General features: G+C 41.2%; 1 protein-coding gene across 1 annotated transcript; it reads left to right on the top strand.

Annotated features, from left to right (window-relative positions):
• The first annotated feature begins 19,173 nt into the window (after positions 1-19,173).
• On the top strand, positions 19,174-71,556 carry PLG (plasminogen). The gene is made up of 19 exons (XM_010373157.2): positions 19,174-19,334; positions 23,395-23,530; positions 24,746-24,852; positions 28,103-28,217; positions 30,018-30,157; positions 31,855-31,975; positions 33,695-33,813; positions 35,345-35,507; positions 35,743-35,888; positions 39,439-39,598; positions 48,749-48,930; positions 49,444-49,592; positions 51,741-51,834; positions 55,119-55,239; positions 56,785-56,859; positions 57,300-57,440; positions 59,511-59,617; positions 70,385-70,530; positions 71,162-71,556. The coding sequence occupies exons 1-19, from the start codon at positions 19,286-19,288 to the stop codon at positions 71,321-71,323; spliced, it is 2,433 nt and encodes an 810-aa protein (XP_010371459.1). The 5' UTR covers positions 19,174-19,285; the 3' UTR covers positions 71,324-71,556.
• Positions 71,557-72,089: the final 533 nt, after the last annotated feature.

Raw genomic sequence — 72,089 nt, 5'->3', positions numbered from 1 at the left:
CATCTCATGTTACTTCTACACAAAACCAAGTAGCGCATGTGACTCTCCATGTTTCAGGGCATACACATCCCTTTCCACCGGGGATCAATGTGCCCTGTGGAAAGCAACTTCTTGCCTTTTAAACTAAATTCAGTAAACAAAAATTGTTTTGTATAGCTCACATAGGATCACATCAATTGCACGAAAAACCTCAGTCTGTGGAAGGAACTTACAACGCTAAATGAGGCACGTTAAGAAGGCGTAACCCATCACATTGGATTTTCTGCTGTTCGAATTTTTTTTCTGGTCAAAAATACAGGTGCTAAGACTCCCTGAGTCCAGCAGATGTTAGAACAGAGGAAGGCAGAGGGCAGCCTCCCGCAAAACATCTCCTACTCCTGCCAGTTTCTAATCCAGGGTCCAGGAGCTGGAGCATCCGGGCTCCACGTGCTTGCGCTTGGAAGCAGAAATGCCCTCCCTGAAACCCCACTTCTCTCAGGGGCTCCAACCCACCTACCTGAGGGTCAGTCCGGGAGCCAGCGTCTGGACAGAGCGGGGTCGCGCCCTGGAACACAGGGCAGGCGAGGAAGGGGAAGAGCCCAGCTGGCAGCGCAGGGGCGAGCGTCCTGCCTTTCCCAGCGGCCTTGGCCTGGCCATCCTGGCCCTGCGGGAGGGAGTCCGCCCACCCGCGCCCCATCCATGTCTCCGCCCCGTTCCCGCGCCCTGTGTCCGCGCCCCCGCCTCCTGTCCCTTGCCACCGCCTCGTGTCCCTCAGACCGCGCCTCCGCGGAGCGCAGGCGGCCTTGGTCCGGCCCCGCCTTGGACCCTCGCGCGCGCTCCAGAAGCATCAGTGTCCTCCGGGCGGCCATGGGCCCGCTGCGGCTCCCACCCTGGCGCCCTTGGATTGCTCTCCCCACTCTCAGCCTCACGCCCCCCACTACTACCACCTCGTATTTTGCGGCCTCAGGACATGAGCCGTCTGCTGGCTGAAGTCGCTTGGGATAAAGCCCGCGACAGGTTTCTGGAGCCGGAAACTCCCTCCCACCTGAGCATGGACAAAGTGTGGGGTCTGCTGCCCCCTGCCGCCCTGGCTGACGTTCGCTTCTGTTTGCACGCTGCCCACCAATGTTCCAACTGGAACATTTCAAAGGCAAGGCTGAGAATAAATGCTGTTTACAAATTCCAGAAAAGAAAAAAAACAATGTTGCTCTTCTGCTTAGCAATAGGTTTTCCCAGCCAAGCCAGCACTTCTGTGGGTTGTATTTAAGTCTTAAGTGCGTCAGAGCTGTTGTCTGCAGGCGCTGGTATTCTCCAATGGGGGAAGTTTGAGGACAATGTCTCTGAAAACTCCAGGCTTTTGGATGAAGCAACCTTTCACATTAAGTATGTAACATAAGACCTAGTAGAGTTCTTCTACGATTTACCCATCATGCAAAGGGACTGAGTCTCTGCAAAACAGGGCTTTCAAAGAACCTTTTTCAGGAAAAGAGAATGTTGGAAGAGCTGATTCGTTGCCTATTTGTTTTTGACTTCGCATCTAAACTGATAAAGGTATTTATGGGTATGGACAACAAATAATGAAAGGGATCAAAACAGGAATGTTTCATTCAGTTTAACCTGGCCCATGCAGTGCACTTCAGGTCCTAGACTCTGGTTTGAACTCTGCGATTTCTATCATTCCTTGGCTTTGTTTGTTTCATTGCTTGGACTTTCAGACTGATCAGAATTCTGTGAATACAGTAGGTGCTCGATAAATGCTTACTCTGGGTACTACCACTGATGCCTGTGGCAGTGACTGCAGATGAGCAGGCTCTGGCAGCAGTGAGGTGTAGGGCTGGAGGGCCTGGCTGTGGCATCCAATCCTGCTCCATCCGCCACACTAGCTGTGTGACTTTGGGGAAGCTATGAACCTCTGCTGAACTCTCTACTAGTAAGATGAGAGTGTCAGTAATAGCACCTCCCTCATAGGGTCCGAGTGAGGAGTGAATCAAATAACCTGTGTAAAGGACCTAGTTTGGTGCCTCGTATATGTGAAAACTACTCATGGGACAGGGGACTAGTATCCAGAATATACAAGGAACTCAAACATCTCCACAGCAAAAAACCAACCCAATTAAAATATAGGCAAATGACCTGAGTAGACATGTCTCAAAGAAGACATACAAATGTCCAGTAAATGAATGAAAATGTGCTCAACATCACTAATCCTCAGAGAAATGCAAACCTAAACCACAATGAGCTATTATATCACCCCAGTAAGGATGGCTATTATCAAAAAGACAAAAAAATAGCATGCTCGTGAGGATGCAGAAAAAAAGGGAAATTTCCTACACAGTAGGAATTTAAACTAGCACAATCACTCTGGAGAACAGTATGGAGGTTCCTTTAAAAACTACAAATAAAAGTACCATATGATCCAGCAATCTCACTACTGGGCATTTATCCAACAGAATGGAAATCATTATATCAAAGAGTCATCTGAAGCCCCAGGTTTATTGCAGCTCTGTTCACAATAACCAAAACATGGAATCAACCTAGTTGTCTGACCACCAATGAATGGATAAAGAAAATGTGATATACACATATCATGGAATACTATTCAGCCATAAAAAATAATGGAATCTTATCATTCACAGTAACATGGGTGAAGTTAGAGGACATTATGTTAAATAAGCCAAGAACAGAAAGGTTAGCACTGCATGTTCTCACTCATATATGGCAGCTAAAAGAAGTTGAACACAGGAAGTAAAAAGTAGGACAGAAGATACTAAAGGCTGAGAAGGATCCAGGGCAGGGAGGGATAGGAAGAGAGTTGTTAAAGGCTATAAAATTACAGCTTGATAGGAGGAATATGTCCTAATGTTCTATACCACTGTAGGATGTCAGCAATAATATAGTCAATAGTTTCAAATACCTAAAAGGGAGATGTTGAATGTTCCCAACACAAATATATAAAAAATGATAAACGTTTGAGATGATGGATATGTTAATTACCCTGATTTGATCACTATACATTATATGTATTGAAAATTTCTATGTACACCATGAATATGTACAATTATTACTTGTCGATTAAAACTTTAAAAAAAAACAAACAACTTGATCTCATAGAATTAGAAAGTAGAATAATGGTTATCAGAGGCTGAGAAGGGTAGTTGGAGAGAGGACAATGGAGAAAGGTTGGTCAATGGGTCCAAAGTTCCAGTTAGAAATAATAAGTTCTGGTTGTTCTATTACACACTAGGGTGACTATAGTTAATAATAATGTATTGTATATTTGAATAACTAGAAGAGAGGATTTTAAATCTTCTCACCACAAAGAAAGGATAAATGTTTAAGGTGATGGATATGCTGATTACCCTAATTGATCATTATACCATGTATCCATGCATTAAAACATCACACTATACCCCATAAATATGTACGATTGCTATGTGTCAATTATAAATGAAATGAAACATTTAAAAAAGAGCTTAGTATGGTGCCTAGACACTTTAGGCATTAATCAATCAAATAACATCAATCAAGATATTATTATTATTCCTCCTCCCAGCAGTAAATGGCAGTGCAGTGGTTAAAAGTAATCACTTAAGACCCAGATATTTGGGTTAGAATCTGGCTCTGCCAATTTCTGTCGGCATAACCTTAGGCAAATAAGTTTCAATGTCCTGATCTATAAAATGGTAATAATAAGAGAGAAAAACTCTGGTGATTGGAGCACGGTATAGGTAAGTCATAGTGCTGTTTGTGCCTGGCACAGATGGACAAGCCTACAATAAATCATAGCTAGCAGTAAAATAAAAATCATAAAAAGGGTATATTTTGATTAGCCACCAATGCTTAATTGTCCTCTAAGGTAATAATGTAATTGTCTAATTTCACCTTTCCAGTTACTTGCTTATCAGAAGGTTGATAGCTAGGGATTGCCAGAGTGTCTGAACTCAGAGGCAACTTCCCACGTGAAGATCAAGGGCTGTCTGCAGCCCCTGATGGAAGCCTGGTTGCCAACATCAGTCCTTCCACTTGGAGCAATTCTTGTGCAGTCACTGATGCAAAGTAATATTGAAATAATTGCCTCAAGGATGTTCAATGGTTATTACTATTGACTGTGGCCTGGTAGGTGGAAAGGCTGCTCAGAGGGACCAAATGCAGCGACCTTAGCTCCCACAGTTATTTGTATATTGGAACTTGGTTTTGCAAAGTAGATCAAATGAAACTGAACAAGGTTTGCAATAATCCATCACTGCTGGCCAGACAGGGAAGGGTTTTGGACTAAGAACTGGGCTAAGGAACCCTGCAGGTTTGAGGTGAGTTATGAGTTGGTGCTCCCTTGCCTACAGATTATTTCAAAACAATGTCCCTACAACTTACTGAACTGGAATGTCAACTCAGTGGATTCTTTCTTCTCTGGCCACTCTTAAGGGACTCACATACTGCTGGATTCAGAAGAGGGCTTTTAAAAATTCGGGGAACCACCTTCCCTTACTGAGCTCTAACACTAAGAACCAGAGGACCTATTCTTTCATGAAGGTCAAATGACCTTTGAAAAGGGGGACCTCCTTTCTCCACAAATGACATTCTTTTCTTTTCCAAGGCGCTTAGGGCTCCCCAAATTTGTGGCACACCCTGCCTTCAGGGGCTTGCCATAGTCTTTGGGTTAAAATGCACAATATTTAGCAAGACAGTCTCCCCAGTCATCTGGCCCAGTCTGGTTTCCTCTCTCACCCCTCCCCCAGTACTCCTCACCTGCTTATTCCGGTTTAACCAGGTGCCTTAGTCAGCTGGGCCTGCCATCACAAAACACCACACATAGGAGGCAGGGTGGTAGGGCTGGGGGTTAGACACAGACATTTATTTCTCGCGGTTTTGGAGGCTGGATGTCCAAGATCAAGGTGTTGGCAGATGCAGTGTCTGATGAAATCTCTTTCCTTGCTTTTAGACAGCGCCACTCCTGGCTGCACCCTTACATGGCATCTCCTCAGCTTGTTCGAGGAGGGAAAGGAACGGTGTGTGTGTGTATGTGTGTAGATTGGTGTGTTCCTCTTCCTATATGGGCACTAATCCCATCATGGGAACCACACCCTCATGACCTGATCTAACCCTCATCACCTCCAAAGGCCCTGCTTCCAAATACTAGCACATTGTGAGTCAGGGCTTCAGCATATGAATTTTGGGGGGACACAAACCTTCAGCCCATCACATCAGGGATTGCAAACTCAGTCAGCCTCAGGGGCCAGGCAGGTACAATGAATTCTTGGTGAGAGAAGGAAATTTAATATTTCAAATACAGTCGTTTGTCACTGACACTCCAATCAGCCACACAAAACCAAGTTCACTGTCCCTCTCTCCTCTAAGTCCCCTCTCCTCCCCGCACCCAGATTCAGCCCAGGGCAGCTCACACACTCCATTCCCAGCCAAGTGGGGTCGTGGCCCCTCCAACATCCCCAAGCTGGGGGTGCTTCCGGTAGGATGACGGGCCTGGAAGCCGAGTAACTGGCCGGCCCCAAGGACAAGGTGCCCACGACAAATGACGACACGAGCAAACCAGGCCACAGCTGATCCTCCTGAGGCTGCAGGCGCCCTGTGTTCCCACCCGTTCCCTCTGTGTGTCTCCTCATCGGGTGCAAAACCTCGACTCCCTCAGGTCTCCTGCCCCACCCCACACCCTTCATGCTCTGAAGATGGAGGCGCCTTGTACTTCCGGGCGGCAAAAAGCCCTGAGGGAACCTCCTTCCGTTTCCTGCTGTGAGGACAGCGGACCCCCTGTCGCCGCCCAACTCCTTTGTCCTTTCCCCGCAGGGACTACCTTTCCTCGAGTGACAGCCCCACTCTCCTCAGGAACTCAGGCTTTGTAACCCCTTCTTTCTTCTCGCCGTCTATGGACGCTCTCCTGTGAGCACTGAAATGCCGTCTGCACTCCCTGGACCTCCAACTCCTTCTCTCTTGGCTTCGTGGCAGACACATTTCTTCAGAGTTACCCTAATATGGGGTTTCCATTTTGTTTCCCACTGACTCTTCAGCTGTGATGCTGTGGTCTGAATGTATGCCTCAAAATTCACGTCTTACAAATGGTTTTTTGTGGTTTTTTTGTGGTTTTTTTTGTTTTGTTTTTTTGAGACCAGGTCTCACTCTGTCGCCCAGGCTGGAGTGCAGTGGTGCAATCTCGACTCACTGCAGCCTCGACCTCCTGGTCTCAGGTGATCCTCCCACCTCAGCCTCCCAAATAGCTGGGACTACAGGTGTGTGCTACCACACTTGGCTAATTTTTGATTTTTGGTAGAGACAGGGTTTCTCCATGTCGCCTGCACTGGTCTCAAATTCCTGAACTCAAGGGATCCACTGCTTTGGCCTCCCAAATTGCTGGGATTACAGGTATGAGCTGCTACCCTCAGCCCAACATGTTGCAAACTTAATCCCCTACGCAACAGTGTTCGGAGACGGGGACTTTTGGGAATTTAGGCCGATTAATGCTGCTTTAAAGGGAGCTTGCGGGAGTGAGTTCAGGCTCTTTCACTGTCCTGCTGTGTGAAGACACAATGTTCATCCTCTTACTGTCCGCCTTCTGCCACGTGAGGACACTGTAATAATTGGCACCTTGATCCGGGGCTTTGAAGCCTCCAGAACTGTGAGATGATACATTTCTGTCCTATATGGGTTACCCAGGCTGTCATCTGGGTAATCCATAAAGGACCGTGACACTTTGTTACAGCAGCACAAACGGGCTGAAACATATGGCATGATTTCTCTTCCCACCCCTCTACTAACTCTCATCACCAAACTCAGTGAGCATTTTTTAGTCTTTATCTTTCTAAAAGGACATCTTGGTAGAGTGGGGACTGGAGCTCTGACAGTGCTGGTGATTAGGGTTGGCGTGTCTCCCTAGTTGATTTACAGTTGGGGCTTGGACACTGTTTTAAACTTGGGAGGAGCCTCCTAACCATCTAAACACAACCCTGATTCACCTGGTAGGCCAGAGCTCTGCCTGGAAGAAAAATACTGAGATGCCAGCACTCTAATGATTATTGAGGTGCAGGGATATAAAATCTTCTACAAATTGGGATGACTCTGGGCCAAGATCAATTTGTTAGAAACAGCCAGGCTTCCTGAGGGAATGTTCCATTAAGGGAAAAAGGAGGTTGGTTGGGCTTGACCAGGCAGTTTTCTCCCTTGGGGTCTCTCATAAGGTTACTGTCAGATGGTGGTACAGCCACAGAAGTGGCTCCATACCACATGGCTGGCTGTGCCAAGCACTCAGAGGTCTCCCCCAACACCATGATGTCAGGTTGAAGGGACTATTTGTTTGAGATAGAAAGTGGGACGAATGCCAAAAATCCATTTTAACCCTGCCACCACAGCACCAAAAAGCACATCCTTCAGCATGCTTTGTGGAAGAAGGATTGCATGTTTATGGCAATTAAAGATTGCAACACTTTTGATTCCCATAAAACTGTATGTATTTACACCTCTGACTGAACACAAGGGGGGGCTATCCTCTGAAATAGCAGAAATCTAACTTCCTGTGTGCAATGACAGCCAGAGCTTATTCCCCAGATACCACGTGCCATAAATATACAAGTCCCTTTACCTAACAAAGACACAGTGATATTGGGGGTTCGTGCCACCACTAGTGGAGGGGGAGGAGACTAACCTGTGGCTCAACCTTCAGTGGAAGCAGATGTGCTTGAAGCTATTTGGGCAACAGAGTTCAAGGATTTGACCTGTGTCAACGTGGGAGAGAGAAGGATTATAGCGAGACACTTTTGGCAGGCTCTGGAAGGAGATGAATTTTGGAACATGCATAAATAGAGACGGATGCACAGGGAAGCTAATAACATTCAGGCTCAGGTTTCCTTCATTGCATGAGTCCCATGGCAGATTGTATTTTCCAAGATGGCAGCCACAAGACTCCAACCACATGTACTCTTCTTACAGTGTGAGGCCGATAGTCCTCCCATGGAAAGGTGTGGTCTATATGTCCTTCCCTAGAACCTGGGGAGACTTGTTACTCTCATGCAGATGATGCTGGAGTATTTCCAGGCTAGACTGTAAAGGAGAAATAACTTCTGCCCGATTTTCTTGGAAGCCAGTTACATGCTTCTAGGAAGCCCGGATACATGGAGAAGTTCTGAGTGTTTTGGCCGATAGTCCCAGATGAGATTCCAGCAACAGCTGGGATTACCCATGAGATGTGAGTGAGGAAAGCTTTGAGATGGTTTCAGCCCTAACCACCACTGACCTCATAAGTGACCACAAGAAAGAGAATCCCCTGGTCAAACCCAGCAGACCTTCAGAATTCAGAAATAAAATAATTCATCTTATTTTAAGCCACTATGTTTTGGGTTGATTCATCCCATAGCAAAAGACAACTTCAACAGTCCCCTTCTGAGGCTCTGGAGGGGCCCTGGCAAGGTATTCATTTGGTCATTTGCTTTTGTCAAGTTTGCAAAAGCAGACATTTTAGCTGTAATTGGCTAAAATTCTGATCTCTTTCTACCCTCATGTTGGGTGGTGGTGGAGATGATATGGGCATTTTGAGGATCCAGCAAAAGAAGAATTGAGTTGAGTCATTGAGTTTGGGTTCCTTGGGATTTATTTATGTGGTATGGAGTCACTTCTATATATGTTATTACTAGCTGTCCCTGTGTAAAACAGATTTCAGAATAGTCCTAACCTCCCTTGTGCCGACTTACCTGGTGGTGTAACGTAAATATGCAAGACCATAGATTACATCATGATTGTGTCACATGACATGTGGATTTGCAGGAACATGGGTGGAGCTGGAGGCCATTATTCTTAGCAAACTAACACAGGAACAGAAAACCAAATAGCGCATGTTCTCACTTATAAGTGGGAGCTAAATGATGAGAACACAGGGACACATCGAGGGGAACAACACACACTGGAGCCTATCAGAGTTTGGAGGATGGGAAGAGAGAGAGCCTCAGGAAAAATAACTAATGAGTACTAGGCTTAATACCTGGGTGATGAAATAATCTGCACAATAAACCCCCAGGACACATGTTGACCTATGTAACAACCCTGCACTTTTATCCCTGAACTTAAAAGTTGAATAAGAAAAATAGAAATGTACAAAGCTAGAAAAGAGTCTAGCTCATCCCATCTGGGAATTATTCCAAATCTTACCGCTCATACATAAAAATAGTTTGATAAAGGTTTTCCTAAGTGTGCCAAGAATCCTGAAAACTTATCTTCCATTATCTATCATGAGCTATGAAGCCAGAAGTAAAATGTAAATCTATCAACAATAAAATACTAGAGCCAAAATAGTTTATTATTCTCTTCTCTCATAGAATATGATATTACAACATTATTGAAGAGGCAATCAAAGAGTACGCAGGCAAAAATGTTGGGAAGGGAGTATTACAGAGATAGGTCAGGAATTTATTTAATTAAAATTGCTATTTTACTGAGTTTTACATATATTTAGTGGTAGTGGTAGCCAGAGTAGACTTTGCTGGGAGCCTGGGCCATTGAGATTGGTATTATTCAGGTTATGTTGGGCTCATTTGCTCTCACCTTCTGGCACACACAGGATACATCTCACTTGATTTCTCACAAGTCTTTGGTACCCACGACCGCTCCCACCTTTTTACAAATTTCACTTTTGCTGGTTTCTCTGGACTCACTGTCAATTCTCCCCTCTGGCTAATTGTTCTCAGTCATCTCTAGAGAATTCTCTTCTTCTGGGTCCTTGTGTTGTTGAGGGCTTTACCCCAAGGCTTCTTTTTCTCTCTCTGAGCAAGCTTGTCCACCCCCATTGCTTCAATCCCACCTATGTGCTGACAACTGCTAATTCCACATCCCAGCTCAGACCTATTTCCTAGGCTGTACACCAGGAATTGGCAAACTTTTTCTGTAAAGCGACAATAACAAATATTGTATTGGCTTGCTGGTCATTGTACTGTCTCTGTCCCATCTGCTCAACTCTGCTAAGGTAGTGCAAATATAGCCACAGACAATAGTAAAAGAATGGGTGTGGCCATGTTCCAATAAAACTTGACTTACAAAAATAGGGCTGCTTCATGGGCTATAGTTTGTGAACTCCTGTTCCAGACCAGAATATCCAACTCCCTTCTGGAAATTTCCACTTGAGTTTTCTCAAGTTCCTAAACATAACATTGTCCCCAGGCAATTTCATTTTATTCCCTCCTATATGTTCCTTCTTAATGAATGATACCACTATCCACTAGATGTCCAAGCCAGAAATTCAGGCAGCATACTTGATTTCATTCCCCACATTCAATCAGTCACAAAATCATGTCAATTCTACTTTCTCAATATCCCCCAATACATTCTTTTTTCTCTTTCTCCACTGCCTTCTTTCACTCCCTCTCATCTCTCACCTCCTATGGCCTCCTCACTATGCTGCAATCAGAGGGATCAAGCCACCCTTGGATTTTAAAAGCCTTCAGTAACAGTACTCCCTGCCTTTCTTTGGCTGAAGTCTAAACTTCTAGAAACAGAGTGAGAAGCCTGCACAATTGGACCATTTCCCCATGTTAGCCAAATTCCTCTCATCTGCCTTCTCCTCCTTCCTCTGGAATCCTGCACATATTCTTCTGCTGGCAGGTGAAGCAACTGTCTGAGGCCAGTATCCCATGGGCAGTAAGAAGAATTTACCAAGACAGTTGTAGATAAAGAAAGGCAGATTTATTAAAGAAAGTATGAAAATATGTTGCAAGGGAGCAACGGGCAGGCCAGCAAGAGAGGAACTGAATGCCAAGAGACAAAGGCTTGCTGGGGGTTTTATAGGATGTTGCTTGTGCTGCGTGCTGAAGAGGGCTTTGGGCAGTATTGATAACACCAAGGTTGCAGTGGGATAACCTGCATTTTTCTATCAGCTGAGGGCCTGGTAACAGCTGGGCACAGGAAGATTGTGAGTTATTTGTGCAGGAGGTCTATGGTCCTGGACCGTGAAGAAAGGCAAACTTATAGCTTATTTGGTTTCTCTTTCTTTTTCTCTCAGTGCCACCAGCCTGATTCCTTTTGCCTAATTAGGACTCCACAGAATTCTTCTCCTTTCTCATCCTTCCGGCTGTCTTCTAAGTCTCAACTTGGATGTCACTTCCTCTGGGAAGTATCTCCTCACCTCTCAAGACTCTCTCTCTGTGCACCACTACAACAAATGGGACCTGGGCCACCTTCACTTTTACAATTCCAGTTTACAGACCTGCACTGCCCCAACCCCATTAGACCAAAGACTCCTTGAGGGCAAAGATGGCCTCGTATTTACTCTTGATTCCCCAGCACCTAGCACAGCACTAAACACTGTACCCACTGAAAGAACATCTGAAGGATGAGCGTTTATAGCAAAAGTGGTTTCCACTGACATTCCCTTCTCTCTTCCCCAACTTTGGATTGAGGAGCCCAGGAGCTGGTCAGGTGGCAGGATGAGATGAGAAAGGAGAAGTCATTACTTGGGGCCTCTGTTTTGCTGGTGTTTTGCTGGTGTTTTGCTGGTGTGTGGAGATGGTGGGTTTCCCTTGAATACCTGGGAGGCAGGAGCAGGCATGAATTACTCCAGCCTCTAGGTTCTGGACCCACACTGGGGGCTGCTGCTCTCTAGCACCCATCAGTGCTTAACCATCTGGTCTCCAGCCAGGGAGGGAGCATGGTGGTGGTAAAGCCTCTCTGTCCCACCCACTTATCCCAGGAGCTCATGAGAATCCGTCAAAATCTGACTTCTACACCCTGAGTTAGGAACTCTATAACTTTAGACTTTCCCTGAACTTTGGGAATTCTCTTAACTAGTATGAAAGCAGCTACATCATCCTAGGTCCTCCTAAAATAGACACATGTATCCAAATATAGGCACATGTATATGCAAACATATACATGTATACATATATATAAATATATACATATAATTTTTGTTTTGAAATAAGTATAAACACAATGAGTTATAAATATAGTACTGAGAGGTTCTTGTGCCTATGGCCCCGCCTCCCTCAGGCAGTATCTTATGTAACTATAGTTCATGGTTACAACCGGAAAGTTGCCATTGGCACAATATCAGAAACTAGTCAGCAGACCTTGCTCAGATTTCATCAGGTTTTTTTGTGCGCTCATTTGCTTTCCTGAAAAGATTTTAATGTTTTTCTACATGACTTATCTCCCTGACATACTGTAAGATAAGATTTTTTTTTTTTTTTTTTTTCTGTATGAGCTTAGAGAACAATGAATGTGACAGATGGGAAGGATGGTTTAGTGCATCTCTGTTTTATCCATGGTGAGTTTGGACCTCAGGGCAGAATGACCCTTGACTCTCCTCTGTGGAGTCCTGGTGCTGCCTCAATGCCGGCTACTAAGTTATCCGGGACTGACTGTCTTCTTCTCTGCTAATATTTGTCTTAAGCATGTAACACGGCCATGCTTATTAATGATGAGGAGACGGCCAATGAAAATTAATTTTTTTCAAAGATGAATAGATACCTAGATTTTTTCAAGCACAATTCAATTAAGAAAATATCACCTCACTGAGCCCTGAATGAGTTAGATCTCACTTAGAAAGTGTCCCCTAGTGCCAAGCAAGTGCCTCATATTTGTAATCCCAGCACTTCTGGAGACTGAGATAGGAAGATCCCATGAGCCCAGGAGTTCAAGACCAGCCTGGGTAACATGGCAAAACCCTGTTTCTACAGAAAATACAAAAAAAAAAAAAAATAGCTGGGCATGGTGGCGTACACCTGTGGTCCCAGCTACTCTGGAGTCTGAGGTGGGAGGATCGCTTGAATCCAGGAGGTTAAGGCTACAGTGAGCTGTGTTTGCACCACTGTACTCCATCTGGGTGACAGAGCCAGCCTCTGTTTCCAAAAGAAAAGAAAAGAAAAGAAAAAAAAAGAAAAGAAAGAGAAAGAAAGAGAGAAAGAAAGAAAGAGAGAGAGAGAAAGAAAAATAAATGTCCCCCAGTGGATTACATTTTAACCACTGTGCTAACTGAGAGATAGCCTGCTATCTCTTTATGGGACATGAGGGCTGATAAGCATCTCACTGCATGGTCCTGGGGACTGATGAACAAAGGCTAACATGTGGAAAAGGGCAACTAATGAAAGAAGAGCCGCCTCCAGGTTAATTAGTACAAGTCTCCTCGCTGATATGCCCTAATACACTAAAACAGCAGTAAAAACAATCTGCACATTGGCGTGGAGGGCACAGATAAACTTTCTGAGGACCCTTACCATGACAGAGGGATGCTGTACATGAGTCCTTAGTAGATTAATTAAGTTCTTGCTATTTCCATTTGGAAATGATACTGTCCTCTTGCGGCTATGCAGAGATGTTCATTTTGATGAAATGAGTTGTCCTAGAATGGCAGTTCCCAGGCAGCAGAGCCTGGGCTGCAGGAAGGTGGAAAGTGGGGGTGGCAAGGAGCTGGCAGGTGCAAATGTCAGGCCAGCAATGCAGTCCAGCTTGCATGGACATGCATCACCTAGGAAGTTGTGACTTGGCTGCAGTTTCCACTTCAGATGAGACGGAAGGGTGAACTGTACCTCACCTCCTAGTGAGGTTGGCGTTTCCTGGTGTTTATAACTTTCTTCGTAAATACTTGCAAGGAATTTACCATTTTAATGCTGGAAGAGATGTCTATTCCTTCATAAGAGGACCTGAGTGGATCTTGATTGCAGGCCTTATGCAGGGCAGAGCTAAGGAAATTCAATTTGTCTCCAATCTTATTTGAATGTTCTTTTCTCTTTTTTTAAGACAGAGTCTTGCTGTCTCACCCAGGCTGGAGTGCAATGGCACAATCTCGGCTCACTGCAACCTCCGCCTGCTGGGTTCAAGCAATTCTCCTGCCTCAGTCTCCCCAGTATCTGGGACTACAGGAGCACGCCACCATGACCGGCTAATTTTTTGTATTTTAAGTAGAGATGGGGTTTCACCATGCTGGCCAGGCTGGTCTCGAACTCCTGACCTCATGATCCACCCGCTTTGGCCTCCCGAAGTTCTGGGATCACAGGCGTGAGCCACCGCACCCAGCCTATTTGAATGTTCTTATGCCTGCTACAAGTGCAGCAGCAGAATCTCCACACATTTTGCGTTTGAAAGTTTTCTGTAGTTCCTTTAGCATACAGAGGCTGGGGAAGGTTAGAGACTGATTTGTACTTTTTAGACATATAGTTGATCATTGAACAACACATGTCTGAACTGTTACAGATTTTTTTCAATAAATGTGTTAGAAAATGTTTTGGATTTTTTGCAACAATTTGAAAAAAACTCAAAAGACAAACCATGTAGCTAGAAATATCAAAAAAAAGTAGAAAAAGTTAAGTATGTCATGAATGCATAAAATATATGTAGATACCTAGTCTTTTTTATTATTTACTACCATAAAATATATACAAAACTATTGCAAAAGTTAAAATTTAGTAAAACTTATTTACACAAACACTCACAGATCGTATATGGTGCTATTCTCAGTTGAGAAAGGCGTATATAAACATAAAGATACAGTATTCAATTGTAACTGCATACATTTAACCTCAGTGCATACCACACTACTGTAATAATTTTGTAGCCTCCTCCTTTTGCTGTTGCGACGAGCTCAGGTGTTACCAGTATCCACTTAAAACATGCTGTGGCCGGGCGCGATGGCTCAAGCCTGTAATCCCAGCACTTTGGGAGGCCAAGACGGGCGGATCACGAGGTCAGGAGATCGAGACCATCCTGACTAACACAGTGAAACCCCGTCTCTACTAAAAAATACAAAAAAAAAAGGAAGAACATACCATGCTCATGGATAGGAAGAATCAATATCGTGAAAATGACCATACTGCCAAAGGTTATTTATAGATTCAATGCCATCCCCATCAAGCTACCAATGAGTTTCTTCACAGAATTGGAAAAAACTGCTTTAAAGTTCATATGGAACCAAAAAAGAGCCCGCATTGCCAAGACAATCCTAAGTCAAAAGGACAAAGCTGGAGGCGTCACACTACCTGACTTCAAACTATACTACAAGGCTATAGTAACCAAAACAGCATGGTACTGGTACCAAAACAGAGATATAGACCAATGGAACAGAACAGAGTCCTCAGAAATAATACCACACATCTACAGCCATCTGATCTTTGACAAACCTGAGAGAAACAAGAAATGGGGAAAGGATTCCCTATTTAATAAATGGTGCTGGGAAAATTGGCTAGCCATAAGTAGAAAGCTGAAACTGGATCCTTTCCTTACCCCTTATATGAAGATTAATTCAAGATGGATTAGAGACTTAAATGTTAGACCTAATACCATAAAAACCCTAGAAGAAAACCTAGGTAGTACCATTCAGGACATAGGCATGGGCAAGGACTTCATGTCTAAAACACCAAAAGCAACGGCAGCAAAAGCCAAAATTGACAAATGGGATCTAATTAAACTAAAGAGCTTCTGCACAGCAAAAGAAACTACCATCAGAGTGAACAGGCAACCTACAGAATGGGAGAAAATTTTTGCAATCTACTCATCTGACAAAGGGCTAATATCCAGAATCTACAAAGAACTCAAACAAATATACAAGAAAAAAACAAACAACCCCATCAAAAAGTGGGCAAAGGATATGAACAGACATTTCTCAAAAGAAGACATTCATACAGCCAACAGACACATGAAAAAATGCTCATCATCACTTGCCATCAGAGAAATGCAAATCAAAACCACAATGAGATACCATCTCACACCAGTTAGAACGGCAGTCATTAAAAAATCAGGAAACAACAGGTGTTGGAGAGGATGTGGAGAAATAGGAACACTTTTACACTGTTGGTGGGATTGTAAACTAGTTCAACCATTATGGAAAACAGTATGGAGATTCCTCAAGGATCTAGAACCAGATGTACCTTATGACCCAGCCATCCCACTACTGGGTATATACCCAAAGGATTATAAATTATTCTACTACAAAGACACATGCACACGTATGTTTATTGCGGCACTATTCACAATAGCAAAGACTTGGAATCAACCCAAATGTACATCTGTGACAGACTGGATTAAGAAAATGTGGCACATATACACCATAGAATACTATGCAGCCATAAAAAAGGATGAGTTTGCGTCCTTTGTAGGGACATGGATGCAGCTGGAAACCATCATTCTTAGCAAACTATCACAAGAACAATAAAACCAAACACCGCATGTTCTCACTCATAGGTGGGAACTGAACAATGAGATCACTTGGACTCAGGAAGGGGAACATCACACACTGGGGCTTATCATGGGGCGGGGGGAAGGATTGCATTGGGGAGTTATACATGATATAAATGATGAATTGATGGGTGCTGACGAGTTGAGGGGTGCAGCACACCAACATGGCACAAGTATACATATGTAACAAACCTGCACGTTATGCACATGTACCCTAGAACTTAAAGTATAATAAAAATAAATAAATAAATTTTTAAAAAAATACAAAAAAAAAAAAAAAACTAGCCGGGCGAGGTGGCGGGCGCCTGTAGTCCCAGCTACTCAGGAGGCTGAGGCAGGAGAATGGCGTAAACCCGGGAGGCGGAGCTTGCAGTGAGCCAAGATCTGGTCACTGCACTCCAGCCCGGGCGACAGAGGGAGACTCCGTCTCAAAAAAAAAAAAAAAAAAAAAAAAAAAATGTGCTGTGATGCTCAACATCCCGGCACGAGCAGTTCATCCCCAGTGTGCATCACAGTAAAAAGTGTCCTCTCCCTGTTCGCATGTATTTTCCTCCTGTTTCGTGCTGTACTGTAAACCTTGAATAACACCGTCGGCACTAGTGATGCTGGAAGTGCTCCCAAGAAGCAGAGAAAAGTCATGACATTTGACATTACAAGAAAAACTTCATCTGCTTGATATGTAACAGAGACTGAGGTCTGCAGCTGGGGTTGCTTCCATTTCAGACAGATGATTCATCTTGTAAACAGGCAGTGTAAACTTATTGTATGGATAAATACAGAACAGTACTGTAGATGTATTTTCTCTTCCTTATGATTTTCTTACAAGTGTTCCCTTTTCCCTAGCTTACTTTATTGTAAAAATACGATATATAATACATATAACATACAAAATACATGTTATTAACTATTGCTGGCCAACAACAGGCTATTAGTAGTTAAGTTTGGGGGAGTCAGAGTTATACCTGGATTTTCTACTGTGTATGGACAGCGTGCCAAGCCCCCAAGTTGATCAAGGGTTAACTGTAATCCTAAAAGAATCTAATATAATATTATACACAGTAAGTGGTCAATAAATAATGAATTGAACTAAATAAGAATACACAAATCTCAGAATATGTGCAACCTGATCGTAGTACACAGAGATCTCTCTCTATATATATATCTTTTCTCAGTTCATGCCATTCTTTCAGGTAGAAAGCGCCTTATTTTGAATTAGTTGTCTTTAGAGCAAAAATCCCTCTAAGAGTGCAGTGCAGATTCCTATGCACAATCTGGAATAGTCCATTGCTTCATGCCTACCCTGGACATGAAGGGCCGTGCCACAGCAGAAGTGTCTATGCGCCCACCCCTGTCTATACCTGAGCAACGCATTCATTCCTCTTTGCTCCTCTCTTACAGGCTACAGAGTGTGGTGGCTCCAGCACAGAGCTCTGCTCAACATCTCTCTGTGCTTTCACGATGCTGATGGATTATGAAGGTAGGGAAGAATGTACAGCCAGGAGGCCATTAGGAGGGCAACTAATTTACAAAATCACATTTGTAGAATTGAGTGCATCCAACAACTACCAGGGGAAAGTTGGGCAAGAGCTATACCAACACCACCCAAGTCAAAACCAAAACAACAGGAAAAGAAAATTATGTGGATATAGAATTTCTGACAACATCATTCCCAAGGTGCCTTATCCAAGAGGAACTGCTAAAATAATATTTTAAGTGGAAGTAAATACATGCTGGAAGCATTATATATTAGTAGAGTCTGTTTTTTTTCCCCCAAAGTACTTTCTAAAGCACACCCAACATAAGCCCCCGAAGAGACATTTCACATTAAAAATAAAACGTGTGTTCACTGCTGGTTTCTCAACTTACCTCCATCTTCTCTCCCCTTTAATGAACTGGGCCATGAGGTGAGTCAGAGAGGATAAAGGGAGTGGTAAGAATTTGAGGAGAGAGGAGAGTGAGGCTAAAATAGGAAATCAGGAAATGTGATTAGGTCCCCCCTGTCCCTCACATGGGGCCGCCCTCTTATTGCCCAACGTGGTTTCTTCTCGAGGGTTCTGCATGGTTCCTCAATCCCAGGGAATTCCGCAGGACGTTCCACCCAAGACCACTGGGCTCCCATCTCTACTCTTTTGCTAGTTAACGAATAAGAAGGAATTTCACTGCCTGGAAACAGGAACGATGCTTTCTGGTCCTTATTTCACATCTAAAACAGAGAGGTCAATTGGATTATTCCTAAATATCTTTGAACACTAAAATAGAAGTTTTAAAGCATACGTACTACCTGGTCGCTCTAGCCTTAAGTCAGGGAAAACTACAGATTCAACATTTAAAATTGACATAGACGCTTTTCACTTAATGCTACCACTCTTGCTTTATTTCATGAGAATGAGAATATAATAATATGCCATACGTTCATTTGGGTGAAAGATTGATGTCTTATAACATAGTTTATAATTACAGAAAACATGTGAATTCACGGGGAATAAAGAAATTTTGAAGATAATAAAATATTTTCACTTACGTTGTAATTTCTATGTCATTTGGTGTAGGATGTGGAGATATCAATGTTTACACCTAACTTAAGTCTGTCATCTAAGACCTGAAAGGGTTGCGTCTATCAGCTGCACCCCTGGGTAGCCACACAACCTAGGGGGAAGGCCTCAGCCCCATCCCTGGAACAGCAGGAATGAGAACAGCACTGCCTGTTGGGAAGATTGAGGGAAGCTATGAAGGTGCAGTGCTTGGCAGAGGGTCTCGTCACGGAAGGTACCAGCAAATGTGAGATACTTTTATGATTTTATTTTCTCCAAAAGAAAGGGAATAAAAGAAGAGGGGAGGAAACAAGACTAATTGCGAGGGATCAAGTACCAGGGGTGAGGGAAGGAGTAAGGAGACATGATGTCAGCGTGGAGCAGCCGAGGGGGGAGATGGCCTTCACCACTTCCCAGCATCTATTGCAGATTCCACTCAAACCTTTTGTAAGGACCCTTTATTCAAGGTAATGTTTGAACCCTGCTGAGGCAGTGGCATGGGTCTCTGAGAGAATAATTAACTTAATTTGACTATCTGGTTTGTGGATGCGTTTACTCTCATGTAAGTCAACAACATCCTGGGATTGGGACACACTTTCTGGGCACTGCCGGCCAGTCCCAAAATGGAACATAAGGAAGTGGTTCTTCTACTTCTTTTATTTCTGAAATCAGGTAAGACATAGTTTTTTTTTAATTATAATAATTATTTTTTCTCCCACAATGTAGTAAAAATACATATGCCATGGCTTTATGTGCAATTCGTTTAATTTTTGATTCATGAAACTCCCAGTTGAAAATCTTGTATAAGATTGAGGAATTCTTCAAGAAATAAGTTTAATTTTCCTGTGAAGATTGTCAGGGTGCTGGAATGAATGGGCAGAGAAAATAATGGGTGATTTTTCTAATCTAAATGAGTGCCCTCACATAATGGCTGGTCTAATTGAAAAACAGCCAGTGTAGCTAACTATGCAAAGGATGGCTAAGCTCTTTGCCTCATTCCCAGTTTGATTAATTTATATCATCTCTGTTACTGTGTCATGCTCCCCTCACTTGCAAGTTAAAACAATGAAATATCTCTTTGAATATATTCTGTTCCCTCACCAGTTCATGGTGGTGGTGGGGTCGGGGACTCAGCATTTCTCTCTTTGTTATGGCCTGAATAAGGCTTTCCATAGGTATGCGTTTGCTGCTTATCCCTGGAGAAATTACACGCATCCATTTGCCAGATGCTGTATGCAGATAGTGATTCAACAAATATTCACTTAGTGCTTGGGTTAGGTCCCCACATTTTTATACATACATACATACCTGTGTGTAAATGTCAGTGTGAGTGTGTGTTCTTTACAAACAGCAGCTTATTTAGCTCGTGGTATAGATAGGGTGGCATATTCATCCTCATTTTATAAACAAAGAAATCTAGACTTAGGAAAATCATGTTATTTGCTCAGTGACCAAATTCTGAAATCAGGAAAATAAAGAAACCTGGATTTAAGCCAGGTTTCCCAGAAGGAATCTAGGGCTCTTCTCACTTTTCAGCTTTGTTTAAGCCTTTGAAAGAATATTCTAAACATGTTCTAGTAGTTCTTTTTCTTTTTTAAAAAAAAAAAAAAAAGCTTTATTGAGATATAATTAACATATAGAATTCACTCATTTAAGGCATACAATCCAATGGATTTCAATATATTGAGAGTTGTGCAGCCACCATCAGAATACATTTTTAAACTATTCATACCCCCAAAAAGGCACTCCATTCTCCTTAGCTGTTACCCCCAATCTGCAGCTTCTGGCAACCACTAATCTACTTTCTGTATTTATATCTTTGCCATTTTGAACATTTCATAGAAACGGAATCATACAATTTGCTAGTAGTTCTTCATGTAAATAATGTATACATACTTGAAATTCAATCTATAAATTACCAGATAAAATTTTACAAGTTGCACTTTAGAGCCAAATACATTTGAATTTAGTGGAAGCCATTCAAGGAACTATCAAAGAAAATACAGAGCAGGAGAAAATTAAACAAAGAAACTTTTGTAAGAAATCGATGTGTGTTGGGGGGTATGAATATTATATTTCAGCCCATGGAAACTAGAACATAGATCACTACGAACTTAATCAGCGGGCTACACCAAAAGGCTAGAACAAACTTCTCTGCCACAGGATTAACATATGTTTTAACCAACCTAGGGGGCACATTCTCTCATTTTTGGAAAGCAAGGCTTTCTGTGGATATATCATCTTTCCAGTATGTTGGAATGCCAGGGGAGAGGAAAAAGTTTCTTTTACAGCCATGCTTAGTGGGAAGTGGAGAAACATGTTCCATTTCACAAATTACTAAGTCTTTAACACATGCAAATATGCATACACATTCACACACCACAGTGAGGAAGAAATTCTCACAGCATTAATAAAATACATTTGCATCAGTAGCAATATATATCTGCATTTTACCTATAATATAAATGTATTTTTCCACTCAAAGATTTGTTTGATGTTTCCTTGCCGGCAGATAAGCCCTATCAAATCCTATTGCCACATGAGTCCTAGAGGTGAATAAGAGAAAAGAAAATGGGGGAAAATTATTTCAAATTAAAAAGAAAAATGTTTGATTATGATTTGGGATATTTCCTAGGAACAGGAGCTGGGGAGGGGATCTCAGCAGTGATGTGCTATGAAGCATAATAACATGACACAGAGGTAACTTAATTGAAGGGGGAAATAAATGGAAGTTTTCTTTTTTTGAACATCAGTTGTAGCCTGCTCTGCTATACTTTAAAAAAACTCTTCAGAAAGTTTAACTTAACTCACTGTAGGACACACTTTGTGGATTTATGGTGTGTTTTGAAGTCACATTCTGAGCTGTAGAAGTAACCAAAACACAACTCTTCTTGGAAATGAGAGTTCAAGTTGACAGAAAGTGCAGGGTGAAGACATGGATACGGGCCTAAAGCATCTATTTGTTTGCGATCCTTTGATACATCTCTCAAGTGCTTTTTGGTGGATTGGGTTTAGAATGCATCAGCCAACTCCTGCTCAATAATCCATTTTTCCAGCCTGGAGCATCTTAAATTGAGGAAGGACAAAGTCCCAGAGGTGGGGAGCAGGGGAACTTTGGCCTAGGACTTTGCATGAATCGATGAGGGTGCATCCTCCTCCTGTCCTGCCCCTTGTGCTTTGTGTACTCTCAGGAGGTCAGGACCGGCCTTTCTGAGAATGAGAATCTGTTCATTTGCCTTCCTACTGGATACTTGTCACCAGAATACAAACCAATGCGCTCTGAAGTGTGCCATCTTTCAGAACCTCCCCTGACCGCATGTTCCCTGGAGGGCTCGCTGTCTTCAGAGTCAGGCTTGTCTCCTGCTGCTGCCTCCACTGCTCTCCCAGTCACTCTGTAACCCACTCCCTCTGCCTGCGGCCCCCACCACACCTCTCAGAGTGGTCAAGGTTGTCCCATTGTCTAATTCCGTAGAGCTTGGCTATCTTCATTTTATTAGCCTCTTTTGGCCTCTCACCCCTGTGAAAATCACTAGCATTCTGTGCCAAGGATGAAGCTGGCATCTCCAGGCTTGGAGTCGAGCTGCCAAAGCTCAGTCAGGTGTCCGGAAGAGCCTCAGGACAGGGGACACTCTGTAGCCTTGTGGTCGGAGCACAGCTGAGGCCCCCTTGGCCACCCTCTGCCATGACAAGGCAGAAAGCAGCTTTCGGACAGATTCATTGTCTCAGATTTGATCTCAAGGAAAAACCAAGACCAGTATTTGTCCCAGGTTCTGTTTTTTTACAGTTTCCTCCAAAATCCAGATACCTGTCAACACCTTGAAAAAACTGATTTCTCCCCAATTAGTAGTGTTGTGTGACTGTAGGAAGCCCAGTACAAAAATGGCCTGCTTTGCTGGGGAGCTTCTTACCCTCCAGTGTTTTGCCCAATTTTTGTCCGAGGTGGTAACGTAATTTAGTTCAGTTCTTATTTATTTCCAACATCATCCATGCACCAAAATCTATGTATCTCAAGGGGGACCATTCAGAGGATGCCCCCCACCAGTTAAAGTGACAGTGTCAGAACCAAAGCACATATTGTAAGAAATCAAGCAATGGCCTCCAAGTTCCATTTCTACCCAGGGATGAACAAATCAACATCAATCTTGGTAATACAACTGCCACTGGTGGTGCCTTACTCTTCTCTCATGACGTGGCACAATCGATAGCAAACATATAATTTGTTCTTATTTAAGGATTTATCTCCATTAATGTGGTAACATAGTGGTTCCATAGTTCTAACCTGTTTATCAATCCAGTTAATCTTTTACTATCTTGCAATCTGTTAATGAAACTGTTTTTCTTTGTTTTATAATTTCAACTTTTAGAGTCAGGGGTACATGTGCAGATTTGTTACATAACTAAATTGCGTGACACTGAGCTTTGGGGTACAAATGATCCCATCACCCAGATAGTGAGCTAAATACCTACTAAACAGGTAGTTTTTCAGCCCTTGCCTCCCTCCCTCTCTCCCTGGTAATCCCCAGTGTCTTTTGTTGCCATCTTTATGTATGTCCACAGGCCTGACTCTGTGTTCTTAACTAAACATTTGATCCATAGCTACCCATTCTACTCCCAGTAAACATCAAGTTTTACTTGGTTAATGCTAAACAAATAGCTTAAAAGGAAGTCATGACAATTAGACATTGGCATTGATTTCCTGACCATTTGTTCCACTTGGATCTCCCATCTCTAGGTCAAGGAGAGCCTCTGGATGACTATGTGAATACCAAGGGGGCTTCACTGTTCAGCATCACTAAGAAGCAGCTGGGGGCAGGAAGCATAGAAGAATGTGCAGCAAAATGTGAGGAGGAGAAAGAATTCACCTGCAGGTATTTCCACTGTCGTTGCACCTACCCAGAAATCTGTAATTCAGATGGCAAGTAATTTACTCATAAATGTATTTACAATTTAAGAGGAAAGAGAAATTGATGGAATCAGAGTTTGGAACTGTATTTGCTCAAAGTATGTGAAGCCATACTAACAGCTTCTTGTTAAGGTTTATTGGAGTCTTTGTTAGAAAAATACCCTAAAAGGAAGTTATTTGTTTTTACACCGGACATAAACATTAGCAGCTATTGTTCTGAGCTCCAGTTTTTAACATGATCATCAGTAAATGTTTGTTGAGGATCATGTGAATGAAAGTGTCCTAGACAGATCTGAGCAATGACTTATAGTTACAAGATCCAGTGCCTGCCCTTTAGTATTTAAGGTATAGTCAAAGAAACTGGACATAATGTTAAAAAAATAAAAATAAAAAGACAGCCCAAGTGGGGTACTGCAATAATGTTAAAAAAAAAAAAAAAAGACAGCCCAAGTGAGGTACAGGCATAATCAATGCATGCTCTACCCAGATCCAGAAGAAAGAACAGTGCCTAAGGTTGAGGCAGCTAGAGGAGGCTCAGGGAGGAGCTGGGAACTGAGCTGGGTTTGGAGTTGATTGAGCTCTTGACAAGCACCAGGCAGGCGGGGGAAGATGCGGCCCTGCAGCTTCTGAGGGGGACCATTAAGAGATCAAGTTGACTAAAGTAGAGACTTTATGTAGGTGATGGGACTGGGAAGGTAGCTATGGATGCCAGACTGAGCACCCACGGCAGGACCACGGGATGGAGATGGGAGAGGTCAGGGGCCAGGGCAGGGTGGAATGTGGAGCAGAGGTTCAGGGGAACTGATCAGAGTTGGGAGGTCACGGAGATGGACTATCTTGGGGAATAGGTTCAAAGCAACCAGAGTTGCTTCTTTCCAACCCAAAAACAAAAATTAAGAGGATGAGTAAAGAAGAAGTAAAGCAGTTGAAACAGAAAGAAAGAGCAAATTATGAGGGAGGGAAGATAGGGGCATGAGACAACAAGATTTACTGCCACGTTGGTGTATTTTGTTCAGTACTTCATTGATGCCATGCCCAAATAACTGAAAGAGGCAGCAGTTCTGAACTCCCTGGTCCATCAAGAGATTCAATGATCTTTAGCATGTATCACTTATTAATAAACATTTGTTTTCTTTAAATAAAGAAAAATACTTATTGGATTTCCTGCTTTTTTCTGCAGGTCATTCCAATATCACAGTAAAGAGCAACAATGTGTGATAATGGCTGAAAACAGGAAGTCCTCCATAGTCATTAGGATGAGAGATGTCGTTTTATTTGAAAAGAAAGGTGAGTACATTTTCTTCCTCCTCCTCCTTCTGTCCTCCCCATCCTCCCACTCTTCCTCCTTGTCTATTCTATCTTTAATTTATGAGACCGGAGGAGGAAGGCACTGTGGTGTCGTAAAATTGAATTCTGAGTTAGGACAGGGTTTGATTACTAACTAGCCATGTGAGCTTGAGTATATTACTTCACCTCTTGGGTTTAATTTTTTGTTGTTCAAAACATGAAACAACTGGATTTACAAAATCACTTCTCTACCTCTATGACCCTGAAAATAAGATTTTTGAAATATTATTTTATATTTAACAAGGAGATGGGAAGTCTAAGCATTCCTTTTGATCTTGGCTTCTTACTCTGCAGGGTGACCATGGTCCTTGGGCCCTAACGTCTGGACGAAGTCTTGTAAAATAGAAATACTGAGGTGTTTTAATCCTCAGAAACATTTGGATAGGGACACAAATCTTATTTTTATTCTTATTCACATTTTGGGAGACATGGTCTATATTTTTCTCAGATTTCTTAAATGTTGTCTTTTAAAAATGTGCAAAAGTTACAGTTCCTTTTCTATAGTTTATTTTAAAATGTGGGTCAATAGTCCCACTGTTTAGAATAAGAGGCAGACAGGATTTCAACAGAAATTGCATGCCTTTTTAGATGTGCAAATGTTTCATTAAGCGTATGAAGATTTGAAGGGATGTATGACACTTTAAAAACTGTTTCCTACACTGTGTTGGTGGCCAGGTATTAAGACCGTTAATAATAACAATTTAGCTGTCCAAATATTCTGCATCACAGGTGTTAAAGAAGACTGGAAACACCTTAGTTCTTGTATTCTTGAGGATGATTTGCTATATTGTGTCTAGTATCATGGCAAAACTCCAAGTCGCATTTTAAATAGTATTTATTTGGGTTGGAATTATTTCTACGCATTAACTCATCTTCCTGGGTTTCATTAGCTGTAGGCATTGTACTTTTTTCCTTACCACTATTTATCTCTAATTCTTGAGATTAAAGTACAGATTAAATCTAAACTTTATCTGGTGAAGTTATTAGTTCTTACAAGTAGCAAGCAAGCAGTAAAGTAAATAGGATCACCTAATTGTACCAGATTTAAAAAAAAAAAAAAAAAAAGCCTGATTCTGTCTACAAAATGCTAACATTTAAATATGTCATTTGTAAATTGTTAACCAGAAGGAACATGGGAATTATTGTAGGTTGAGTTTGAAGTCTGAAGTTTGAAGGCTTAGTTTGCTTGTTTTCAAAGTGACAGAAGGGAGCAAAAGGTTATATAAACTCCGGTGGGTACATACAAACAAAAGAGAAGTGAAAAGTCAAAAGTCAGTCATTTTTTTTGGTCCTTGTTTCTTTGCTGTGGGATATTGACCTGCTGCTAACTTACCTGCCAGGGTTTTGCCAGGAACAGTGTTAGATCACATTTACTTCTGCCACTTGCCACTAGCCACACTGCCTTCACCAAGTCCAAGACCCTGCCACCACTGGTTGGGGCTACTTGTAGCTGTGCACGTGATCTCTTAGAAATGTAACTGCCCTGTTTAAAGCCCTTCCCAGTGCCCTTAAAATAAGACCCAAAGACTTTCCAAATGTGCTAGGGCCCGGCATTATTTAAGTAACCCCCGGCTGCTGTTTGCTTGGCTTGCTAAACTTTCCTACACTGGCCTTACCTCTGTTCCTTCACCACTCCAAGCACACGCCCTCCTGCCTGGGACCCTCTTCACCTTTGTCCTGCTGTGCCAGCTCCTTCTCATCTCCTAGGTGTCAGCCCAATCATCACCTCCTTTGCAAATCTTCCTTGACCCCTAGACCTCCCTTTCCTAAAGTACTTTGAGTTTACACTTTCGATGAGTGTCTTATGTCTACTGTAATACTAGGTCCCAATGAAGATGGACTTGCAATCATAACACATAGCATTGGGTTCCCAATGAAGATGTACTTGCAATCATAATACATAGTATTGGGTTAAAAGCATTAGTTTGCTGTAGGTATGTTAGGAGTACTTTCCCCAAGTGATTGATCAATGAATTAAAAAACGGCTAAAGTGGGTAACCTTAAATGATGGTTCAAATATACCTTAAACATTTTATATTCTCATTGAAAACACAAGTGTACCTGACACCTTTTGATGTAGAGCAGAGGCTTTTTTTCTTTGAATATGGGGTCACCAGTAGAAAGTCTCTGGTGCATTTCCTGCATAAACTATGCTCTAGTGCAACATCTAAAATCATCACTTTCCTTATTTTTGAAGTGGACCATATCGCAACATTTATTAATCAATCTGAATGTGTAAAACCTTTAGATTTTTATGAATTCCTCCTCAAGCTTTATAGTCAACTATATGAGTGGGTTGCCCTCCGTGGATTTGATAGCAATTTTTTAAATGATTCATGTTTCAACTCCTTAAAAACATTTAATTTAGTTAAAAAACCAAACAAAAAAGAGCTTTGTTTCTTTTCACATTTATTTCTCAGTTTAGATCATCTTTAATTAAATATAACTGTAAGAAAGTTGGAAAATGCAAAGAAATGACTCGTTGTAAGCACATAACTCAGGTAGGGGGAACAGACACGGGTGGGCACACTAGCAAACAACTGCCAGCTGCATGTGGACCCAGGTGGACACCGGCCTGTTTTAAAGGCAGGAGAGGGCCCATTGGCTAACTGGTGAGTTGGTTGAGTGGATGCTGGTTGAGAACTTTTACTGCAAACTATTTACAGTAGACCACAATTTTATAGCCCTGTCTGGCACTTTTTCATATCCCTGGGAGCCTGAAGAAATAAAAGTGGGTTGGATCTCTTTCAGTCTCTGAAAAGCCTGCCATTCCCCCATCTAAAAAGCCTTTTCCCCATTCTCTCACTCTGTCTCATCATGTATGTAACATGCATCGTCATGAATTGATCTCATTTCATATTGTTTCCTTGAATATTTCCTGTAACCCCCCTGCCTGATTCCACTAGAACGTGAGCTCCATGATGGCCAAGCCTCTGGCTGCACTGTGCCCCATGTGTCCCCAGCATCCTGGTGGGGCTGGATACACAGAGAGCTCATAAGTAGCATTTGAATATATGAATCAAAGTATGGAATGGCTCGGTTTACTGCAGCCTTTTTGCAGATGATCTTTTAGAAAGCAGAAACAAGGGGTCTGGTGCATGAGATCTTTCTCTCAACGTGACTGTGCTGTTGCAGACCTTCATGTGGTGTCTTGTGAAAGACTTTGACCACTGTGTGGACTTCCCTTCAGTATATCTTTCAGAGTGCAAGACTGGGAATGGAAAGAATTACAGAGGGACGATGTCCAAAACAAAAAATGGCATCACCTGTCAAAAATGGAGTTCCACTTCTCCCCACAGACCTAAGTAAGACTTTCCCTTTCATCTTTGTGTTCATCTACTGTACAGTTGTCCCTCTGCGTCTGCGGGGTATTGGTTCCAGGACCCTTGTGGCTACCAAAATCCGTGCTTCCCAAGTCCCTTATATAAAATGGTGCAGTATTTGCATATAACCTACATACATTCTCTTGTATAATACCTAATATAATGTAAATGCTATGTAATCGTTGTTATACGGTATTGTTTTTATTTGTATTGTGTTTTATTGTCATATTGTTATTTTATCTCATCTTTTTCAAGTCTTTTCCATCCACAGTTGGTTGAATTTGTGGATGTGGAACCCATGGATACAGAGGATCAACTGTATTTAGGATAATTTCATCACTTTTAATTCAAACCAGAATATGTGAATAAGCAGACAGAAAGAATCTTTTTGATGTTGATGTTCAATTATTTATAGCACCATAGTAGAACATGGTTGCTTTCTATTTTTTCTTGGGTATGGAGGTTTCTTGAAGACCTAGGACATAGAATAATGCCTAGTTAAAAACAAAATCAATGAAACTATGAGTTTTAGGCCAAATCTGAGAAAAGACCAAAGATGACTATGTTTGGGACTGAAGTAAACATATCAAGTTAGAACTCTCATCACATGTTTGACTCAAATTGTGGAGCAAAAGAGTAAATAAAATATAAAAATGAAAATGCAGATATGTGAAATTCAAATCTCGCAACTTGCCTATTATTTATTTTAGTGCATTTTTTTGTACTTTTCCCAGTTTGGTGTTAGGTGGCATTAAGTTCTCAGTAATGACGCTTATCAAATAGGAAATTAGTGCCTGTTACTCACCTTTATCCATTCCCCCAACACTCAACAAATTGCCTTTGCTATATCCCTATGAGATGAGCAGATCGAATATTCCCCATGAGATAATGAAAACTGATTCAACCAAATGGCAAAGTCAGGGACTATCGAGGGCCATGGAGACACTCTGGGCCATTTTTACGAGGTAGTCTAGGCTTATCTTTATGAGGCAACTGAGGTCTTGGGGGGGTGGGGTTACCCCAAATAGGTTCACAGAAGAACCAGAAATAAAATCTGCCTTTATAGACTGTAAGTCTTGTGATTTTCATCTAAATGGTTGTCTCTATACAGCAACACATCTCTAGAACTGAAAATAAGCTTAACTCCCTCCTCCATCCCCCATTAATTCAAGCTGCATTTCAGAGAAAACTAGGAGTTTGGAATCAGACAGATCAACTTTGAATTCTTGATCTGCTTCTTCATAGCTATTTACGCTTAGGCACATTTTGTTTTGTTTTGTTTTACGTTGCCACTCAGTCTTCTCTTCTGTAAAACAGGGATAATAACACCTTCCTCAAATGGTTTTTGTTATTAGGACTAAAAGAGAGAATGTGTAGAAAGATGTTAGTGGAATTCCTGGTGCATAGTTCACATGGACAAAACGGTATTAACTACGAGAAGTTTTACAGGGAGAAAAATAACTGACAAAAGCAGGTGTCTGGAATGAATTAAGACCATGGCAGACTTTTGAGGCCTTTATATTTCTCCTGACTGTGCAATAAAAATACTTTGACTCTCTAAGATTTGGCTGTCACAGTAGCAATAGTAATATTAGCTACTGTGCCAGAAGCAGCCTATCAATAGAGAAATTAAAAATCTGGCCACACAAATGCTGCAGCACCCAGCTGAAATGCATTTGCATGACAATCTCAGATGGGAATCAAGAGTGTCTCCGTTTGCCTTGCTAACAGCAAGCTGATTTTTAGAATATAGTCTAAGTGCTTCTTTTCCATCCTCCCCAGATTCTCACCTGCTACACACCCTTCAGAGGGACTGGAGGAGAACTACTGCAGGAACCCAGACAACGATGGGCAGGGGCCCTGGTGCTACACTACTGATCCAGAACAGAGATATGACTACTGCGACATTCCTGAGTGTGAAGGTCAGGAGTGGCTCTAGAAAATGTTTTCATTTCTACCCTTCACCCTATAAAATAATTTGTTGCAAAGCCCCTTCCCACAGGGATATTATTAATAATTGAGTAACGTATTCACCTCTCGGGAAGGAGCTAAACTTTGTTCAGACCCCCAGAATTAACCTGAATTTTTTTTTTTTTTTTTTTTCTGAGACAGAGTTTTGCTCTCGTTGCCCAGGCTGGAGTGCAATGGTGCGATCTCGGCTCACCACAACCTCCGCCTCCAGGTTCAAGCGATTCTCTTACCTCAGCCTCCCAAGTAGCTGGGATTACAGGCATGTGCCACCAAGTCTGGCTGATTTTGTACTTTTAGTAGAGACAGGGCTTCTCCATGTTGGTCAGGCTGGTCTTGAACTCTCGACCTCAGGTGATCCGCCTGCCTCAGTGTCCCAAAATGCTGGGATTACAGGTGTGAGCCACCGTGCCCAGTCGACCTGAATTATTTTTATTAAAATACTGTATCAACATGTACAAATAAAAAACTACATCTAAACTCTAAGTACAAACTTCTTATGCTTAAAACTCTTACACAGTGTTAACCCCAAGACAGATTTGCAATTAAGTAGTTAAAATACAACAACAAAATCAATAAAAGTCAAATAAACAATATACATTTGATGCAGTAAACTTTGCTGTTTTGCTGAAGCTAAGCAAGGAACCAGTTTTAAAATCAGCAATCCATTATTTTCATGGACTGACCAATTTAATAGGGCACCTCAAAGGTCAATGCTAAAAAATTAAAAAACAATCCTACCAAAAACAACTGTCTTCATTTCACATTTCTGGCTACATTTGTTAGTGCAAAAGGGAATGAATAAAGGTGAGATTTGTGTGACAGTGTGGATGTGGTGCTGTGTGACAACTCAGTTCCAACATCACTTCCACCTATTTGAATCACAGGGATCCTTTATTTGTACACCATGTTATAGGTACTTGCCCTTAAGTGCCACCAATGCATCACTTTTATATTAAGTCTGCCCCTGTTTTCCTTAGTACTCCAAAAAATTCAAGTCACATATTACTCTGCCTCACCATGTTACTTCAATAATTCTGAATCAAAGTTTAAGTTTGCAAATAATTTTGCAAAAAAAGAGCCAATCATGCTTCTCAACAATATAAAAAGAGAAGCGCTGTCACTTCAGATGAATATTGTTCTCCATGAGGTCATGAGCATAAACAAAAACTCCAGACTAAAACCCTGAGAAGGTGCCAGCTCATTCAGTAGTCAATGGAATGATCAGAATAATTTCATACAAAGTTGTAAAGATCATTATTGAAATGAAGATGCCAAATATTGAAAACTCCTCATGGAGAACGTAGACTCCTGAGAATATATGCACCCCTGGCTCCCCACTGGCCTGCGCATCCTGCTTTAAGGACATGGCATCATGGAAATTCTGCATTTGGTCATGACTACGATAGTTGAGGGGGTATTGACTAAAATATGTGAATGCTACGGTTTAAAAGGAAAATGACATTTGGATTATGTTAGAAAATCCTGAGTCCTTATTGCCAATTTTATTGCCAAGTGCCTGTTGTGAATTACATCAGAATGAGGGGCAAGTCGCACTTAAGTGAGTAGGATTCTGGTTTTTACTCTCTATTTTGCTTCATCCATTTCAGTTTTCTTCTTCCTCTCTGTCCTTCCTTCCCACTCTGTCCAGATGAATGTATGCATTGCAGTGGAGAAAATTATGATGGCAAAATTTCCAAGACCACGTCTGGACTGGAATGCCAGGCCTGGGACTCTCAGAGCCCACACGCTCACGGATACATTCCTTCCAAGTAAGTCTCACTGGGAAAAACATTCCACGTTTAAGTCTCTGCGGTTCTATCAGACATTTGCTGTTATTTAGATATTTTAGCATTCCTCAAGAAGTGAACGCCTGATGTTTTTAATTTCAAAGCTAACATCCTCCCACAAGATTGCAAGTGAAATATGCATTCTTGCTGCTCAAAATGTGGTCCATGGGTCAGCAGCAGGGATGTTTTCTGAGAATTTGTTGGAAATCCAGAATGTCACACCCTCTGAATCTGATTTGCATAATAACCAGATCCTCAGCCGATGTGCACACTCATTCAAACACTAATGTGGGTATGAATACATTAACATCTGTCTTGAGAAATACACACACACACACGTTGCTGGTGTATTTCCCAAACATTTTTCTTTTCTCTTTACTCCTTGTCTTTCTTTTCCCTTCGTACCAATAAGATTCAAGACTCCTAACCTTTGACCTATGAGCAGATATCATGGATTTCTGAATCCCTGGTGTTTTATGTGTATTTACATCAGTGCATTTTTCTGGAATGAGGATTCATAACTTCTATCAGATTCTCTAAGGGGACCATGAATTTAAAATGAGAATAATCTTCTTGCTCTAGAAAGTCATGATGGTGCCTAGAATAAGGTTGTGTGAGTATTCTATTTCACATTAATTGTGCTGGAAAACACCTCCCATTCCACAGTCGCTTCTGGTCTTCCTCTTCATTCTATGATGACTACAGGGGCATACCAGGACTTTCAATAATGCAGAAATGAGGTTAAGCCACAGATTCCACTGTGGAAAGCAGCTCTACTGAATTTGTACACCTCCCACTCCAAATAGCTAGCTTAAAACACAGCAGCTGCCATTTTCCTTCAAAGGAGAAATACAGGAAAGGCCTAAGGGTCCAAAACTGGGTAAAGTCACTTCCAGGAAACCAGAAGGAGAAGAGGATTGCTTAAGCCGCTACTGGCTCCTCTTCCCATCCTAGTAAGCATTTACAATCTCAGAGAGGGAATGAATAAGCGCAGAGGGCCACCAGGCATGGAGTGCATCCAACAGCCCTAGCCACTGGGCCCCACTGAGGAAGGATCCAGCCCATACTGCATGGTGAGACCCTTGCAGGAGCACAGCTTCTCCTCTTGGTTTTTCTAAGCTTCAAGGCTGGTGGGAGCAGAGCCTGGTAGATCAGAAGGACCATTCCTTTAAGTTATGAAGATGCCCATTTCTTGGATCTATTAGATGAGTATCTTTCGTCAGGGAACACTTTGCATTTTAAAGACTGCTATTATTTGTGGTTGAATAACTAGAGTTTGCTTACATCAGCTTTCTAGATAGCCAAAATGATAAAGTCACTGATTCTGTTGAGTGATTTTTACACATGTAAACTGTTAGAAAAACAGTGCTTGGCAGCTGGACATGGTGGCACATGCCTGTATTCCTGGTTACTTAAAGGGCGGAAGCGGGAGGATTGCTTGAGTGAGTTCAAGGAGTTCAAGGCACGCCTAGGCAGTAAGTGGGACCCTGCCTCTAAAAACAAAACAGAAAAAGAAAGTCCTTGGAATACGGGGCCAGCCTTGTTTCCTAGTTGGCGTCTCTGAACACAGCCTTCATCCAATCACCTCCTCCGTGCCTGACTGTGCCTAGCACACAGCAGGTGCTCAGTGTTTGCTCTTGAAAGAGACTCATCCATGAACGTAAATGTTCCGTGCTACTAAAATATTTCTTGTCCATTCAGATTTCCAAACAAGAACCTGAAGAAGAATTACTGTCGTAACCCCGATGGGGAGCCACGGCCTTGGTGTTTCACCACCAACCCCAACAAGCGCTGGGAGCTTTGCGACATCCCCCGCTGCAGTGAGTATGGTGCACACCCAGATTCCGGGATTCTGACCTGCCCTGTTCTTGAAATCAGAAGAAAACATGTGTCAGTGCCTGAGCACAGCCTCTGAAAAGTGACCTACGAGTCCTATGGGATGTTATTGGTCTTTATTTTATTGCTGGTTTAAAACAGTTATGGTTATTGGTTACTGCAGGTGATTGATCAGAGCGTCCATTTATCATATTTTTCTTTCTTTGCATCTGAAACTTCCGCCTCAGAAATTCACTGAAATGTAGGCTTTGGGTGTTGTTCGTCCTATTCTACTTTTCTCTGTGCTAAAAGGAAATCAGACCCATGCTCTCTGACACATGAATTTCATTTTAACCAGAGTTCTAATAGTTGTTTTGTAAACAAAGAGTGTCTTTGTTTACAATGTTCAGGTCTGTGGGTGTCCAGTTTTCCAACTTGGGGAGCAGAGGGTGAGGGGTGGGGGTGGGGAAGAGTTCAGGAGGAGAAGATGAAATGGCAGACCTAGTAGAAATGATGTGGAGTAAACAATTTTATCATATTTTTCTCTCTGAGAATTTGAAGCAAAGGATTACACACTAAGACAAAGACAGGCTTGAAAGGTTAAAAAGGATTCAGTGAGGGTTGGCCTCCCCTCCTTTCCTCTGACACGTGTCCTTTGAAAGCAGAAGTTCCTCAGGCATTCTCCCTTTTTGTGAATATCAATTTCTCTTTTTTCGGTTTCTCTTTTTGTCATCTTTTTTTCCTCAAGAATGTCTTGATTTCTGGATGCACACACTTTTCCTTGGAGGTGTTTTTTGCCTTCTTTCTATGGACTCTTTCCCTGTTGTTTGGCTTTTATGGAATGTTGGGTACCACTCAGTTATGTCTACTCAGTGAATAATTTATTCTTCAGGAAATAGAGTGGACCTTTGGTGTATGTGAGAATTTGGGGTGGAAGGTGACATGTGTTGATACTTACCAGGTAGGAAGGACTGAGCAAAGAGAACATAGAAAGAAGCATCTACCCAAGTGTCTTTCCCTGGAGGAGTTCCTCATGAAGGGTCTCACAGGCATAGATGCTACGAAATTTATTTCTTCTGAAAACATGAAACAATTGTCAAGTGCCAAATTCCAAGAGAGGCTGAGGAGAAGACAAGCAGGCCAGAGCACCCTGCAGCCATCCTCATTAACATCCATCTGTGCGTTCTCTATTTTAAAATTATTCATCGTAGGGCTGGGCACGGTGGCTCAGCCTGTAATCCCAGCACTTTGGGAGGCAGAGGCAGGCAGATCATGAGGTCAGGAGTTCAAGACCAGCTTGGCCAATATGGTGAAACTCCACCTCTACTAAAAATACAAAAAAATTAACCAGGCGTGGTGACACTCTCCTATAGTCTGAGCTACTTGGGAGTCTGAGGCAGGAGAAAGACTTGAACCTGGGAGGTGGAGGTTGCAGTGAGCTGAGATCGTGCCGCTGACTCCAGTCTGGGCAACAGAGCAAGACTCTGTCTCAAAAAGAAAAAAATTATTCATTGTAATTTATTTTTCCCATTCAAGCAACACCTCCACCATCTTCTGGTCCCACCTACCAGTGTCTGAAGGGAACAGGTGAAAACTATCGTGGGAATGTGGCTATTACCGTGTCCGGGCACACCTGTCAGCACTGGAGTGCACAGACCCCTCACACACATAACAGGACACCGGAAAACTTTCCCTGCAAGTAAGTCCCCTCCAGTCTCATTCTGCTGCTATGGAATGTGAAATCCCATTGACTTTGCCTTAGCTTTAGTTACTATAGGAATGCAGGATAAAGTATTCTCGAAGAAAAACTGATCTAGTCATAAGTAAAGGAAATGAACTTTAGCACGTTTTTTCCCGTAACAGTTGTTCTCAAAGTGTGGTTCCCCAGACTTTTTTTTTTTGGAAAGCTAAACTCACAACCACTTCTTTTTCAGAAATTTGGATGAAAACTACTGCCGCAATCCTGATGGAGAAAAGGCCCCATGGTGCTATACAACCGACAGCCAAGTGCGGTGGGAGTACTGTAAGATACCGTCCTGTGAGTCCTCCCCAGTATCCACGGAACCGTTGGATCCCACAGGTAAGCAAGGGTATGGGAGCTTACTGAGGGCCCAAGTGCTCTCCTTATTTTTGTACACCAGTGGCGTCATCACAATATACAGTAGCTTTGTTAGTTTAATGCTATTGTGGTCAGACAGCGTGCCCTATATGATTTCAGTTATTTTAGATTTGTTGAGGTTTGTCTTATGGTTCAGGATATAGTCATCTCGGTGAATGTTTCATGTGCTCTTGAAAAGAACGTGTCTTCTGCGGTTGTTGAGTGGGATGTTCCCTCAAGGTCATTTACGTGAAGTTGGTTGCTGGTGTTCTTCTGTATCCTTACTGATTATCTGTCTCCTCCTTCATTGACTACTGAGGATGAATGGTGATGTGTCCAACTTTAACTGTAGATTAGTCTATTTCTCCTTTAGATCATAACTGTTTTGTATATTTTGAAGCTCTGTTGTTAGGCACATATTTATTTAGGATTGTTATGTCTTCTTGATGAAAGGACTCCTTTATCATCATGTAATGTTTCTTCTTATCTCTGGGAATATTCCTTCTTCTGAAGTTCTGAACTCTCTTTATGGTGATATAAATACAGTCTTACAGCTCTATTTTCACTAGTATTTGTATGATATATCTTTTAAATTTGTATATCTTTTAAATTTATCTCAGCTTTTAAATTGAGATGTTCAAACCATTTGCATTAATGTAATTGTTAATAGAGTTGAATTTATATCTACCATCAAGTTAGTTATTTCTTTTTGTCCCATTTAAACTTTGTTCCTTTTTTCATCTTTTTCTGCCTTCATTTAGATTGAGTTTATCTCCACTACTTACTTATGAAATTAATTTTTAATGGTTTTAGTATTTTCTACAATGTTTATAATATACATTTTTGACTTTGCACATTCCACCTTCAAATAATATAATTCTACTTGACATATAAAAACCTTACATCATTGCAATTCTACTTCTACCCTCCCAAAATGCTACATTATTACTCTTTGTAATAGAAGCTTACTTCTACTATGTCATAGATCTCACAATACATTGACACTATTTTTGCCCTAATAGTGTGTTTTAAAGTGATTACAAATAAAACTATTTTAAATATTTTCTTTCTTTCTTTATTTTACATTTCTGGTGCTTCTCATCTTTTGGGGTAGATCTCAATTTCCATCTGGTGTCAGATTCTTTCTGTGAAAAACAACCTTTAGCATTTTTTGTAGCACAGGTCTGCTACTGCTGAAGTCTTTCAGATTTTCAGTGTCTGAAAAAGTGTTTTGCCTTCAGTTTTTAAAAGTAATTTTGCTGAATATAGATACTGGGTTGAGAGTTTCATTCCTTGCAACGCTTTAATGATGATGTTCCATTATCTTCTGTTTTAAATAGTTTGACTAGAAATCTGATCTTTGTTCCTATGTTTTCAACAGGTCATTTTTCTCTGACTACCTTTAAGATTTTCTCATCTTTGTTATTCAACAGTTTGACTATGATGTGTTTATTATGAATTTCTTTGTGTTTAATCTGCTTGAGATATTCTGAGTTCCTAGATTTGTAGATTGTTGATTTTTTTCTTTTTTTCTTTTTTTTCTTTTTTTTTTTTTTCTGAGATGGAGCCTCACTCTGTCACCCAGGCTGGAGTACAGTGGCGCAATCTCGGCTCACTGAAACCTCCACCTCCCAGGTTCAAGTGATTCTTCTGCTTCACTGCAACCTCCACCTCCCAGGTTCAAGTGATTCTCCTGCTTCAGCCTCCTGAGTAGCTGGGACTACAGGCATGTGCCACCAGGCCCAGCTAATTTTTGTATTTTTGGTAGAGACAGTTTTGCCATGTTGGCTGGGCTGGTCTCAAACTCTGACCTCAGACGGTCCATCACCTTGGCCTCCCAAATTGCTGACAGTACAGGTGTGAGCAACTGTGCCCAGCCTAGATTGTAGATTTTCATTGTCCTTGTAAAATTCATAGCCATTATATGTTCAAATGTTTCTTTTTTCACTTTTCTCTCTCTGTATTTTCCTTTTGGGACTCTAAATACCCAGGTGTTAGAACATTCATGTTGTTTCATAAATCTTGTAAGTTTGTTCTCCTCTTTTTATCAGTAACTTTTTCTTTCTTTGTGTAATGGTTTGGATTAAGTTCTAGTAACTATTTCCAAGTTTATGGATTATTTTGTCAGTTGTGTCTAGTCATCTCCTCAGCCCACTGAGAGAATTCTTCATCTCTGATATTGTGACTTTTTTTCTAGCATTTTCATGTTACTCTTTTCTATAGTTTCCATCTCTTTGCTGAAATTCTCTACCTATCCATGCATACTGTCCACCATTACGACAAGATCCTTTAATATATTAACGTAGGTATCACACAGTCCCAATCTGATAGCTTCCAGATGGCATCTTCTGTAAGTCTGACTCTCTGGATTGCTTTATTATTCAACAGTGGCTTCCCCACCCGCCTTGGGTTTTTGGTGTGTCTTGTAATTCTTTAATCAAACACTAGACATTATAAATAGAACAGTAGAGGTTACAGTAAATATTATTTATACTTTAAAATGGACACCCTTCTCTTGCAAATATATGTTGTGGATAATTGAGTCAATGTAGTCACTAGTTTAACTAAATTTGGGATTTGTGATTGCTAGTTTTACCTTAAGTGCAAAACAGATATAAATTCCTCCAGTGATGTGCTGCTGCTATCTTTTGCTTAGAGTGGGGCCTGGGGTGCTGAAGAGTTTTCTCCAGATTTCAGCAGTCACTGCATGCCTGCACTACAGAGGAGATATCTTCATACACATAATCTAACCCCACTGACACTCGGCTGTTTCTTGTTGCTGAGGGCTCACTTTTTGGTGGACATAGGAGAATACTTATCTCCCTGGCCTACCTCCCTCTTAGGCCAGTTGAGCACAGCTCGGCTTTGAAAGTAGTGATTTTTCAGTGTTCCTTTGCCTCCTTCTGACGAAACTTGTACCTGTGGTGGGTTTGGAAAGAAAGAGTAGCAGGCTTCTGTTTCATTGCAATGCAGGATGTTGGACACAAGAGGATTCCCTGTAACTTCTCCAAGGGAATAAGATTTTTGGCTCCACCGCCCTCTGAGAAGCTGTGGATCTTTGCCTGCAGTCCTAGATGCAGGGCCATCTCCTGCCCTATCACCCAGAAGCTTTGGTCTTTGGCTTTGTTTGAGGAAGGATCTAGAGAAATGTGCAAAGGTTTCATGTCTGCCCCCGACTGACAGCCACTCACCACTCACAATCTGCACTGCCTAATGCATCCCTCTCTCATCTGCCCTCATGTTCTCATGAACACTCAGTAGAGATCCATAAAAAAGAGCTTGCACATAAGTGCAGTTTCCAATTTTAAGTACTCTATCTATTCTTTCCCACCCAGGTTTTAAATGAAATATTACTAAGAACTTATTAATGTTCTAAAATGCTATAAATCTATTTTTAATGTTAATCTGCTAATACAGAAAAGAGAACAGTCATAATTCTCAGAGGCTACTGTACTGTTTTTGTCATAAATTGCTTCATGCTTCTTTTTTTTTCAGTATTTGCTAAGCTTGATTTCTTTTATTTTAATTTCAGCACCACCTGAGCTTACCCCTGTGGTCCAGGAGTGCTACCATGGTGATGGGCAGAGCTACCGAGGCACATCCTCCACCACCACCACAGGAAAGAAGTGTCAATCTTGGTCATCTATGACACCACACCGGCATCAGAAGACCCCAGAAAACTACCCAAATGCGTATGTCTTTGATTTTTACTGTAAGAGGGGCATCAGCCAAATGAAATTTCTGTTAAAAGAGCCATGCTTCATTCTTCAAGCTAACTTCCTAGGACCAAACTTCTCTTAGACCCAGAATGTGTAGAAAAATGTCTCAAGAACCTTGCTTTGGAAGAAAGGGCCTGAGAGAAGAGAAATTTTAGGCTGGCTATATTTCCTGAGTAGTTTTATGGAAGCAGGAGGATATCTGCAGGTGATGAGGTCACATTAATTGAAAACTCAGGAGTGCATATGAGCAAATGCTTAGAAACAGTACCATTCCACAATGCCCACTAAATATCAGTGCAATATTTCTACCATAGAAATCTACCATTTTAACCTCCAACCCCTGAAATGAAGGTTGAATTTGCTATTTTTGTCTTGGGTCACAAGTATGTATACTTTATATACTTTATATAAGTATGAATATATGTACACATATACATGTATACATATGCGTGCATATACACACATATATATGTATATCATATACTTGTATATACTTGTATATATATACTTGTATATACTTATGATATACTTGTATATCATATATGTGTATATATATGTACACATATATGTGTGTGTATATTAGAATATATATAGCATATATATATATATATTCTGACCTGTATAAACACAGTGGGTCCTGAACACCCAGGTCTGAAAGGATATGGGTTGCTGGGAGATGAAGAACAAAAGCAGGATACACAGATGCTGAAAAGCGAAAGAGGCCGTTAGATGAACAGAAAACCAGGTCTAACAAGGACAGCCTTTCTTCCATAAATGAGTATACAATATATCGAAAAAACTGTTTTTACATATTGGAGAACAGATAAACTGAGATAATTTAGAAAGGGAATCAAATGAAATCAACCCCATAATACCCTCGGCTTTGTTCCTGGAGACCCCTCCTGGGCTGAAGAACAAGGAGATGAAGCCCAAGCCGACCACCGCAGTCTTGCTGAACTGAGGAAGGACACTGGAGTTTGGGATTACTAAAACAACTGAGATTTTCTAAGCTAGGTAATAATATGAAAGGATTTCTACAGGAAAGGAGCTCCAGGAATGTCCATAGAAAAGTCCTCAAGTCTTTGGCTACATAGAAAGCTGCATATGCACAGGGAGAGGTTTCAGAGAGAAAGTAGGATAAAGAACAGCTGCTGGGGAAAGAAAAACTGCAGGGGAACAGTGAGTTCAATGGAGATACCAGAGCTCACATAGCACTGGGGATATCTGAGTTCTGACCAGCCAGAGGAGAGACCTCACTGAACATCTTGGGCATTCACTAGTCACCACATAAAGCCATAGTTTGGAAGTAGGATTAGCGTATTCCTATAATAAAGGCCACTCCAGAAGCAGCAAAGTAAAGCTGAAAAGCAAGTCTAAAAAAATCAACATGATCTCCAAGTCAATTAATTGATTGCCAGAAGAAACTTCAACCCTCTTTAGAGGCAAACAACAAAATCAAGTTGCTCAGTTATGTGGCATCCACAATGTGTGACCTAAATTTCTAACTTTACCAGACCGTGTGGTCCATAACCAGGAGAAAAAGCACTCAATACAAACAGACCCAGAAATGAAGAAACTGGCAAGAAGATTTGAAATATACATATCATAATTGTGTTCAAGGATTTAAAGAAAACATGAACATGAAAGAAACAAATGGATAATACCAACAGAGGAAAATTATAAAATAGCCAAAAGGAAATGGAATAACTAAAAAATGTACATGTTTAGTGAAAAATTTACTGGATAGACTTACCATCAGGTTAGACATTACAGAAGAAAAAGTTAACAAGAAAATAATTCAATAGAAGTGATACAAACTGCAGTACACACATACAAAGACTGAAAAAATAAACAAATGGAGCCTCAAGAATACCTGTGAAAATATCAAAAGATTTCATATATATGTAAAGCAAGTCACAAGAGAGGAAGGAGATATTAGGACAGAAAAAACACTTGAAGCAACAAGAAAAATCTTATTAGAAGCCAGAAGAAGAACACATATATTTACACAGAAGAATAGTGGTAAAAATGACTGATGCCTTCTCGTCAGAAATTATGCTGGTCAGAAGCAATGAGATAACAGCTTTAAAGTGATAGAAAAAAATAAAAAAGATTAACATAGAATGTTATATCCAGCAAAAATATCCCTTGAAAATGAATGTTATATAAATACATATCCTGCCTCCCCCCGGCAAATAAAAAAAACACTAAGAGAATATTTCGTTACTAGGTTTATATAATAAAAGATGTTCTAGAAATCTATTTTGGTAGAAGAAAAATAGTGCCTGATGGGAGCTTTATACTAAGCAATGAAGAACCCTGGAAATGGCAAATGTAAAATATTTATATTTAATGCCTTAATTTCTTTAAAAGATAATTGATGGGAGACCAATTTGGGCAGATCATGAGGTCAGGAGTTCAAGACCAGCCTGACCAACATGGTAAAACCCCATCTCTACTAAAAATAAAAAATTAGCTGAGCATGGTGGTGCATGCCTGTAATCCCAGCTACTCAGGAGGCTGAGGCAGAAGAATCGCTTGAACACAGGAGGCAGATGTTGCAGTGAGCTGAGATCGTGCCATTGCACTCTAGCCTGGGCGACAGAGCGAGACTCAAAACAAACAAACAAACAAACAAACAAAAAGATAATAATAGACTACTTGAAGTAAAATGATAGCAATGCATTGCTATTTTAACGTATGTAAAAGTAAAAAATTTTAAAATAGTCACATAAATAATGTAGGAGATAAATGGAAGTATACTGTTTTAAGTTTATTACATTATCCATGAAGTTATATAATATAAACAAATGGTTGAAGGTGGTAAGTTAAAAAGGGTTATTGTAAATCATAGAGCAACTAAAAAAATTTAAACTTAGAGGAATAGATAATAATAAGAATATTCCATTTATCCAAAAGGACAGAAAGAAAGAAAAAAGAATGAAGAAGATATGGCAAAGAGAGAAAATACATAGCATTATGGTAGACTTAAACTGAACTGAAAGTATATTTAATATACTCCTAACTATATGAAATATAAAGGGATTAAACATTGCACATAAAAGGCAGAGATTGTTAAGCGGAATAAAATTCAAAGCCCAATTATGTTATTTTTAACATACATCCTCTTTAATTGTAAAGAGCTAGCTCAAAAACCAAGTGTGGAAAATGATGTATCATGAAAATAAGAATCAGAAGAAAGCTGGAGTGGTAATGTTAATCCCAAAGTAATCTACAAGAAATAATACCAAGATGAAAAAGTTATTTCTTAAGTGAAAAAAGGTTTACTCATTAAGACTTAATAATGCTAACTGGGCTGTACTCTCATAAGAGCCCTTCTGATATATGAAGCAAAAACTGACAGAACTAAAGAGATGAACAGATAAGCCCACAATTAGAGTTAGAGATATCCTAATGTCTCTCTCCATATGGTTATACATCTTCCCAAACAACATATAATAGAAAAAATACACAAAAAATCAGAAAGAATACATATGTTTTAAAGGAAATTGTCAACCTATTTAACACTATGCCAAACTGCAGAATACACATTCAAGTATGCATGGGGCATTCACCAACATATACCATATGTGTGGCCTTATAGCAAGTCTCAACAGATTTAAAAGAATTAAAATGATACAGAGTCTGTTTTCTGAGCAAAACAGAATTAAATGAGATATAAATAACAGAAAAATTGGGAAATTATCAAATATTTGAAAATGAAACAACGCATTTCCAAATACTTCGTAATTCAAAGAAGAAATCACCAAGGAATTTAGAAAAGTTTTGAACTGAATAATAGTAGAAATACAATATATCAAACTTTGCATGATGCAGCAAATATTTTCAGGGTTTTATAACTTTAAATGCTTTGAGTAGAAAATAGAAACATGTAAAAATCAATGACTTAAGATAGCATTTCTCAAAGTATAGTCTGGAGAAACCTGAAGAAGTCTCTTGAGATCCCTGCAGAAACAGTCTATGAGGTTAAAACACTTTAAAATTTAAAAAAAAAAAAGATTTTTTTTACCATTTCACTTTCATTTCCTGATAAGTGTACAGTAGAGTTTCCCAGAGGCTACATAATGTTTGATCACATTATCTCTCTGATGGCTAATAAAATGTGTGATTGTCTATTATGTTTAAAAACATTTTTAGTTTCAGATGCAATAAATATTCATAGTATATATTACAAAATGAAAGCTCTTTAGGATCCCCAATACTTTTTAAGAGTTAAAGGGGTCCTAAGACCAAAAACTTTGAGAACTGTTGATTTAAGATAACTTAAAAATCTAGAAAAGGAGAAGCAAGTGAGATCCAAGGCAAGTGGAAGAAAAGAAAGAATGAAAAATCAGTGAAATCCAGTGTATAAGAATATAGACAAACAATTGAGTAAATCTGTGAAACAGAAAGTTGGTTCTTTTCAAAGATCCATGTGATTGATAAAACTCTGCCTAAACTGACAACAAAGGAGGGAGCACCACCATCAACATCAGGAGTGAAAAAGGGGAAGAGTCATTGCTATAGGATCCTTTACATATTAAAGCTAATAAACAAATATCGAGAGCAACTTTATGTTGACAAATTCAATAACTTAGATAATATGGACTAATTCCTTAGAAAAAAAAAACAAATAAGCAAATTGGACACTGAATAAACTGAATTTCTAACCAACCTGATATCTATTAAAGGCAACATGTGTATATAATCTTTAACAGGTTAATATATATTAATAAATCAATAAACTTCCCACAGACAACACTCTAAGCCCAGATGGCATCATTAGAAATTTTATTATTATTAAAAAGAAATCCAATTCTTCATAATCTGTTACAGAAAATAGAGGAGAAGGGAACACTTCTCAACTCAATTTGTGAGAAAAAAAAAAACCCTAGTTGTAAAAAAGTAGACAAGGATATTGTGAGAAACTATATAGCACATTATGTGTTGTGAACATAAACATAAAAAGATGTAACAAAATTTTAATCATTAACATGATGAACATCCCAAACAAGTGACGCTTCTCTTCAAGAATCTAAGGCTGGCTTAACATCTACAAAACAATCCATGTTATCCAACATGTTAACAGAATAAAAGTGATAAATCATATGATTATATAATAGATTCAGAAGAAAAATGTGACAAAATTTAACACTCATCCATGATAAAATGTCTCAGCAAACTATGAATAGACTGGAACTTCTTTAACTTGATCAAGGGCATCTATAAAAGACCTCCAGATAACATCAACTTAATGGTAAAAGATGAATGTTTTCTCTCTAAGATTGGGAATAAGAAAAATATGTTTGCTCTCAATACTTCTAATCAGCATTTTACTACATTGGTCACAACCATTGCCATAAGACCTGAACACAAAACAAAAAGAGAGAAAAAAAGGAAGGAAAGAAAGAAAGGGCCTAAAGTTTGGAAAGGAAGAAGTAAAACAGCCTATATTCACAGAAAGCTTAATTAATGGATGCAGAGGGTCCTGAAGACTAATAATTAAATTTTGCAAGATTGGAGAACACATAAGTATATACATGGACAATATATTAAAAGTAGTTGTATTTTTATACACTGCCAATAATCAACTGGAAAATAAAAATGTCAGAGCAATATCACTGACAATAGTATCAAAACCACAAAATATTTAGTGATACATTTAACATAATATGCACAAGAACTATATACTGCATACTAAAAAACATTGTTAAGGAAGAAGTCAAAAGATCTAAATAAAGATGTATCATGCTTATATATTAAAAGAGTCAATATCACTTCTCACCAAATTCATCTTTGGATTCAGCCCATTCCCAATTGTTAAGGAAGAAATTAAAAGATCTAAATAAAAATATATCACGCTTGTATGTTAAGAGAGTCAATATCACTTCTCACCAAATTGATCTTTGGATTCAGCCCATACCCAGGCAGATTCTCAGCAGTCTTTTTTTTTTTTTTTTAATGTGACAATGTATATGCTAGAATCACCAGGACAATATTTAAAGAGAAGAAAAAAGTTGGAGGACTTACTTACCCAAAGGTAAAGACTTATAAAGGCACAGTAAACAAGATATATGGTACTGGAAAAAAAAAAGTATACAGATATAGAAATGGATGGTCCAACAACAGATCCACATATACATGATAAATTTAGTTTCTATGTAGGTGACAAGGCAATTCAATAGGGAAAAACATCTTTTCCAAAATCATTGTGAAACAACTGGATATCCATCTAGAAAACAAAAATAAAAACAAATTTTGACTTCTACTTTCCACCCCAAATTAATGTGCAAAAGCTCCTAGATCTAAATGTAAGAGCTAAAACTTAAGCTGAAATAAAACAATTCCAGGAAAATGTATAATATTTTCACAAACTTGAGGAAGGCAAAATTTTTTTCAGGCAGGACCCAGAAAACACTAGAGCTAAAAGAAAATAAATTATAATTTGGGCTTTCATAAAATGAAAATTATGTTCATCAAAAGTCATTGTTAAAAAATCAATAGGTAAGTAGCAGAGTGGAAGAAAAATCCTCTCCATCCATATATCTGACAAATGATTTGTACCTAGAGTGTAAACGTTTCTCCCACTCACTAACCAGAGGACAAACAACCTAATTAAAATGGGCAACAGAATTGAATAGGAAATTTCTCAGGGGACGATGGACAGATGGACAATAAGCACCTGAAAAAATGCTCAACATCTTAGCCATCGAAGAAATAAGAATTATAACCATCACGAGATGTAACCATCACTTAATGGGCATGGGTATCATTAAGAAGACACAACAATAAGTGCTGTCACTGATGTGGAGTGAGGATGAGCAGCTCTCTCACATGCTGGTTAAAGTACAAAATGGTACAACCACTTTGGAAATCAGTCTGCTGGTTTTTTGTAAAGTTAAATAAATATGAGTCTACCCCACAAAACTGCAATTCTATTCCTGAATATTTACCCCATGGAAATGAAAACAGAAGTCCACAAAGAGATCTACAAGAATATTCACAGCAGCTCTAGTTCTTATAACCCCACACTGTAAACAACTACAATGTCAGTCAATGAGAAAATGAATCGATAATTTGTGATCTATTCATATAATGGAATATTATTAAGCAATTAAAATGAAGACGTGACTGACCCTCTCAAATAGGATGGATGGAACTCAGAAACATTATATTAAGGAAAGAAAGCAGATACAAAATTGTATGTTCTGTGTGAGTCCATTTATATCAGGTTTGAGGAGAGGCAAAACTAATTTTTGGTGAAGGAAACCAATAGTATTTTCCTCTGGCAGTGGGAAGAGGGTAGCAGGAATTGAATGAGCCTTGACACAGGGTGTTTCTAGAGTATTGGAAGTGTTCTGTATCATATGGGAGTGTGGGTTACACAAGTATAGGTGATCATCAAAACTCACCAAACGACATTTAAGATCCATGCATTTCCACGTATGTGTATTGCGGCGCTATTCACAATAGCAAAGACTTGGAACCAACCCAAATGTCCATCAATGACAAACTGAATGAAGAAAATATGGCACATATACACCATGGAATACTATGCAGCCATAAAAAAGGATGAGTTCATGTCCTTTGTAGGGACATGGATGCAGCTGGAAACCATCATTCTCAGCAAACTATCCCAAGAACAGAAAGCCAAACACCACATGTTCTCACTCATAGGTGGAAATTGAACAATGAGAACACTCGGACAAAGGAAGGGGAACATCACACACCAGGGCCTGTTGTGGGGTGGGGAGACGGGGGAGGGATAGCATTAGGAGATATACCTAATGTAAATGATGAGTTAATGGGTGCAGCACACCAACATGGCGCATATATACATATGTAACAAACCTGCACGTTGTGCACATGTACCCTAGAACATAAAGTATAATAATAATAATAATAATAATAATAATAATAATCTGTGCATTTCACACTATGTAAAAGTATACCTCAATTGAAAAGAGTGGAAATCTGTTTCAAGTGCTCAGCCTTTTAACACATTCAGTTCCTTGGACTACAAGCTTCCTCAAATGGGGTGTCTGGGCGTGAGACTAGATCACATGTGCAGAGTCTCTAGAGAGACAATGTTGCATTTCCATGGTACATAATACATTTCCCATTTTCTCAGACAGTCACAGGTCATGAATGTGAGGATACTGAGAGGTTGGAGCAACATTCTTGGGAGGCATGAAGGAGAGCACATTCTCCAAGATCCCCCCAGCCCGGGGTCCTCGCCTGCTTTGCCTTTTACTCCCTTGTTTTCGGACTCCTCCGTAGCTGCCCAACCTCTTCAGATCCCATAGTCTACCCAGCAGTCTCCCTTTATGTCTTGAGTCCCACTGTTCTTTCAACTCATCCCCCATTCCCTCAGACCCAGAGTGGCTGTGGCCAGCAGAGGATGGACTGAGAGCAGGAGAGGAGGTCTTGCCCAGGAACCCACCCTAAAGAAATGGCATCCTGCCTGGGAATTAGTTTCCCAGGATGGCTTTGATAAGTCTTGCAGAAACAAACCCACTTGACACACCTGACACGGTATTGACAGTAACACTATTTTCATGGTTGTTTTTCACAGTAAAAGTAGAGCCCTTTAGTTACACTATGAGTACTTAGAGTAAGGTGACTGGCCTGGAAATGATACCATCTTGGATGTCATTTCCTCCTTGGAGAAATATATTTTAGTTCCAATGCACATGTCACAATATAGTCCTACAGAGAGAAATACAGAGAGCTAGACAGTTAGAGATACATTTTTATGTGCATAAAAATATAAAATATACACTTTAAAATCTGTACCTGTTATTCCTGAGAAATGTATTTGGCAGAAGGTGGGAGGAGGAAATTCTGATCCTTTTATTTACAGATTTATGTATGATCTGAGTTTTTAATATGGAGCATATACTACATTTGATTTTTTAAATAAAAATTAAAATCTGTCTTTGAAATGTACACAGTTGGTCAGAAGTTGAGGACCATTTGTGCTTGGTACAACATTATTGCACCTATAATGGGAATATTTCAGAGCCACTTGTTAACACTTTGTTAGAACAAAACGTAGAGGGTGCTGGGTGCCCCTGAATATTCTCCCACCTCTTGTGACCTCTATTGTTTTGGAATTTCCAGTGGCCTGACAATGAACTACTGCAGGAATCCAGATGCCGATAAAGGCCCCTGGTGTTTTACCACGGACCCCAGTGTCAGGTGGGAGTACTGCAACCTGAAAAAATGCTCAGGAACAGAAGGGAGTGTTGCAGCACCTCCGCCTGTTGCCCACCTTCCCGATGCAGAGACTCCTTCCGAGGAAGGTAAGAAATCTGTGGCTAGACATCTACACACTTGGACGCTGGGATGAAAAACCATGGAAAATCTCACTGATGCAGAAGCCTTTCATGCTACATGGGAAATCAAATGTTTTTAGAGGGTCTGGCCATGTGGAAGGAAGCCTCAGTGCACTCTCTGGAGGAGGCAGAGGTGTGACTTTTGGCACAACGTGAGTGGGCTGTGCCTTTAGGACAGGTGCAAACCCTCCAGGGTGTTCAACTTAACCACTCACCTTGTTCTAAAATGGGTTATCTCAGCGTCCCAGTCCAAATTCCTATTCTATCATGCTGCCATATTTGTGATTCTTTCCAAGCCAATAAGCATCTCCAGTGATTTCTTGAGGTGGGCAGTGTTCATTGCAGTCTTCAGCACTGCAGTTTCTGAGGAATGTGGCCCCTGATTCTGTCATCCTAGAGAAATCTGACATGACTGTATTGATTCCATATCATCCTGGGTCTGTGCAGCTGTTCATAAGCATCCATTTTTCCCCCATACAGACTGTATGTTTGGGAATGGGAAAGGATACCGAGGCAAGAAGGCAACCACTGTTACTGGGACGCCATGCCAGGAATGGGCTGCCCAGGAGCCCCACAGACATAGCATTTTCACTCCAGAGACAAATCCACGGGCAGGTCTGGAAAAAAACGTAAGCCACTTTGATTTGGACTCTTTTGCCTTTTGCTCACCAATCTTTGCAAACAGAATTGGTTCTGCATTACAGAAAATCTGCCTGGACTGCTCTTTTTCGTAAGTTGGGAGAGGGGGCAGAAGAAAATATTGGAAAGGCATCAGGGGGCTAAGCTAGAATATAATCAGCCTCAGTATAGAAAGTACAGGCAGCACAGGCCAGGAAACCTCCACGCATGTGAGGGTTCTCAGGCCTCTTCCCTTTAGTGACACTTCTTTAAAGTTTCCATTATTGGGCACTGTTTCTAGTTTCTAGTGTTTATATGCTAGGCTCCGGTAATCAAAGATGCCCTTTATGAAGTTTAAGTCAGATTTTTCTAGAAAAGATTTGGATGGGCCATCAGGTCACCATGGGACTTCCCTTAGCCTCCTGCGTTCCCTGCGATGGTTTACTTTGGGGCCTGTATATAGGGAAGACTGAGATATAAGGAAAACCAAAGTGCCTATGTTCCCCCACTGTCACACCCATGCAACATAACACTTCTCACACCAGATGGGTGTGATTCCTCCTCACACCCCAAGCGAGTCTCCAGCAGATACCAGCTGGGTGTCCTACAATGTAACTCAGTCCTGACACTGTATCTGGAGACAGTGTCAGATCCCATAAGTTAAGGCTCAGTCCCACAAGACTGCCCCACTGCAGATGCCAATCCCAAGTTCCAGGCTGTGACCTGTACTTCTGCCCAACTGGATAAAAAATCTGTTTTTCTACATGACCCTCCTTGGGTTTGATTACTTTGCTGGAGTGGCTCAGAGAACTCAGGGGAACACGTTACTTTTATTTACCCATTTATTATAAAAGATATTACAAAGGATCCCAGTGAACAGCCAGACAGAAGAGATGCACGGGGCAAGGCATGTAAGAAGGAGCTTCAGAGCTTCCATGCCCTTTCCAGTGCACAAGCCCCTGGTACCCTATGTGTTCAGCAACCCAGAAGCTCTCCAAGTGCAGTCTTGCTGGGATTTTATGGAGGCTTCATTACAGAGGCACAGTTGAATACATCATTGGCCACTGAAGACCAGCTCACCTTCAGCTCCTCTTCCCTCCCTGGAGGTTGGACGTGGGGGGCTGAACGGTTCCAACCCTCCAATCACATGGTTGATTCCCTTGGCAACCAACCCCATCCTAAGACTATCCAGGAACCCACCAAGAGTTGCTTCATTTGAACAAAAGATGTTCCCTTCACTCAGGAACCTCCAAGGGATTTAGGAGCTCTATGTCAGGAACTGGGGGGCAGAGACCAAATACACATTTCTTATTCTATCACAGTATCATATGAAGGGAAGGACAACACTGCCTTTCTGTGTCTTGCCCCATAGAGGGTGCACAATGCATGGAAATAAATGTTTCTGAATCAACAGAAAACAGGCTTCATGGGGCAGGAGAGCACAGAGCCCTCCACGGACAATGCACATCAATGATGTCCCACTGTCCTTCGGTGCTGGGGCTCTAAGACTTCCACTGGGTCAGGCTCCTGAAGGGGAGACCCAGTCCCCAAAGACCCCTCAGGGTCACCACTCCCTGTCCAGGGGTGTGGCCTCATAACTCCTTTTGAACAGGGGCACAGGACGGACGGCTTTAGAGCATTCAAAAAATAACTTTGCCAAAAAAATACAATAACAATAATAATAATAATAGAAAGGAAGGAAGAAGAGGCCGGACGTGGTGGTTCACACCTGTAATCCCTACACTTTGGGAGGCTGAGGCAAGTGGAACACCTGAGGTCAGGAGTTCGAGACTAGCCTGGCCAAAATGGTGAAACCTCGTCTCTACTAAAAATACAAAAAAAAAAAAAAAATTAGCCAGCCATGGTGGCGCGCACCTGCAGTTGCAGCTACTCAGGAGGCTGAAGCAGAAGAATCGCTTGAACCCAGGAGGTGGAGGTTGCAGTGAGCTGAGATTGTGCCACTGAGCACTCCAGCCTGGATGACAAGAGCGAGACTCCATCTCAAAAAAAAAAAAAAAAGAAAAAGAAAAAAGGAAGGAAGGGAAAAGAAACACTTCCTTATGTCTTCTAAGGATAGACATGAAATGCATGAGCCTCAGAACACCTTCTCCTTCTCCTGCCCCACGTGAGCTGGAGCTTACATGCCTTCTTGTTTTCAGTACTGCCGTAACCCTGATGGTGATGTAGGTGGTCCCTGGTGCTACACGACAAATCCAAGAAAACTTTACGACTACTGTGATGTCCCTCAGTGTGGTAGGTTGCCTTCTTTTTGGTAAGGAAACTGCTTCCTTAACATGGATTTGCAACAAAAAAGGAAAAGGGCTTCTGAGCAGAGTGGTTCTCGGGAGGAGATGGCTGCCCTCTCCACCAGACCCCACTCTTCATCACGGGTATCTTGAACCTGTCCTACTACTGCCCACATTTGTTAGGGGAGCACCCGCCCATCGCCCCAGACACACATAAATAAAATAAATGTAAAACTCCCAAAGAGCAAGCTTAGAGGTAATCTAGTCAGCCTCAGGATGGTCCCACTGAATGCTGCCATGTCTAGCGTGGGATGCACGAAACATTTAGAGTCATTCAGATGAAAAAGTTTCCCCTTCTGGCCAGGCGCGGTGGCTCACGCCTGTAATCCCAGCACTTTGGGAGGCCGAGGCAGGCGGATCATGAGGTCAGGAGATCGAGACCATCCTGGCTAACATGGTGAAACCCCGCCTCTAGTAAAAACACAAAAATTAGCCGGGCACGGCAGCAGGCGCCTGTAGTCCCATCTACTCCAGAGGCTGAAGCAGGAGAATGGCGTGAACCTGGGAGGCGGAGCTTGCAGTGAGCCCAGATCGCACCAGTGCACTCCAGGCTGGGCCACAGAGTGAGATTCTGTCTCAAAAAAACAAAAAACATAAAAACAAAAAAACTTACCCCTTCCACTGAGAAGAAAGAAAATACAAACAGCAGGAAACAGGTAAGCATGTAATGCACATTGTAAACCTCAGATGGTCATCCTAGGAATTAGTGAAAGGTAGTGCAGCTCTTTAGCCCCAGATGGCCTTTCTCATAAGTTTACTACTCACAGGTCACATTAGTGACATAGCTTAGAGACTGCCTTTTGGGTTCCTTCCTCATTGTTCTGAGACTTTTATTGGGAGTATGAGGCTTGGATCAGGGAAAGGGAGTTGACATTAGTCCTTAAACAATTGGAATAACAAATCCATGGGTAGTTCTGGAAAAAAAAAAAAAAAAAAGGAAGCTACTTGGAATTGTCCCATATTTAATATTCTGCTGACCAATCAATTTGTCCTAGTTACAGAAAGCCACCCTGGACTTCTCCTATGCATAATTTGGTTGCTTGTGGTTGGGTCTGCCATGTGGAGGGACCTTGAGCTGGGGGAAGGAGCTTGGTCTCCAAGTCCACTGAAGACCAGCATCCCAAGATTGCCTGGGGAGGTGGTACAAGGCAGTGATGAAGACCATGAAAGCCACACTGCCCATCATCACATTTGGGCCACTCCTAGGGAGAGCAAGAGGGAGGAAGCAGGGGTTAGGATGATAGGAAAGATTCTACTTGGCCAGTATTATTGTAATGTGGCATTGTGTTCTGTGGATTTAGTGTGAGTTAATAACTGACTTTTTCCTCGAGTGGGTGCTTTTGTCTGTTCTGCAGAAGCATCTTGGTTGCTCCTCTACCTCAAAGTCCCTCCATGTGGTCAGTTCCAGTTCTCCACTTCTGGCCCCATCTGGTACACGCCACTGCCTCTCACTGCCCGGGCTCTCTATCCTTGACAGGCTGCCTTGAAGTTGAGCCCAGACTGACTTTCTTGCCTTAGACCCCACTACCATGCCTGGGACTCATGCACCTTTGACTCCCATGGAAGGGAGGTGCAGTAGCTTCCCCAGTGCGATTCTGGTGTCCTCACCCACACTGAGGATGTACAAGAATCAGGTTCTTAGAGACTGGAGAAAGAAGGAAGAATGGGAACAATAAAGGACGAGTTGATGGGTGCTGACAAGTTGATGGGTGCAGCACACCAACATGGCACAAGTATACATATGTAACAAACCTGCACGTTATGCACATGTACCCTAGAACTTAAAGTATTAAAAAAAAAAAAAAAAAAGAATGGGAACAAGATTTTTCCCAAAGGACTGTGGGGTCCCCCACCTTACCTTGATGTGAGACAAGTGAGGTTAACCCCAAGCCTGATGAGAAGGGTTCCCACCAGACACTTGGAAATCCTGAGGACTGTTTCACACAGAAGGATGTGGTTTATTCAGATCTGACTCGTACTTGAGAAAGCTAGAACCTCTGGTGGTCAATGATTTTAATAACTATTTCCTTTCCACCAACATATACAGTACAAATAACAAATAAGTAAAAATAAATAGAAACGTTCAGTTTTGTTTTTAATAGTAGGAGCAGGGGTACCATTATTTCTGTAGTTACTCTTTTAGTACAATGATGCATGTCTACTATATGTAAGGCATACTAGCAGAAATTGAGCTCAGCACTAGAGAAGACGATTGCATTCTACGCCTTGCTTCTTTTTTTAGAAAGTCTTCCACAGACAGATTCTCAGAACAGCCCATGGCAAATGTAAAGTTATTTGGAAAATCCAGGTTCCAGATTCACTAGAGCGTAGAATCTCTGGTTGGTTGGGAAGAATTTTCCTCTTACAGTTGTTATTAATAATTTATGAATAATTATTAACAATATTAACATTTATACTTTTGAAGATCTTGAAGGGCTGGAGACAACAGAGAAGCATTTTTGAACACCCTCTGTAGCCCCTGCACTTTTGTAGGCATTGGTGGATGATACCAAAGATGGGTCACTGTCCCTACCTCCAGAGACCTTGTGGGCTGGTTGCAGAGAGAAGGCAGGGAAGAGGAAAAGAAGAATAAAGGCACATGTATTTAAGTCACCCCCACGGCCGTCGGTTAGTCATGGGAGGCTCCCCAGAGGAGCTGTCCTGAAGCTGGCTGAGAGAAGGCAACATTTCAACTTAGGACAGTAATCCTTGCTACATACAATCACATACACACACTCACACACATGCACACACAGAGACTCACATGGAAAAAGAAAACTTTGTGCCTTTCAGCAGTGATGACAATTATGGTTTTTAGTAAACTTTACATGGTTTAGATGGTGATGGTGATGATGATGAATTTGGGAAGGATGACACTGTGTTCTAAACATACTGCATGGAGTCAGAATAACAATGACAAATAACCCTTTGTCCCAATCAAGGTCTTCTCAGAAAAGATCTCATTCTGATGCTAAACTATACCAATTTGTTTGATCACTTATCCAACAAAATAATTATAAAGTGCTTTTATTTTCTTGAAAAAAGAGGATCCTGTGTTGTCTACTTCCACTTTTGAAACTTAGAGAAAATATTCCAAAAGATGCTTATGATTTTACTATTTAGTTTGGCCTTTGAGATGTCAAAAACTCAGGGCTTGGAATTTGTCTCGATTTACACCACAAAATTGCTACCTTGTCTCAAATGGGATTTCTTTCCCACCTTGTGCCACAGCACCCGCTTCATTTGATTGTGGGAAGCCTCAAGTGGAGCCGAAGAAATGTCCTGGAAGGGTTGTAGGGGGGTGTGTGGCCCACGCACATTCCTGGCCCTGGCAAATCAGTCTTAGAACAAGGTAAGAACAGGCCCAGAAATGATTTATACTGTCCCTCCACGTAAGCCCTGTAAAACCCTTCTACATTTACACAAAACCCACACAGCTAAGGCATCAGTACCTGCCCCTAAGTTTTCTGAAGGGGAAAAAAGCTACAAAAATTGAAATATATATATATTTAAAAATATATTTTTTATAGGTTCTGTACTGTGAAAATGGCCCAAATTGCTGTCTTTTTCTTGATCTGGGCAGCTCCATCAAAATCTGTAGGCACAGTGATTTACACCAAGTTCCAATATTGCTGGAAAATATTGAAGATGCTCCGAGGATTTCTATGGATATCCACTGTCTCATTGTCAGATGAAAAGAGAGGGAAGTTTTTAGAAATGTGACACTTTCTGGGTTGGGAGAGCAAGGACAAAATTATCTACAGTCTATCACAGGCACAGATTTTTTTTCTTTGGACACTTTTGTGAATCATTGAATTCAATTCAGAGGGTACTCATCCATTCACAAACATAAAAAAATTCTAGGTCATGATCCCCATAAATTAAGAGTGATCAGTCCAATCCCAGGGAACCGGGACATTTTGGGTATTGTTTCAGTGGAACATGCCTTTCATAAGTTCCGTTTTCTTGGGTATCTCTTAGGAAGCATGCGTAGGAAACAGGCCCATCTGCCTGACTGTTCTGCTTCCTCATCTCATTTCTACACTAGGACACCTGTGCTCAACTGCTGTTCTCCCGTAAAGAGACTCCTTTCCATAAATTTGTGAAATGCCATCGACAAACCTGATCGCATTGCATTTCACTCTGCTGTTGAGTTGATTTTTCTTTATCGTTTACTAAATCCCTGCTCTACAGAGCTTTCACCTTCCACATAGTTCAGATTCATTCCTTCCTAAACTGTGTGGTGGTCTACATCCTCACTGACTTATCAACATGCTCTCATCATGCACTTCCTGTCTCTATTCCTCTTCATTACAATCTGGTTCCAAGTGGCTCACACCAGTATTCTGAGCTATTACCTGCCCACACAGTCCTAGAAAGTAAGTGATTCAGGAAACATTCCTCAAAAGTAAAGTTTCTCAGGTAAGATCAGAAGACCCCCATGAGTCACTGTTGTTCAGAATCACATCTGGCTCCTTGAAGAGTGATTCATCAGACCTTGCATAAATCTTGTCATAAAAATGAAACAGACCTCGGGGGAAGGTCTTGGGCTAGTCACTTCTGTTGGAGTCCTGGGCTGTGGGGTGGAAGTCACGACTGTAGAGCTTTATGCTGAGTCACTTAGCTTTGCTCTCCTGTGGACAGGCTGTGCCTGTGCCTCCCCAAAGCATCGGAAAAAGTGGCATAGATGGGCCCTTTTGAAAAATCCCACTGCTGGAGCACTGGTCAAAGTTACTACCGTCCTGATGCTGGGCTTGCAGTCCTTTCCTTTGGGAATATGAACATGGTCAAAATTAAGTGAACATGTCAGAAAGACACATTTTCTGTATGTTTTCTGTACAACGGAGCAGAACAAAGTATCGATTTGACTAAAATTTGAACTAAATCCTCTTTCTAGGTTTGGAATGCACTTCTGTGGAGGCACCTTGATATCCCCAGAGTGGGTGCTGACTGCTGCCCACTGCTTGGAGAAGTATGTTTAGGGGACAATTGACATGAGGTTTTGTCTTAAATACTTTTTCCCTCCTTTCCTCGTTTCCTTTCTCTCTCTTCCTCCCTTCCTTCTCTAGCTGTGACACTAGGGACCAGGCCAGGGCAATCGGATAAGAGAGAAGGGAAGGGTTTCTACAGAGAAACTGCAGAGGAAAGACACAGTACAGATGATTTTGTGGGCCTGAATAAACTGCAGAATAGAGCTGTTCACTACCATAGGCATCAGTCTCCACCCAAACAGCCTGAGAACATTCCCTAACTGCCTGTTTCGAGCAAATCATGAATTTTGCTTCTTGCCACTCAGAAGTCACTGATTCTAAGTGGCCAAGGGTGTCAGGGAGACAGCATCAAGTTCACGGCACAGAGGTTACCTGAAGGGGCCGGACCATATTTTGCTCTTGACATCCTCATCTTTTCTAGGTCCCCAAGGCCTTCATCCTACAAGGTCATCCTGGGTGCACACCAAGAAGTGAATCTCGAACCGCATGTTCAGGAAATAGAAGTATCTAAGATGTTCTCAGAGCCCGGAGGAGCAGATATTGCCTTGCTAAAGCTAAGCAGGTACTCGCTCACCTGTGGTCTTCACCCTATGCTGGTGAAGATATTTGCTTTATGTCTGGGTTTCATGGGTCATGGTCACTGCATGGCAGTGGGGAGGGGCTGTCTATCACATGAAAGGCTCAAGGGCTCTGGTGGCAGCATCAGTCTTTAACCCCAGCCCTGCCACATGCTAGCTGTGCTCTTGAGAAAGGCAGCAGGACTCAGTTTTCTCATGTGGAAAAAATTGAAATATGAGGTACTCTGTTACCCCTAAAACTCACTGAATGTTCACCAGTTCATCCACATTCATGATCAGAGAACGATGCAGTTATTCCAGGATGACAATTCTCCTTTCATCATAATACGTTTAAGAGAATCAAATAAGACTCTACTTATTTCAAAGCACTTGAAAAACCACAACTTCGAGCTGGGTGTCTGGTGTGGATGCCTGTAATCCCAGCTACTTGGGAGGCTGAGGCAAGAGGATCACTTGAGTCCCAGAGTTTGAGGCTGCAGTGAGTTATGATCACGTCACTGCATTCCAGCCTGGGAGACAGAGTAAGACCCTGTACCAAAACAAAAACAAAGCAAAAAAAATTTCACAATGTCAGAAAAATCACAAATACAATTTATAAGTGCAAATTACATTATTATTATTGTCTTCTTTGATTTGATTTTCTCTTTCCCGTTGAAATGTTGTTTCATTAAGCCTGACAAAGTGATACGTTTGCTTATGTCACTTATTAAGTTAGTGCTGCTTGGAGCCAGATACTAGCTGAGTCAGCTAAGAAACAGCTATTTGTAGGAGAAGCAGATTTGGGACAGGTGACAAGGCACGCAGGGCACTCGCTGTGCTGGCGGCTCTGGAAGACAGGGTGTCAGCATGGACAGGGATAAGCATGGCCTGGATGGGAAGGCATGGGGCAGGAGCCTGAGCTGCTCTCCTAGACCTGGCCACAATCCCGGGGCAACTTCTCTGGGTCTGTGAACTGAGGAGTGATGTCCTGGGATGCTCTGACACTCTAGAAGGAGACAAGAGCCTTTCCAGCTCAGCCTTTATAAACAGTAGCTGATCTCCTTTGTGCTCTCCAGTGTCCTCCCCACCCAGCAAATGTGCAAGTAGAAGGTTCCTCATGGTCCTCAGAGAGCTGTGGTGTTCTGATGGTTTGAACAAATAATTTGGAAATTTTGGGTTTTGGAGTTCTCTGATAGGCTGATACATTTCGAGTCTAGAGTTCCCACCCCACATCCCCACTCCCCAAGAGCCTAGGGCATTTAGTGTTCCACCAGGGAACCTGTAGAGTGAGGATGTCTGCATGATAGGCTGGGCCTTCTGATGATGCTCAGAGCAGAAAGTGTGCCTGCTTCAAAGTTGGTGAAAATGATGATTCTTGATCAAAATAGGGCATTTCTCATTTCCAATCCTTTATCCCCTTGAACTTACTAAAGTAGAATCAGGTCTAAAAACCAGAGTTCTAATGTTTGAGAGTCCCTGGGACTCTAAAGTATATGAATGTTCTTTGAACACAATACCATTTTGTTCAAGCAAGAGGCTTATTTCCAATCTTCTTTCATTTGGTATCAAGTATTTTACTGGATTCTTACAACTATGGTGTAGCAACTTTCACTAAGGAGGAAGTGGAGGATCCAAAGATGGAGCAAATTGCTCTGGGCACACAATGCATTTGCAATTTTACAGCCTCTTGGTGGCATCTCAGTCAGACACTCCATGCATGGATCAATGCCCTACTTAGTTAATACAAAAGGACGCACTCAGCATGAGATTCCAGTTGTGCACAGAATATGCATGAGAAGTGCACCTTTGTCATCCCTACTTTCAAAGGTGAAGGCCACCAGCAGTATCTTGCATGCAACTGATGCCTTTCAAATGAAACCTTATGTCTGTGTAGTCCATAGGCAAACACAGGCAAATGTGAGGGTGAAACGCTGTGTTCTACATTGCTCTGTGTCAGTGAAGCAAGGCAGTGCCAGCTCAGAGGGCTCCGGGGCCTCAAGGCAGGGATGGCTGGTTGTGGGTATTGCAGCTGCCAGCAGAGCAGTCAAACATAACTGCTGATGCTTTTCTTTCAGTCCTGCCATCATCACTGACAAAGTAATCCCAGCTTGTCTGCCATCCCCAAATTATGTGGTCGCTGACCGGACCGAATGTTTCATCACTGGCTGGGGAGAAACCCAAGGTGAGATAAATTCCATTGCCCACATAATGAACAGGTTTTAACCTACAGTCCATGTGACAAAATGAGCATTTAGGAGCAAGCTGTGCAAATTCCTATCCACGAATGTGGTCCACCCACTCCTGATTTTGCCTGGGTACCTATGTCTTAATCAGTCTTCAAGGCACATGGTCAAGGGGAGGAAAATGGTGTCTTTGAGTCTCTCTCTTTGTTTTCAGAACGTTTTTATTTTAATTAATTAATTAATTTTTAACTTTTATTTTAGGTTCAGGGGTACATGTGCAAGTTTCTGGTATATGTAAACAGTGGCTTGTCGTACAGATTATTTTGTCACCTAGGTACTAACCCAATACTTAGTATTTCCTGCTCCTCTCCCTCCTCCCACTCTTCTCCCTCAAGTAGACCCCAGTGTCTGTTGCTCTCTTCTTGGTGTCCATGAGTTCTCATCATTTAGCTCCCACTTGAAAGTGTGAACATGTGGTATTTGGCTTTATGTTCCTGTGTTAATTTTCTAAGAATAATGGCCTGCAGCTCCATTCATGTTCCTGTAAAAGACATTACCTCATTCTTTTTTATGGCTATACAGTATTCCGTGGTGTATATGTACCACATTTTCTTTATCTCATGTGTCACTGATGGGCATATAGGTGATTCCATGTCTTTGCTACTGTGACTAGTGCTGCAATGAATGTTTATGTGCATGTGTCTTCAGGGTAGAATGATTTATATTCCTCTGGGTATATCACCAGTAATAGGATTGCTGGGTTGAATGTTAGTTCTGTTTTTAGCTATTTGAGAATCACCATACTGCTTTCTACAGTTGTTGAACTAATTTACAGTCCCACCAACTATAAGTGTTCTCTTTTCTCTGCAACTTTGCCAGCATCTGTTATTTTTTGACTTTTTAGAAATAGCCATTCTGGCTGGTGTGAGATGATTTTTCATTGTGGTTTTGATTTGCATTTCTCTAACGATCAGTGATATTGAGCTTTTTTCATATGCTTGTTGGCCGCAGGCATGTCTTCTTTAGACAAGTGTTTGTTAGTGTCCCTTTTCCACTTTTTAATGGTTTTTATTTCTTGTAAATTTGTTTTAAGTTCCTCATAGATGCTGGATATTAGACCTTTTTCAGTGCATAGTTTGCAAATATTTTTTCCCATTCTCTAGGTTTTCCATTTACTCCCTCGATAGTTTCTTTTTCTGTCCAGAAGCTCTTAAGTTTAATTAGATCTCATTTGTCAATTTTTGCCTTTGCTGAGATTGCTTTTGGCATCTTCATGAAATCTTTGCCCGTTCCTATGTCCAGGATGGTGTTGCCTAGGTTGTCTTCCAGGATTTTTATACTTTTGGATTTTACATTTAAGTCTTTAATTCATCTTTAGTTGATTTTTGTATATGGTGTAAGGAAAGGGGTCCAGTTTCCATCTTCTACCTATGGCTAGCCAGTTACCCTAGCACCATTTATTGAATAGGGAGTTATTTTCCCATTGCTTGTTTTTGTCAGCTTTGTCAAAAATCAGATGTCCATAGGTGTGTGGCCTTATTTCTGGGCTCTCTATACTGTTCCATTGATCTACGAGTCTTTTTTGTTTGTTTGTTTGTTTTTGTTGTTTTTACCAGTACCATGCTGTTTTTGTTACTGTAGCCCTGAAGCGTAGTTTGAAGAGAGGTAATGTGATGTCTCCAGCTTTGTTCTTTTTGTTTAGGATTGCCTTGGCTATTCTGGCTCCTTTTTGTTCTATATAAATTTTCAAAATAGTTTTTCTTTTAATAGTGCTGTGAGGAATGTCACTGACAGTGTGATAGGAATAGCAATGAATCTGTAAATTACTTTGGGCAGTATGGCCATTTTAATGATATTGATTCTTCCAATCCATGAGCATGGGATGTTTTTCCATTCTTTTGTGTCATCTCTGATTTCTTTGAGCAGTGTTTTGTAATTCTCATTGTAGATATCTTTACCTCTCTGGTTAGCTGTATTCTTATGTATTTTATTCTTTTTGTGACATTTGTGAATGGAACTGTGTTCCTGATTTGCCTCTGGGCTTGGCTTCTGTTGGTGTATAGGGATGCTAGTGATTTTTGTACATTGATTTCATATCCTGAAACTTTGCTGAAGTTGATTATCAGCTGAAGGAGCTTTTGGGCTGAGATTATGGGGTTTTCTAGATACAGAATCATGTCATCTGCAAACAGGGATAGTTTGATTTCCTCTCTTCCTATTTGGATGCCCTTTATTTCTTTCTCTTGCCTGATTGCTCTGACCAGGGCTTCCAATACTATGTTGAATAGGAGTGGTGAAAGCAGGTGTCCTTATCTTGTGCCAGTTTTCAAGGGGAATGCTTCCAGCTTTTGCCCATTTAGTATGATGTTGGCTGTGGGCTTGTCATAGATGTCTCTTATTATTTTGAGATATATTCCTTCAGTACCTAGTTTATTGAGAGTTTTCAACATAAAGAATGGTAAATTTTATCAAAAGCCTGTTCTGCACCTATTGAAATAATTATGTGGGTTTTGTCTTTAGTTCTATTTATGTGATGAATCACATTTATTGATTTATGTTTGTTGAACCAAGCTTACATCCTGGGGATAAAGCCTACTTGATCATGACATGATGAATTAGCTTTTTTATGTGCGGCTGGACTTGGTTTGCAAGTATTTTGTTGAGGATTTTTGCATCAATATTCATCAAGGATATTGGCCTGAAGTTTTTTGTTGTTTTTGTGTCTCTGGCAGGTTTTGGTATCAAGATGATGCTGGCCTCATAGAATGAATTGGAGAGGAGACCCTCCTCCTCAATTTTTTTAATGGTTTCAGTAGGAATCGTCACAACTCTTCTTTGTACATCTGGTAGAATTCAGCTGTGAATCTATCCGGTCCTGGGCTTTTGTTGGTTAGTAGGCTATTTATTACTGATTCAATTTTGGAGCTCATTATTGTTTCTTCAAGGAATCAATTTCTTCCTGGTTCAGTCTTGGGAAGCTGTATGTGTCCAGGAATTTATCCATCTCTTCTAGGTTTACTAGTTTGTGTACATGGAGTTGTTTGTAGTAGTTTCTGATGGTTATTTTTATTTTTGTGGCACCAGTGCTAACATCCCCTTTGTCATTTCTAATTGTGTTTATTTTGATCTTATCTCCCTTTTCTTCTTTATTAGCCTAGCTAGCAGCCTACCTATCTTATTACTGTTTTCAAAAAAATAACTCCTGGACTTGCTGATCTTTTGAATGAATTTTCATGTCTTGACTTTCTTCAGTTCAGCTCTGATTTTGGTTATTTCTTGCCATTGCTAGCTTTGGGATTGATTTGCTCTTGTTTCTCTAATTTTTTCCATTGTGATGTTAGGTTCTTAATTTGAGATCTTTCTTCTTGATGCTAGCATTTAGTGCTATGAATTTCTCTCTTAACACTACTTTAGCTCTATCCAAGAGATTCTGGTATGTTGTATCTTTATTCTCATTAGTTCAAAGAACTTCCTGATTTCTGCCATAATTTCATTATTTACCCAAAAGTCATTCAGGAGCATGTTGTTTGATTTCCATGTAATTGAATGGCTTCGAGTAATTTTCTTAGTCTTGACTTCTGTTTCATTGTGCTGTGGTCTGAGAGTGTGTTTGGTATGATTTTGGTTCTTCTGCATTTGCTGAGAATTGTTTTATGTCCAATTATGTGGTTGATTTTTAGAGTATGTGCCATGTGGTGATGAGAATAATGTATATTCTGTTGCTTTTGGAAAGAGAGGTCTATCAGATCCATTTGGTCCAATGTTGAGTTCAGGTCCTGAATATCTTTGTACATTTTCTGCCTTGATGATCTGTCTAATACAGTCAGTGGACTGCTGAAGTCTCCCACAATTATTGCGTGGGCATCTAAGTCTCTTTGTAGGTCTCTAAGAACTTTCTTTATGAAACTGAGTGCTCTCGTGTTGGGTGCATATATATTTAGGATAGTAGGTCTTCTTGTTGAATTGAACCCTTTACCATTATGTAATGCTCTTCTTTGTCTTTTTTGGTCTTTATTGGTTTAAAAGTCTGTTTTGTCTGAAATTAGGATGGCAACCCTTGCTTTTTTTTCTGATTTCCATTTGCTTGGTAGATTCTCCTCCATCCCTTTATTCTGAGCCTATGGGTGTCATTACATATGAGATGGGTCTCTTGAAGGCAGCATACCATTGGGTCTTGCTTTTTATCCACCTTGCCATTCTGTGCCTCTTAGGTTGAGTATTTAGCCAATTTACATTCACGGTTAGTATTGGTATGTGTGAGTTTGATGCTCTCATTGTGTTGTTATGCTGGCTTGTTTGTGTGGTGGTTTTATAGTGTCATTGGTCTGTGTATTTGAGTATTTTTGTATTGGCTGGTAGCCATCTTTCTATAGTTAGTGCTCTTTTCAAGATCTCTTGTAAGGCAGGACTGATGGTAACCAACTCCCTCAACATTTGCTTATCTGAAAAGGATCTTATTTCTCTGTTGCTTAGGAAGCTTAGTTTGGCTGGATATGAAATTCTTGGTTGGATATTTTTTAAGAATATTGAATATAGGCCCTAATCTTTTCTAGCTTATAGGGGTTCAGCTGAGAAGTATGCTGTTAGTTTGATAGGGTTCCCTTTGTAGATGACCTGTCGTTTCTCTCTAGCTGCCTTTAACATTCTGTCTTTCATTTTGACCTTGGAAAATCTGATGATTGTGTGTCTTGAGGATGATCTTCTTGTGTAGAATCTTGCAGGTGTTCTCTGTATTTTCTAAATTTGACTATTGGCCTCTCTAGCAAGGGTGAAGAAGTTTTCATGGACGATATCCTGAAATGTTTTCTAAATTGTTTACTTTCTCCCTGTCCATTTCAGAAATGCCAGTGATTTGTAGATTTGACTTTTTTACATAATCCCATGTTTTTTAGAGGCTTTGTTCATTCCTTTTCATTCTTTTTTCTTAATTTTTGTCAACTGTCTTATTTCAGAAAGCCAGTCTTCCATTTCTGAGATTCTTTCCTCAGCTTGGTCTATTTTGCTATTAATACTTGAATTGCTTTGTGAAATTCTTATAGTTTGTTTCTTAGCTCTCAGCTCTGTCAGATCCATTAGGTTCTTTTTTATAACAGTGATTTTGTCTTTCAGCTTCTATATCATTTTATTGTGATCCTTAATTTCCTTAGATTGGATTTTGCCATCCTCCTGGATCTTGATGATCTTCATTCCTATCCAAAATCTGAATTTCCATTCTTTCATTTCAGCCAGCTCACCCTTGTTAAGAACCCCTGATAGAGAACTGGTGTGGTTGCTTGGAGGACATATGGCACTCTGGCCTTTATGTTCCTTTAACTGCAGTGTAGGTTGAATACAGCCAATAGACTTGTTCTTTGGATGTTTTTACAGGACCAAAGCCTTGTGCAGGGTCTTTATTTGTAGTTGATTTCTTGTCTTTGGTTTCATAGTGGGGTATGTTAGCAAGGTATTTTTGGTGTTGAAGCTTTGGGGTGTGATCCATTTTTTATTTGTATATTTCCCTTACACCTAAAACAAGCAAAAAACCAGTAAATGTCTTTCAGTCTCTTAATCCATAATTTCAGCATTCATATTGCTTCCCTAGGTAAGTGGGGTTTTCACCCAGCTGTCAAGTTAAGAGTGTTAGGTTATTTTTCATGTGAAATTAGCCAGACTGGGTTTCTGAACATGGTGCAAAACATTAACAAAAAAAGTTACAATTAAACTAGTCTTTCCAAATACCCGTAGGTCTAATATGTATGGGATGGTGTTAAACAGAGGTCTTACAGCTCGGGGAGAGGCAGACAGGTCCCATGGCCCCAAGTCTAGGATGACATTTGGTATTGGTTGATGGTTGTGGGTGAGAACAAGAGAGGGAACATTTGTGCAGGATGTGGTATCAGCACCTGTAATACATTTTAGGGATTCCTTCTTCTCTTTGCAGTATGCCCTGACAATAATTATATCCATCAGCCTAGCCCCCTTGGCTGTTAAAACACTAAGACTGTCTTAGGATCCCTGCTTCAGTTTCTCAGAGGTGCTGGTGAGGGCATTAGGAGTCTGAAGACCTGGAAATGCGTTCTGATTCTGCCACTAGCCAGACAGACCTGAACTAGGCATGTTACTTCTTTGTACCACTCAGCCCTAACCCCTCATTCAAAAACCCAGAATTTTCAAGTGGTGTTTTTCACATCAGCCTTTGCATAAGTTTTCATTTGAAGAAAGGTTTGTTTTGGTTTTGGTTTTGGTTTTGATTTTGGTTTTGGTTTAACCAAACGTTTAAAAACGAATGGTCTGGATGATTTCAAAGTTGGCTTCCCTTTTTTTGTGTTTTTCCTACTATTTAAAAACTTCACCTCCTTGATTTCTTAATCTCTCTTTCTGCACTGCTGGGTCTGGGAGCATTGAGGTCAAGTGAAAGGAACCTTGACAAATGAGGAACACCTATGGGTGTGCCAGGCTGCTCCCAGTGTTTTACATTTTAAAAAATTTAAATGCTGCAAACCTCTATGAATTAGATATTATTGTTCCTAGTTTACAAATGAGGAACCTGAGGCTCAGAGAAGATGTGGGATGGTACAGACAAACCTGAATTGGAACCCTGGCTCCCACTTACTGGCTGTCGGGACTTAGAAAAGTCATAAACTCTCTGGCCGGGCATGGTGTCTCAAGCCTGTAATCCCAGCATTTTGGGAGGCCAAGGCGGGCAGATCACAAGGTCAGGAGCTCGAGACCAGCCTGACCAACATGGTGAAACCCCACCTCTACTAAAAATACAAAAATTGGCCGGGTGTGGTGGCACACCCCTGTAATCCCAGCTACTCAGGAGGCTGAGGCAGGAGAATCGCATGAACCTGGGAGGTGGAGGCTGCAGTGAGCCGAGATTGTGCCACTGCACTCCAGGCTGGGTGACAGAGTGAGACTCCATGTCAATAGAAAAAGAAAGAAAGGAAAGAAGAAAAGAAAGAAGAAAGAAAGAGAAAGAAAGAAAGAAAGAAAGAAAGAAAGAAAGAAAGAAAGAAAGAAAGAAAGAAAGAGAGAGAGAGAGAGAGAGAGAGAGAGAGGGAGAGGGAGGGAGGGAAGGAGAGAGGAGAGGAGAGAAGAGGAGAGGAGAGGAGAGGACAGGGAAGGAGAGGAGAGGAGAGGAGAAGAGAGGAGGAAGAGAGAAAGAAAGAAAAGTCATGGGCTCTCGTTGATTGTTTCCTCAGCTGAAATGAGGGCTGCAGAGCTGTTGGGGGAGAAACAATAAGAAAGTGCATCAAACACCGAGCACATGTTAAGCACTCCATCATGGCAGCTCCTGATAATAATATGGAATAGAGTTGTATCTAACATGACTCTTTCTTGCAAGTGACAGAAAATCCAACTTGAGTTGGATTAAGCAAAAAAGGGAAATTCTTAGTGAACTGAAAATTCTGCAGGCTCACATCATGGCTCCAGGCCCTGTCCAGCCATGGAATAGGCATTATTCTTGGGCACAAAGGTGATATTCTCGTGGCTGTAGATGCTGTGGTGGCTCTGGCTCTGCCAGGAAAGAAATAAGGAAGGCCACTCTCCCCATTACACAAACAATAGTTTTCCAGCTCTGAGAGGTCGAACTTGTGTCACCAGCCTGGCCTTAAACCCGTCACTGATTAACTCCAACTTACATCAGCTGTTCCATGCTGGAGGTGGACACAGGACCACACTCATACCAAGGTGGGAGCAAAGGGTAGTTCCCTCAACAGGATTATAGGATATAGTGTGATAGGCTGCTGGGCAACCAAAAAGCAAACAAATCCTCTACAATTCCTCAGCTGATGAAAGCACGAAACTAAAATCACAAAGATCTGTGTGTGAGTTCTGGCTCTCCCATCTTCCTTGTGAGACTGAGCAGTTAGTTAATCTCTTTTAGCCTCAGTTTCCTCACCTGTACCAACATATAAGGTCACTGTTAGGATTAAGATTATGCCTTATCATCATCACCATCATCACCATCCATATTGCAACCACAACTACCATCATCATCCCCTCAAACATCACCACCACCACCACCATCACAATTATCATTACCACCACTATCACCATTGTCACCCTCAACATCATCACCATCATCACTATCATCACCACCACCATCATCACTATCATCACCACCACCATCATCATCACTACCACTACCATCACTGTCATCATTCCACCACCATCACCGTTAACATTACCATCACTATCACCACCACCACCAGCACTACCACCACCACCACCATTACTGCTATCAGCATCACCATCACCATCATCACCACCATCACCATCATTATCAACCATCATCACCATCATTCCACCACCATCACCATTATCATCACCACCACCATCACCACCATCATCACCACCACTATCAACTTGATAGTCATTATGATCACTACCACCATTAGCATTATCATTACCACCACCACTACCATCACCATCGCCATCACCACCACTGCCACCTCTATGATCATCACCACCCACCACCATCACCATCACCATCATTTCACCACCAGCACAATTATCATTACCACCACCATCACTACCACCCTCATCACAACCCTCATCATCACCACCATTCCACCACCGTCACTATCATTATCAATAGACATCACACAACCAGTTTGTAGCTGGGTCTTGAGCGCAGAGCCCACTCACTGTTTCTTCAGTCCCACCACCAACCACCAGGATGAGTCACAAAACATAACTCAGGCCTGTTCATCAATTTTCTACATGTCAATAATGACATTGAATCAGTGGGTGTTCTCAGCTTCTCAGAGGGAGGTTAAAATTCTCCTGCTCTTCCCTTCACGTTTCCAGATGTTCCCTGACTTGGATATTCCAAACGCAGAGTTTGGAGTTGTTGAGGCCAAGGGGTTTTCCAGGTCAACCATCATCTGCAATCACTGAGCTGATCCCGATGCTGGACTTTCCCTGTTGCCCTCTCTCCAAGGCCCCATCAGGGAGGGCTTCAATCCTCAGGTCACCTGTGGCCTTCCGGCCCTCAGAGGTGCCATCTCTACATCTACCACTGGAAGGCAGCACCTACCCACAGACTGCATCAATTTCCCTGCAACTCATGGTGGGTTTTCCCCCTTATCAGGGTGTTTGCCTTGCTCAGAGAGCAGATCCCAGAGCAGTGACACCTAACTTAATTTTCAGTAAAATATTTTGAGAAGGGTGCTCCCTCACACATCTACACAGTCCAGGTGATGCACCCACTGCCCAGTGCTTGGTAGTCAAGAGGAGCTTCCTCCCTGCAGCTCTGCCCAGATAGGGCTGAACTGGGCTCTGGAGCGAGGCGCTGGGACGAGCCTCTTCCATGCAGCTCATGTAAACTCCAGAATCAGTGTCAGTTTTCTGAACCCGAGACAATGATCTAAACACAGTCAAAGGCTTTGGGGAAAGAAAGAGAGAGTGCCTCGGTTCTTGCCTGTGTCATGCTCGCAAAGCAAAGAGTTTTGCAAAATTTCAATGAAACGTGGGCTTGCAAAATTAGAAAACTGGATTATTTGTGAGAACACTGAGACATCCCTGGGCATGTCTATCTGGAAAAATGACATTTTCTCTGGCAATTTTGCAGACATTCTATTTCAATTTGGCAAAGAAAATAAAGCAGTTTTTCACAAAGGCAGAAATACAATTGGAATGTTCACTCTCCCTAATTGTCAAAGAAGTGTAAATTGGAAAATGAATCGTGACAATTTCAACCTATTTGATTAGCTAATATTTTAAAAACTGAACACTCATACAAGTGAGGTGAAGTGATTGCTTTCTAGTGACACGGTACACCGTCATACCCTTTTACAAATAATTTGGCAACGTTATTGGGAGACAGAAGTACGTCTATGTAATTTATGGGAACTTAGGCTCAGAAAATATTAAGGAATAAGAATGAACTTTATGAACAAACATGTGGAAGGTTGGAAGCAAGAGTGGGACCAATGTGCATGGGGAGGAAGCATTAGGGCAGTGACTCCACAGACCCAGGCTCAAGCTGAACTACACAACCTCCTTATGCCTCAGTTTCCTTAACTGTAGAACAGAAATGATAAAAATGCCTATTTCATAGGACTGTTGCGAGGATTAACTGAGATACAACATATTATAAGCTTGTGCCTGGAAAGGTTAATTCTTGGTAAATGATGACTATTCTTTTTATTGCAATAAAATATACAAAACGTAAGGTTTACTATTTTAACCCTTTTGGAAGGTACCATTGAGTGGCATTTAGTACATTCACAATGGTGTGCAACCATCATTATATTTCCAGAACATTTTCCTCATCCCCAAAGGAAACCTCATGCTCATTAAGCAGTAGCTCCCCATTAACATATTAGTTATGAAGATTGTAGAATTATACGAAACTCATGATACAATGTTGAGTGAAAAAATCAATATGTGAAATTTTGTGTTATGATGTAATTAGTAAAAGAAGCATATTAAAAGTTCTGAAAAAATAATATATAAAATAGCAATTGCATTTTTCAGACTCTACATTTTGAACATTATTCTTTATAGTTGTAAAAGCAAAAAGTAGAGCAACAACAATCAACTTCAAACCACCATGACAAAGCCCAGATTGTTAAATCCAGGTCTCAGGAACAGAGAATCATATGTGATGTTTACACTCTGCAGGGTCAGAGACTTCAGCGGCATTGGTTGCTGCCTTGTGTTCTGCAGCCTCACAAACAGACAGGAGGTCCAGTGCTGCTGCTCTGTTCTTCTGGAATTTCCTCCTGAATATGTTTTGGGTGCAGTAACCATTTCTTTCATCGTTCTAAAAACAGGTACCTTTGGGGCTGGCCTTCTCAAGGAAGCCCAGCTCCCCGTGATTGAGAATAAAGTGTGCAATCGCTATGAGTATCTGAATGGAAGAGTCAAATCCACCGAGCTCTGTGCTGGGCATCTGGCCGGAGGCACTGACAGTTGCCAGGTAAGAAAAGATCAAGAGACCAAAGTTAGTCTTGTGCTCTCCCATCTCGGTCTCAGCCCCTTAGACTTCATTCCCCAGGTGGCAAATTCAAGGATTTTCCACCGAAGACTCCTAAGTGTTGCTCAGAAACTCCCTAGATCTGTCCCTGAATGCGTATTCAGATAATCTAAGGGGATGTCTTGGGGCTTGAGTTCCAGATCTGTAGCAAGGGAGTTTTAAGTGCCATAACTACCTCAGGCCACTCATCCTCCTGGAGTGTGCTTGTGGCCAGGGACAAAAGTGGTGACTTTTCTGGTAGGGAAGGAGGTAGAGGGTACAGGACAGAGACCAACTGCACACACTTTACAGTGATGCCCAGGCTAGGCCAGTCTAAAGGGAACACCAACATAGGGAGAGATGTGTGCAGGATTCACAAGGGGTTTTTTACCCCCAGGAGAAACTAAGTGGTGTGGTTTTGCTGAACAGATTTTGCTAAGTACTTAAGCACTGCAGATGCTCGAGTAATATGCTCATAAGTCCCTTTCTGATTTCAATTACTGGGAAAATGTACATATGGATAATAGAAGGATGGCATACCATAATAAAAGACTGGCAGCCTAACCCTCACATGGATTTTTCTCCCTCTGTATAGGGTGACAGTGGAGGGCCTCTGGTTTGCTTCGAGAAGGACAAATACATTTTACAAGGAGTTACTTCTTGGGGTCTTGGCTGTGCACGTCCCAATAAGCCAGGTGTCTATGTTCGTGTTTCAAGGTTTGTCACTTGGATCGAGAGAGTGATGAGAAATAATTAATTGGACGGGATTACAGAGTGAAGCATTGACTCACCTAGAGGCTGGAACGTGGGTAGGGATTTAGCATGCTGGAAATAATTGACAGTAAAGAAACGAGGACATTGTCCCCAGCTACCAGGGAAGCCAAACCTCAGCATTTTTTGTATTATTTTCTGACTGCTGGATTCTGTAATAAGGTGACATAGCTATGACATTTGTTAAAAATAAACTCTGTACTTCACTTTGATTTGAGTTAATTTTGGTTTTGGTCTTCAACATTTTCATGCACTTTGTTCATCCCACCAATTTTAAATGGGCAGACGGGGGGATATAGCTGCTTTTGATAAGGAACAGCTGCATAAAGGACTGGGCAGGCTGCAAGGTGACAGAGGGGAGAGCCAAGAATTCCTAAGAAGTTGTCCACGCATTTAAAGTTAAGCTGTTATCAGCATAAAATAGCCTGATATAACTATAAGACTTTTTTGTAAGCATCATGGTAACCACAAAGCAAAAGCATAAAGTAGATATACAAAAGATAAAAAGGAATCAAAGCATCCCACTAGAGAAAATCACTTAATCACACAGAAAGATAGTAAGGAACAAAGAGTCTACAAAACAGCCAGAAAGCAATTAACAAAATGGTAATGGCAGACTCTTACCTATCAATAATTATCTTGAATGAAAATGGATTAAATTCTCCAATAAAAAGATATACAGTGGCTGAATAATTAAAAAATAAGACCCAACTACATGCTACATACAGGACACTCACTTCACCTATAAGGAC

The sequence above is a fragment of the Rhinopithecus roxellana genome, chromosome 4 (genome assembly GCF_007565055.1).
Source record: "Rhinopithecus roxellana isolate Shanxi Qingling chromosome 4, ASM756505v1, whole genome shotgun sequence".
In the NCBI taxonomy this organism is placed as follows: domain Eukaryota; kingdom Metazoa; phylum Chordata; class Mammalia; order Primates; family Cercopithecidae; genus Rhinopithecus; species Rhinopithecus roxellana.
Note: the sequence above shows the minus strand (reverse complement) of the source record. Positions and strands in the feature narration are given on the sequence as shown.

Coding starts and splice junctions, on each gene's coding strand:
- PLG (XM_010373157.2), top strand. CDS start 19,286: ATGGAACATAAGGAAGTGGTTCTTCTACTTCTTTTATTTCTGAAATCA. Junction 35,508..35,742: donor CCGGAAAACTTTCCCTGCAA/GTAAGTCCCCTC, acceptor CTTCTTTTTCAG/AAATTTGGATGAAAACTACT. Junction 70,531..71,161: donor GAGGCACTGACAGTTGCCAG/GTAAGAAAAGAT, acceptor CCCTCTGTATAG/GGTGACAGTGGAGGGCCTCT.